Here is a 69,788-nt window from a genome sequence, read left to right as displayed (position 1 = left end):
ACTGCACTGAGAAACAAAAAGAGCAATGTCCCTCTTCATACCTGCCCACCAAAATTGCCGCTTCATATCTTGATACATCTTATCGCCTCCTGGATGAACAGAGAACTCAGAGTGATGAGTCTCAGTCATCACATCCTTCCTCAAATTATCAGCAGAAGGTACCACTAACCGTCCCTTGTACCTTAAACCTCCATCAGCCCCAACATGGTAGAATGGAACCTCTCCGGAAGCTATCCCTGTGACCTTGTCGACACATTGCTGATCAGTGAGTTGTGCTTGTAAAACCTTGCGAATGATGGAAGATGTAACCACCATGCAAGCCATAAAAGCATCTGACAACTCATCTACATTCTTCAAAGCATTCCACTCAGTAGTGAATAGAGCAGAAAGACTACCAACGGGTCGGCGACTGAGTGCATCCGCCACCACATTCGCTTTCCCTGGATGGTACTGTATAGAGAAATGATAGTCTTTTACAAACTCCAACCATCTGCGCTGTCTCATATTCAGCTCCCGCTGAGTGAACAAGTACTGCAGACTCTTGTGATCACTGAATAATCTGAAAGACTCACCCAACAGATAATGCCTCCAAATACGCAAGGCAAAGACCACTGCTGCCAATTCCAAATCATGTGTCGGATAATTAAGCTCCTGAGGCTTAAGTTTCCGAGATCCATAAGAAATCGGTCGCTCCTCCTGCATTAATACACATCCAAGACCCTGCAACGATGCATCCGTGTAAACAAGATACTCTATCCCGCTTTGCGGAGTAGCCAGAACCGGTGCAGAAGTCAACTTCCTTTTCAGCTCATCAAAAGCCCGCTGACAGTGTTCATCCCACACGAACTGTACACCCTTCTTGGTCAGATGAGTGAGTGGTCCTGCTATCTTGGAGAACCCCTGGATGAATCTCCTGTAATATCCTGCCAGACCGAGAAAACTCCGAATCTCTGTAGGTGATGTAGGCTGTCCCCACTCAACCACCGCCGAAACCTTGGCCGGATCCACTGCGATCCCCTTTTCTGACACCACGTGACCCAGAAATTTCACCTCCCGCTGCCAAAATTCACACTTCTCGAACTTGGCATACAACTGGTGTTCACGAAGCGTCTGCAAGACTATGCGAAGATGTCTAGCATGATCGTCCTCCGACCGAGAATAGATCAAGATGTCATCAATAAAGACAATAACAAATTGATCCAAATAAGCCCGGAAGACTCTATTCATTAAGTCCATGAACACTGCAGGTGCATTAGTCGTCCCAAACGGCATAACACGAAACTCATAAGAACCATATCTCGTGAGAAACGCTGTCTTAGGAACATCCTGCTCCCTAACCCTCAGCTGATGATACCCAGAACGCAGATCAATCTTGGAGAAGTATGTGGCTCCCCTTAACTGATCAAACAAGTCATCAATCCTGGGCAAAGGATACTTGTTACGAATCGTAACCTTGTTCAACTCCCTGTAATCTATACATAGACGAAGCGAACCATCCTTCTTCTTCACAAACAGAACCGGTGCTCCCCAAGGTGATGTACTCCTACGAATAAAACCCTGGCTGAGTAACTGCTGAATCTGATCCCTCAGCTCTCTCATCTCCACCGGTGCCATCCTATAGGGTGCCCTAGCAATAGGCACAGTGCCTGGAGCTAAGTCTATCACAAAATCGATCTCGCGACTAGGTGGCAACCCTGGAATCTCCTGAAATACATCCGGGAAATCCTGTACAATTGGTATGTTATCCGATGACACAGTAATCCCCTCCTTATTTTCCTCTTCCACATGGAACAAATAGGTGCTACCGCCCCCTTTAGAACGTGGCATAGCTACTACATACATATCCTGACCAGGTATGGTAAAAATAATAGATCTATCAAAACAATCAACTTGGGCATGGTAGTGAGACAACCAATCCATCCCAAGTATCACGTCATAAGTGTGCATGTCCAGGACCAATAGATTGGCTAGAAATCTGAGTCTGCCAATATCTAGTGTTACAGGCCCATCACTCTCATGTATAATAGCTGTATCACCCAATGGTGTAGAAATACCCTGAGGTCTAGTGCATACCCTCGTCCTCATCCCAGATAAAGCAACAAAAGTCCTAGCTACAAATGAGTGTGTAGCACCCGTATCAAATAAAACACGTCCATGTAAACCATGAATAGGAAACTTACCCTCAATAGTCTGAGGTGCCTGAACATCCTGTGGCTTGGGGTTATACACCCTGCCATAATGCAACTGCTGTGGCGCCTGTCCCTGAGTTTGCGGCGGTGCCAGTAAAGCCAGATGTGTCTGTCCCTGAATTCGTGGAACCTGTGGAGCTGGTAGAGGCACTGGCCCCCTCTGTCCCTGCTGCACATACTGTCCCTGTCCCTGTCCCTGTCCTGCTTTAGGACACTGCCTGGTGGTATGACCATACTCTCCACAAGTGTAACAACTGCCCTGGAAAGTACCAAATGGCCTCCTCTGTCGGTTAGCCTGTGGCTGACCCTGTCCTGCCTGTGGTCCCCCATTCTGTTGCCTCTGAATAGGTGCCCCATTCCGATGAGCATCTGAACCACCCTTGTGTTTCTTCCAAGGCTGTTGCCCTTGGAACTTGCCTTTGTCATTCTGTCGGTGACCATTGCCATTCCCCTTTTCAGCTGACTGATTAGTAGAGGCTTTATCTCCTCGCTTCTCACCACGAGCCTGTCTGATGTCCACAGTCAACTGATACTGTTGTAGAGCGGCGTCTACCACCTGAGCATAGGTAGTATAAGCTGGACTACCTGTAATAGCTCTCTTGATAGACCACATCAGTCCCTTGACAAAACTGTTGCGCTTCTTTTCCTCTGTATCCACCTCCTCCGGTGCAAAGAGAGACAAGCGTGTGAACTGCTGCTCATACTCCGCCACTGTCATGTTTCCCTGCTGCAGACTTAGAAACTCGGTCTTCATAGCTGCCCTGACTGCATAGGGAAAATATTTCTCATCAAAGCGAGCACTGAACTCATCATAAGACAATGTCATCCTCTCCTCTGAGGTGGTAACTGACTCCCACCACTGTAGTGCATCCCCAACTAACTTGAAAGTAGCAAGCATCTGCTTCTGAACCTCCGTGCACTGAACCAAACGAAAATGACGCTCAATGTCCTGTTTCCACTGGTGAGCTGCTCTCGCATCGGTTGAGCCTGAGAACACAGGTGGACTCCCCTTTGTGAAAGAGCTCCTAGCCTTTCCCCAAGAATCCGTCTGAACCACTGGTGCTGGTACAGGTGCCTGCTGAACCTGTGGTTGGTTCCGGAGTACAGCTGTTACCCCAGCCTCTATAGCCCGAGCAACGAGGTCATTGAGGTGAGGAGGAATCTCTGGATCTCTGTCTCGACCCTGCGTCTGTTGAACTTCCTCCTGCTCCTCCTGAAACCCTGGCATTTGCTGCTCTTCTTCTATTTGCTGACGCTGTAGGAGATATTGTTGCCTACGTGCCGCTCTCCTTTCCTTCCTATTTCCTTGCATGTTCTGTCCATTTCTAGCGTTAACCATCTGTTAACACGAAAAGACAGACATCAGTACTATTTCTATACGAACCATAAGGAATACAATGAATCCTAACTTAAGCTCTATTCAAGAGAACGCTACGCGGAAGACTTAATATGAAAACATCCTAGAGACACTTGAACCTGGAGTGCTCTGATACCAACTGTGAGACCCCTCGGATCCGAGACACGGGTTGATCAGGCCCAGGCCCAAACCCGAGGGAGTATCAAACAATTAATATTTTATAGCGAACACAGAATACAAAATGAATTAAGAAATGAAAGTTTAAAGCTGAAAAGAAACTAAAAGATAATCCTTAAATAATTAAATATGTTAAATTTGATAAACCAAATATCCATAATTTGAACAACTCGGGAATCCATCTCTAGTGGACCCCTAATAAAAGTCTCACACTAAATGAAAGTAAAATAAAAGATAAAACCCCAAATCCAAGATCTGGAAAGAAACCCTACATCTTCGGTAGAATGGAAGATCGTCTCTGCTCTGCACGAACAAGCTCAAGCCTGGAACTGACGTACACCTGAAAAATAGGAGTGGGTCAGGCCCACGAACAAGTTCTAACCTACTACAATCCAAGCAGAGACTCGATACGCATGTACATACTAAATAGTTCAACAATAACTAATAATCCGTACATAAATAAATCCACACTACTGGACTCTCGCTAGGCCATGAAGGGGGTCTCAACCTGGATAGAAGGCATCACACAATACGCACCTGAGTGGGTATGAGTACCTAAACCTAAACAGGGTATACCTCAACCTTCACAGTCAGCTACACATCCAACTGCATATACGCACCCTAACCGTCGACACTGAGACTCAAGCTCATGACACGGTAACATAAAAATATATCTAAACTCCGTTTCTATCCATCCACCAGAACTCCAATAAGTCACTCGGCGTAGTCAACCGTACCGACTTATATATATAAGGAGGATTGTATTTTATAACCCGTGCCCTTACTCCAAAATAGGTAGGACTTAGCAATTTGAGCTAATCCAAACCCAGTATGTCACCGTCCCATACCGGTACATACAATCCAATCCGTCCAATAGTTGATAAAGCATCGATAATTATAACAACAATATCAACAATTCCATACTACACATAATAGAATGCATTAGCAACCATTCTTAAAAATACCAATAATTGATTCACATTGAAAATATAAATATCAATGTCAACTACTCCTTACTATGCATATTGAAATAGTTAATCAACATGCTTATTTACATTTACAGTTGACAAAATAATGACCATATAAATGTCAATACCAACAGTTCCAAACTAAACATGTTAGAACAGATTAACAAACATGCTTAAGTAAGCCAATTCAGAATCCATAATTTGATCATACAGGGCTTTATTTATAATGATGACCTATTCCCAGTTTCCATAGAATTAACAGAGCCTAAATAGACATTTTCCCACTCACATCTATAGCATGCAGAATAAATATAAGTAATCTATTATACTTATAGTTTCCTGTCCAACAACTTGCCGCACTAACCGTTAAATTTAATCATCAACTAATTTTCAGTGAAATATAAATTGTTTTAGCATAGTTTCTATTGTCATGAACATATAATTCGAGTGGACAAGCTCTCACAGAAAATTTCTAATATAATTAAGAAATTAGAAACTCCAAATCTACACAGTCTACAAGACCTTCATAATTAACTCCATGTAATCCTAATGGTTAACGCTTTGTGTCCAATTTATATAATCTGGTCTTTGCATATTTATGTTTACCCTAGACCACTCCTAAATCACCCATTACAGTATTCATTCACCAATAAACACATTAAAACAATCACTAGGAAGCCTAATCACTGAAAAAAATTTGAAAAAACAACCCACAGAATCAAAACTCACGCATAAACAACCGGGAGCCGGCTCCAGAATATTGGAGCCGCCTCCAATGGCCCTGGAGCCGGCTCCTAGACCATTGGAGCCGCCTCCAGTCCAAGGGGAGCCGGCTCCAATCCAATAGGAGCCGGCTCTCTCCCTCCTCTTCTTCGTGTTCTCCTCTCCGGTCGCCGTTTACGCCTCCCACACTTCACAGTAGAGGTTTTCAGAGAGTTTCAATTAATCCTAGGAGATTCCAGTCCTTAACTCAGTCCTTATTATGCTACTAATATGGATTAAACCAAGAATTAAATAAGACAGTTCAAAGTTTAACAGTTTACAAGTTTCAAACCAAAATCAGTTTCAGTTACACTCTAGGCATGACACAGACAACGTCTTTTATTTTTAAACATGTAATTCATCCTGGAACCATTGAGTATGCAAAGAACACGAGTATAAGGGAGAGAGTAAGGTTAGAACTTGCCTTTTGAGATTTTTGTTAAAATCTCTACGTTGTTTTCTACAATCTCCGGCGACTCCTACTGCAACCTCCTCTGTTCCTCGTTTCTAATTCCACAGACGTGTTTTGGTTGTATTATTTTGTTCCCTAAGCAGACTTATCTTATGTATTTATAGGCGACCAAAACCCTAAGTCCAATTATACCTAAAGTCTGAAACGAGGCCCATAAACTCAACCGTCGGCTCCTTAAATAACCCTAAACCTAAACAGAACTAAAACCCTAACCACACTTTTTTTTACCTAGTCACAAATTAAAACATGTAATTACTAATTTAACAATAAAAATTCCAAGTTAACTACTAATTCAATTAAAGAAACAAATAAAAATTCCAATTAATGTAAAGAATGCAAATAATTAATTAACCCAAAGAAAACAAATAAACTAACGAATTAATTCAAATAACACTGAACAGAAAACAATTAAACAAATTAATGTCAAATAACACTGAACAGAAAACAATTAAACAAATTAATGAACCAAAAATAATTAATAAACAGAAAACAATTAAACAAATTACCGAGACTATCCTTTCAAAAATTAGGGGTATTACAATATATACATGATATATATACTGTGCAAAGTAAATCATTCCATAAACTATTGAAGTATTAAATCATGCAGCAAAGTTTACCCTTAAATTCTGCACTTTAGTTTCAAGAGAAACAACATATCTAATATATCTAATAGCAACATTCTTAAACCAATTAACAAGGCAACGTAATAAGTAATATATACACTTGTTATATTAAATCCAAATCATGTATACAATCACATATATATCCATGATGTACAAAACAGTCCATCACCACATTAGACCATTCAACTCAAGCCCATTGTCACGATCCGATTCCTAATGACGCCATGAGTATAGAAGATACGCATGCTGGTTGGCTAAGAACATTCATTGACTGGGAATGGTTCCAGGGAAGGGGCGTGCAGGACCACAGGATGGTACCTCTTCAGAGTTCAGGCAGGTCGACTCGGTTCAGTTCGAGGTGCTTGTCGCTGGTCGTGGACTTGACTATGAAGAAGGGAGTTGGCCATCCCTGCACAAACTGGTCGGGAGCTGGAGCCGTTCCCCTGACGAGGCCATGGCAGGCCGAAACCAGTCAGCATGTATCCTTGGGAGGGCAGGTCGTGGTGGCTGACCAGGGCGCTTGCGCGAGCTGAAGCAACGCCTTGGTGCCGCACGGGCCGTGCCGCTGCGCCGAATCTCTAGGCCCGTGACAAATGGTATCAGAGCAGGACTTGGGGAAAAGCACAAAGGTGTGCCCCCTTGTCGATCCGGGGGTCTTGAGAATGAAGACGGTGCACTAAAGTGTCGGTGGGCAATCAATGCTGTTGGAGGAGAGCCTCCATCTCCCCATGAAGATGCGTCCTTTAAGCCGGAGGGCCGCGCGCATCGGATGGCCGGAGGGCCGCGCGCACCAAAGTTCTTACAAGTTCAAGAGGCGTTCAAACCGTTGTGAAGGGCGGGTATCAAGTAAGCCGGAGGGCGCTTGTTTGCTCGGGGTGTCGCGGAGGCGGCATAACGTGGGGTTGCGTCCCGAAGAAGTGGGCGTCCCTTTAGCCCGAAACCCTATCATTGGGCGAGTGCAACCAGGGGTTGTACAAGGAAGCGATGGTGGGCAGGCGAGCATACCACTTGGAGGAGACAGGCTTTGGAATGTTGGACGCAGCGGAGTCAGCGCCGCACTGCGACGAGGACGTCGCAGGATTTGGGTGGGGGAGAATGTCACGATCCGATTCCTAACGACGCCATGAGCATAGAAGATACGCATGCTGGTTGGCTAAGAACATTCATTGACTGGGAATGGTTCCAGGGAAGGGGCGTGCAGGACCACATGATGGTACCTCTTCAGAGTTCAGGCAGGTCGACTCGGTTCAGTTCGAGGTGCTTGTCGCTGGTCGTGGACTTGACTATGAAGAAGGGAGTTGGCCATCCCTGCACAAACTGGTCGGGAGCTGGAGCCGTTCCCCTGACGAGGCCATGGCAGGCCGAAACCAGTCAGCATGTATCCTTGGGAGGGCAGGTCGTGGTGGCTGACCAGGGCGCTTGCGCGAGCTGAAGCAACGCCTTGGTGCCGCACGGGCCGTGCCGCTGCGCCGAATCTCTAGGCCCGTGACAAATGGTATCAGAGCAGGACTTGGGGAAAAGCACAAAGGTGTGCCCCCTTGTCGATCCGGGGGTCTTGAGAATGAAGACGGTGCACTAAAGCGTCGGTGGGCAATCAATGCTGTTGGAGGAGAGCCTCCATCTCCCCATGAAGATGCGTCCTTTAAGCCGGAGGGCCGCGCGCATCGGATGGCCGGAGGGCCGCGCGCACCAAAGTTCTTGCAAGTTCAAGAGGCGTTCAAACCGTTGTGAAGGGCGGGTATCAAGTAAGCCGGAGGGCGCTTGTTTGCTCGGGGTGTCGCGGAGGCGGCATAACGTGGGGTTGCGTCCCGAAGAAGTGGGCGTCCCTTTAGCCCGAAACCCTATCATTGGGCGAGTGCAGCCAGGGGTTGTACAAGGAAGCGATGGTGGGCAGGCGAGCATACCACTTGGAGGAGACAGGCTTTGGAATGTTGGACGCAGCGGAGTCAGCGCCGCACTGCGACGAGGGCGTCGCAGGATTTGGGTGGGGGAGAATGTCACGATCCGATTCCTAACGACGCCATGAGCATAGAAGATACGCATGCTGGTTGGCTAAGAACATTCATTGACTGGGAATGGTTCCAGGGAAGGGGCGTGCAGGACCACAGGATGGTACCTCTTCAGAGTTCAGGCAGGTCGACTCGGTTCAGTTCGAGGTGCTTGTCGCTGGTCGTGGACTTGACTATGAAGAAGGGAGTTGGCCATCCCTGCACAAACTGGTCGGGAGCTGGAGCCGTTCCCCTGACGAGGCCATGGCAGGCCGAAACCAGTCAGCATGTATCCTTGGGAGGGCAGGTCGTGGTGGCTGACCAGGGCGCTTGCGCGAGCTGAAGCAACGCCTTGGTGCCGCACGGGCCGTGCCGCTGCGCCAAATCTCTAGGCCCGTGACAAATGGTATCAGAGCAGGACTTGGGGAAAAGCACAAAGGTGTGCCCCCTTGTCGATCCGGGGGTCTTGAGAATGAAGACGGTGCACTAAAGCGTCGGTGGGCAATCAATGTTGTTGGAAGAGAGCCTCCATCTCCCCATGAAGATGCGTCCTTTAAGCCGGAGGGCCGCGCGCATCGGATGGCCGGAGGGCCGCGCGCACCAAAGTTCTTGCAAGTTCAAGAGGCGTGCAAACCGTTGTGAAGGGCGGGTATCAAGTCAGCCGGAGGGCGCTTGTTTGCTCGGGGTGTCGCGGAGGCGGCATAACGTGGGGTTGCGTCCCGAAGAAGTGGGCGTCCCTTTAGCCCGAAACCCTATCATTGGGCGAGTGCAGCCAGGGGTTGTACAAGGAAGCGATGGTGGGCAGGCGAGCATACCACTTGGAGGAGACAGGCTTTGGATTGTTGGACGCAGCGGAGTCAGCGCCGCACTGCGACGAGGGCGTCGCAGGATTTGGGTGGGGGAGAATGTCACGATCCGATTCCTAACGACGCCATGAGCATAGAAGATACGCATGCTGGTTGGCTAAGAACATTCATTGACTGGGAATGGTTCCAGGGAAGGGGCGTGCAGGACCACAGGATGGTACCTCTTCAGAGTTCAGGCAGGTCGACTCGGTTCAGTTCGAGGTGCTTGTCGCTGGTCGTGGACTTGACTATGAAGAAGGGAGTTGGCCATCCCTGCACAAATTGGTCGGGAGCTGGAGCCGTTCCCCTGACGAGGCCATGGCAGGCCGAAACCAGTCAGCATGTATCCTTGGGAGGGCAGGTCGTAGTGGCTGACCAGGGTGCTTGCGCGAGCTGAAGCAACGCCTTGGTACCGCACAGGCCGTGCCGCTGCGCCAAATCTCTAGGCCCGTGACAAATGGTATCAGAGCAGGACTTGGGGAAAAGCACAAAGGTGTGCCCCCTTGTCGATCCGGGGGTCTTGAGAATGAAGACGGTGCACTAAAGCGTCGGTGGGCAATCAATGCTGTTGGAGGAGAGCCTCCATCTCCCCATGAAGATGCGTCCTTTAAGCCGGAGGGCCGCGCGCATCGGATGGCCGGAGGGCCGCGCGCACCAAAGTTCTTGCAAGTTCAAGAGGCGTGCAAACCGTTGTGAAGGGCGGGTATCAAGTCAGCCGGAGGGCGCTTGTTTGCTCGGGGTGTCGCGGAGGCGGCATAACGTGGGGTTGCGTCCCGAAGAAGTGGGCGTCCCTTTAGCCCGAAACCCTATCATTGGGCGAGTGCAGCCAGGGGTTGTACAAGGAAGCGATGGTGGGCAGGCGAGCATACCACTTGGAGGAGACAGGCTTTGGAATGTTGGACGCAGCGGAGTCAGCGCCGCACTGCGACGAGGGCGTCGCAGGATTTGGGTGGGGGAGAATGTCACGATCCGATTCCTAACGACGCCATGAGCATAGAAGATACGCATGCTGGTTGGCTAAGAACATTCATTGACTGGGAATGGTTCCAGGGAAGGGGCGTGCAGGACCACAGGATGGTACCTCTTCAGAGTTCAGGCAGGTCGACTCGGTTCAGTTCGAGGTGCTTGTCGCTGGTCGTGGACTTGACTATGAAGAAGGGAGTTGGCCATCCCTGCACAAACTGGTCGGGAGCTGGAGCCGTTCCCCTGACGAGGCCATGGCAGGCCGAAACCAGTCAGCATGTATCCTTGGGAGGGCAGGTCGTGGTGGCTGACCAGGGCGCTTGCGCGAGCTGAAGCAACGCCTTGGTGCCGCACGGGCCGTGCCGCTGCGCCAAATCTCTAGGCCCGTGACAAATGGTATCAGAGCAGGACTTGGGGAAAAGCACAAAGGTGTGCCCCCTTGTCGATCCGGGGGTCTTGAGAATGAAGACGGTGCACTAAAGCGTCGGTGGGCAATCAATGTTGTTGGAGGAGAGCCTCCATCTCCCCATGAAGATGCGTCCTTTAAGCCGGAGGGCCGCGCGCATCGGATGGCCGGAGGGCCGCGCGCACCAAAGTTCTTGCAAGTTCAAGAGGCGTGCAAACCGTTGTAAAGGGCGGGTATCAAGTCAGCCGGAGGGCGCTTGTTTGCTCGGGGTGTCGCGGAGGCGGCATAACGTGGGGTTGCGTCCCGAAGAAGTGGGCGTCCCTTTAGCCCGAAACCCTATCATTGGGCGAGTGCAGCCAGGGGTTGTACAAGGAAGCGATGGTGGGCAGGCGAGCATACCACTTGGAGGAGACAGGCTTTGGATTGTTGGACGCAGCGGAGTCAGCGCCGCACTGCGACGAGGGCGTCGCAGGATTTGGGTGGGGGAGAATGTCACGATCCGATTCCTAACGACGCCATGAGCATAGAAGATACGCATGCTGGTTGGCTAAGAACATTCATTGACTGGGAATGGTTCCAGGGAAGGGGCGTGCAGGACCACAGGATGGTACCTCTTCAGAGTTCAGGCAGGTCGACTCGGTTCAGTTCGAGGTGCTTGTCGCTGGTCGTGGACTTGACTATGAAGAAGGGAGTTGGCCATCCCTGCACAAATTGGTCGGGAGCTGGAGCCGTTCCCCTAACGAGGCCATGGCAGGCCGAAACCAGTCAGCATGTATCCTTGGGAGGGCAGGTCGTGGTGGCTGACCAGGGTGCTTGCGCGAGCTGAAGCAACGCCTTGGTACCGCACAGGCCGTGCCGCTGCGCCAAATCTCTAGGCCCGTGACAAATGGTATCAGAGCAGGACTTGGGGAAAAGCACAAAGGTGTGCCCCCTTGTCGATCCGGGGGTCTTGAGAATGAAGACGGTGCACTAAAGCGTCGGTGGGCAATCAATGCTGTTGGAGGAGAGCCTCCATCTCCCCATGAAGATGCGTCCTTTAAGCCGGAGGGCCGCGCGCATCGGATGGCCGGAGGGCCGCGTGCACCAAAGTTCTTGCAAGTTCAAGAGGCGTGCAAACCGTTGTGAAGGGCGGGTATCAAGTCAGCCGGAGGGCGCTTGTTTGCTCGGGGTGTCGCGGAGGCGGCATAACGTGGGGTTGCGTCCCGAAGAAGTGGGCGTCCCTTTAGCCCGAAACCCTATCATTGGGCGAGTGCAGCCAGGGGTTGTACAAGGAAGCGATGGTGGGCAGGCGAGCATACCACTTGGAGGAGACAGGCTTTGGATTGTTGGACGCAGCGGAGTCAGCGCCGCACTGCGACGAGGGCGTCGCAGGATTTGGGTGGGGGAGAATGTCACGATCCGATTCCTAACGACGCCATGAGCATAGAAGATACGCATGCTGGTTGGCTAAGAACATTCATTGACTGGGAATGGTTCCAGGGAAGGGGCGTGCAGGACCACAGGATGGTACCTCTTCAGAGTTCAGGCAGGTCGACTCGGTTCAGTTCGAGGTGCTTGTCGCTGGTCGTGGACTTGACTATGAAGAAGGGAATTGGCCATCCCTGCACAAACTGGTCGGGAGCTGGAGCCGTTCCCCTGACGAGGCCATGGCAGGCCGAAACCAGTCAGCATGTATCCTTGGGAGGGCAGGTCGTGGTGGCTGACCAGGGTGCTTGCGCGAGCTGAAGCAACGCCTTGGTGCCGCACGGGCCGTGCCGCTGCGCCAAATCTCTAGGCCCGTGACACCATGCTATCTTTCATGTCAATGATGTCATACCAACTTGGTAAAAGCATGCTGCTCGTGTGTAAGATGAGTTCACATAATGATAAATATCACAATATATTTATTAGACCCAAAAGATGAAATCGTTAAATTTAGATAAATTTATTTTTCTGGGCAAGAGTCACAAAGTCAATTGACGTGTGTAAATTATCTAATCAATACATATACTATTTAATAATATAAAATCATATATATACAATTTAACCGGTCGATATATACTTTTAACACCCAAATCATGAAGATAAAATCGTGAACCGACCCACATGAACGGGTAATTAGAAAATAATATAAAATATTTCGATTAATACAATAGCCATGTGCCTATTCACTTAACAATTATCAATATAACACTTATAGTGTACTGTTCACCAATCAAAGTTGATAAATATAATTAATTACTCAATTGAAAAAGTATTGTTTTGACTTATAGTCAATGGTCATGTAAAAAATTGATTGAAGAAAAAAAAAAAAAAAAAGTGTTTTCAATCATTCTTTCACATGAGCTAATTAACAATGAATTGAATGTTGTATTGATTAAATATTCAATTCCTTCATAAAATTATTCAGTCATACAATATATGTTCATGTACTAAAAGACCCAGAATATTTATATATATATATATATGATGTATGAACTGAAGATCACCATGTGTGTGCAACAAGTTAATGTATCTCTTGATGCACACAATAGATACATACATACATAATCAATGAACACGGCTAATATGAAAACCGTGTCCGTGAGCCGAAAATAAATAAATAAATAATATCTAGTCAAATAATCTATGTGTATTCAATTCCGGCATCTTGATTTCTACAGGAAAAAATCTCTAACCTTGCTCTAATACCAATTTTTGAGTTTTAATCAAATTAATTCATGTAGAAATCAAGAATACTTTAATTAATTAAAGAATAATTTAAACTCGTATCTGATTGATGATTAACACATATATACCTTTAGAATATCCATATAATCCTCTGTGAGTTCCTGCAAAACATTAGAGCGCTTTACCTCCTTTTAAGAGTTGTCGATACGATAGGTCTGAATAAGGGTTTTAAAATCCTTATATATAATAACAACAGGGAGAGACCGCTTCTCTACAAATAAGCATATCTAAGTCTCCCTTTCTATCATGAAAATTTAGATATAAATGCTTAAAATTAAATCACGCCAAATAAGTTAAAAAATCACAATCCAACGGTATAAAACCATACTTCCAATTAGACCATCAAATTGAAAAGTACAACCCAATCCATCAAGTATCAATAATCACATTGCAATCCTATTTTAGAAAACGTAGTGCATAGGATTATAAAATAATTTTTTATTATTTATATATAAAATTTCCGACAGAGGGGCCATAAGGGAAGGAGAAAAAGAAAAAGAAAAAAAACAGCTTATTTTGGTGAGAGATTTCCTAGAATTCTTGGTAATCCTTAACTAGTCACCAATTAGACGTGTGTTGTGAACGATTGAATTATGACTTAAATGGAGATAGTTTGCTAAAACCAAAAAAACAAAAAAAAAATCTAGTTCAATGCACCATACTAGCTCTTATCACTGTCAGGCTCAAAGAGGATTAAGATATACTGTTTTCTATTTTGAATTCGTAAATTTCAATGTTATAATTAGATATTTTTGCTATTATTTAAAATTTTGTTGAATATATGGATCTTTAGATTCATTAATGATCTAGGTTTGCAACGAGTCAAGCCGTTCATGAGCGATTCGGGCTCAGCTCGTTAATTATTCGGCTCGATTTATAAACGAGCCGAGTTTGAACATCAGTATCCTCGACTCGTTTGTTCATGAACTGTGCTCGATAATGCGTTCACGAACATACTCGATTATTATATATATATATATATATATATATATATATATATAATTGGATATATATATATATCCAATTATAATATATACAAAAGTTGGGATAAGATTGTAATTGTATGTAGCACATTTATATGTAGATATATATTTATGTTGGGGTCATATTGTAATTGTATATAGAGTTTGTGGTTATTATGCAAATAGGCCTTTCTTGTCTTTGTATATAAACCCTTTTCTGTTTAGGGTTGATGGAATTTGCGCCTCCATTTGTTCTCTCTTTCCATCATTGACCATTCGATCCCCAACCATCAATGAAGAACAACAGTTTCAAAGATTCGCCGGGATCTCACTCCCTCATCTACCCTCTCTTCTACTTCCGGCATCCCTTCCATCTACCACTGGTGGCTTTACCGCTTTCGTCCATCACCACTCAACCCTTCTCTCTCCTCTTCTCTCTCTCCTTATATATATATATATACCAACCTCCACCGGTGCCACCATCGGCCTTCTTTTTTCCGGCCGTTCTATCTCCCGCCGTCTGCTCCATCTCTCGCCGTCTCTGTCTTTTTGGGTGACCAAGGCTATTCCTTGCCGGTCATCATCATTGAGCCAATTTCTAGCACTGAGAGTTGCGTTATGGGTCTTGCGGGCTATTGGGATTTTCTCCCGGCATGTGTTTAGGTCTGATTACAGTTGGGGTCACTGTGTATCGTCGCCCACGAGATGTCGAGTTCCGGCTCGAAACTCGTCAAACATAGCTGAGTTGAGCTCGAACTAAATTTTCTAGGCTCGACTCGAGCTCGAGCCGAGCTTGAGCAGCCTATTACCTAATCGAGTCGAGCTCGAGCACATCATTACTCGGCTCGACTCGGCTTGTTTACAGCCCTACTCAAAACGTATGAAGTTTAATACGAAATTCAATCCATATTTTTATTATTTTTAGGTTTTTATTTGGATTTTATGCTTTGGATATACCTAATAAGTAATATCTATAGGGTTTGGATTTTGGATTCGTGTATGAATTTTAATATTAAAATTTGAATTTGAATTAAATTTTTATTTTTTATTTTTTTTTATTTATTGACAAGAAATTCACACACACCACACTCATGCACTCACTTTACTCCTTTGGAGATTTGAATCTTCACCATCTACTTTGGGAGATAGAGGAGATACCATTGAATCACAAGGTCCTTGCTATTTGAATTTGAATTTACAAATATTTGTTCTATTAATTTTTAAGTCGTATTAATTTTTAAGTCCTACTTTTTGTTTGAGAGTTTATTATGTTATTAATTCAATATTCCCCAGCTCCAAAATAGTTTTAAGGCACTTCACTTTTTAATATCTGATAAAGAAAATGACAAAAGTAACCCTATATCACACATATTAATAGTATCTTATCCCCCCGTATTTTTCTATCTTATTCTTTCTTTCTTTCTTTCTTTCTTTGCTATGTATCTTCTGAGTTTCATCCTCCCTCTCTTTAATTCTTTTTAATTTGCTCCATATTTTACAGCACAGCCCTCAGACTTTTTTTTTTTTTTTCGTTAAAATAAATTGAATAGTCTTTTTTATTTTTTCTTGTCATATAAAATTGGTTCATTGATTAGTTTTTATAAGATGTTCACATTGATAGAAAGAAAAAAATGAAAACAAATTTAGTTTTGATCCGATGTTCAAATTATTATTATTTTTTTAATAGAAAAAGAGTGCAAGTTTTGGGTCAATAAGGATACATTTTTGACAATGGTATACTTTTTTTTTCCAACAGAGATCTGAAAAAGTGAGAAAGAGTACTGAGAAAAAATATACATATATAAAAATTTACACTGGTACCAAAAAGGATAAAAATCAGCTCTTTGCTAGAAGTTGAAATCATGAAAACTCAACCAAAACACGTACTGATAAGTGATAAAAGATAAAAGAGAGGAAGAGGAAAGAAAAGAGTGATGCCATCCATTTTATATATCATGCAACTTGGATGACATCTATGTCAACCACTTGAAAGGCTTTGCAGCCGTCAGTGGAAGGCTTGTTTGTTATTTTCAAAGATGTTATGTCTCTTCTTAAGGTCTGTGGGGATTCTTCCTTTTCTTGGGTTCCCCGGAAGGGTAACTTTGTTGCTCATTTCAGGGCCGGCCTTGGCCCAAGGCGACCAAGGCGGTCGTCTAGGGCTTCAGAATATAAGGGGCCTCCAAATTTATAGGCCCATGTATGATGGGTCACAAAAAAATTTATATATATGACCAAATGCAGCAAATCTAAATTTATAGGCCCATGAATGTTGGGCCACCAAAAAAAAAAACATTTATAACCAAGCAAAGAGACTCAAGAATGATGGGCTACCAAAAAAAAAAAAGAAAAAGTCTAACCAAATGCAGCAAAAAAGAGCCTCAAAAAAAAAAAAATTGCACTTTTATAAAATAAAAAATTTGTGCATGTGAAACTTATGTATAGAAGGTCTCACATTTTAAGTCTGCCTAGGACCTCTTGAGATTTTTTCAATCTCAGGGCCGGCCCTGACTCATTTACTGGGCAAGCATGCCCTTGTAGCCGAATGCGGCGATGTCGAGTGGGGCATATGGCTCCAGTGATTGTTAGATGCTCTTCTCCTAGATTGTATTCATTTTCGTTCTTGTATCTAGTTGGTTTGCTTGGTGTTAAAAAAAAAAAAAAGAAAAAAAAAAAACCACTTTGAAACCGACGTTGACAGTAACAATATTTCATGTAAGATTACAATTACAACTCAAAACAAATTGATTATCAAACTTGCCAATTAATGTCTCTTGGCTTTCATAATTATGCATTCATGCCAATCACATGCAAGCTCTATTCTTTGTTGACATTTCTATCGGAACCAATTATGAATTTATCACAAGAATATGCCAAGTCTATCCCAACCCACATATATGATATATCTGTAACCACTTTGAGAGAATTGTTCCCTAAAAATTTTTATTTCTGAAATTATTAAATTATTCTGAACCACAAATCATTTGATGGTCTAATTCAATAAGAGAATGAAAATGATCATTTCATTTCATTCTCATTCTTAATTCATTCACAGTTTCATTCCATTCTATTCAATTTTTCATTCATGCGTACTAAATTAGGTCTAAAAACAATCTAAAAATTTCTAGTTCTTTTAAGCCACTATTCCCTCCCACAAGTCATAGCCACAAGCTTTATTCTCCAAGATTTAGGAACAAAGAAAATGAAACCATGAAAGGACTTGACCTGATATGGAGTAGCAAGATTTAGGCATGCGGTAGATCTCACCATTGTTTCATTAAATGAGCACAAGAAGTCAAGAACAAAGACATTACACATAAACAGGGTAAAAATTATGAAGGGAAAATATATATATATATAAATCACTAAAATGAGGGAAACTTTGCTTGTTTGTGTTTGTGTGTGTGTGTGTGTGATTTTTTTATTTTATTTTTTTATTATTTTTTTTTAAGTAAATTGAATGCATGAAGGAATTGAAACTTAGTCTCACTTATAGCATATATATCATTCATAAACGTTGATAAGAAAAAGCTTCTCTCGTATCAAGAGTTTGTTGAGAGGTCAAGTACGTAGATTGAATCAAGAGGAATACAAATTTCAAGCTCTATCTTGATAAGTTGCCAAATCAATATCAAAATGTGGTGTCTGAAATAATAGTTGCATGAGGGTGCGTATATTTATGAAAGTTGAAATTAAAGAGAAGAATTGTATAGCAGCACCAGAAGGGTACTACGGTAAGGTCAAAGGTGGCTTTTATCACCTTAAATGCGTACGTACAGATGTCACATTTGGTAACTTATCATTCTCATCCTACTAAGTAGTAAATTACTCATAATAGAGAATTAATTATGTGAATTTGAAGGCCAAGCTATATACTTTCAAATCCGATGGTTTCAGATCCTATCTTGGTAAAACACATACACATTCAACCAATACCTAACTAAATAACACCATTAATTTGTAATGTGCTTTTATCATCTTATATAATTTGTAATGTCTAAAATTAAACAGAGAACCACCAAAATTAAGACTGAGTGAGTGTCTAAGATGTGTCTCTATAATTACATATCATCTTTGTTTGGCGGTTCTCTGTTTTGCTAGTTCCCGCTGTAAGGGTTCCTTAATTTGGTTGGGTCCCTCCAGCCTCTCTTTATAACTCTTCACAACTATATCTAAACATTAATTTATACAAATTTACTTATTTACCGGAAAAAAGAGTTCCTCATTCAGGAAGTTCAGGAAGGTGCAGTTCAACAAACTACGTAAGCTTCAATGAATGCATGTGATCTTAAATGTTCATTCTTTATCCTTTTTTTGAAAGTGACCTTCTAACAATAATGTAACCTTGCACCCCACACACACATTATAATTTGCTTGAATTTCCGAAAGTGAAAAATATTGTAACCTCAAGTGGAAAAGAGGAGAAACGGTTTGGATTTTTTTTTTTTTTTTTAAGTTAAGTTTTATTGTAATTTCATATTGGAATGTTGTATTAGCTTTTGGTTTTGAGGTTCAAGGAGGAGGGCAAACGAGTATTAATTGGAATGTTTTATTAGAGTTTTGGTTTTGAGGTTTAAGGAGATCGAAGGATTAGATGTACGTAATCTTACACTTGCATACTAAGAGGGTTTGTGACCTTTAGGTTATTGTAACAACCCACACCTTATCCAGATTTAATATTGTCCGTTTTTTACTCTCCCAAACCAAAAACTTTCTAGGGGGTCACCCAGAGTAAGCAGGCTTAGTTCTGAAGTTCTGATGGGTTCACGGCTTTAAAACACTTTTAACTCCCCTAAACCCGAGACTTCCTAGGGGGTCATCCGTCCTGGTACTACTCTAAAGTAAACACGCATAAGTTTGGAGTTTTGATGGATTCATATTTTTGGCTCGCTCAAACTAAAGACTTTCAATGATGTCATCTATCCCGCTACTTCTTCAGAGTAAGCCCGTTTAATTTCACGTTGTGTTATAAAAAAGTGTTGAATCTACATATAGTGTTTATCTTTTCCACACCCAGACATTGTGGGATTGTGCATTTGTAACTCGTCCAGTGTGATAGTCTACCAATGTCTCGCATTAGCCCACATAGGTCACCGCATTTATAATGGAGCAAAGTGCATGAACTCTCGCCACTGTAGAATCCGAAAAGGATTAGATATATAAGGTTAATCATTACTTAAGAAAATTCAAAATATGAGACAAGTGTCTTACCATTAGATTATACATCATTGGAGTTCTTGCCATGATATATTTAATAACCGTTTTTGTTGGCCTCAATCTTTGGTTGTAATCAAATAGCTTGGCATGACTTTTGTGCTTCTGTTCTTTTACTATCTTTTATGTGCATGTGTATGTGAATTGTCAAGTGGGAACCACAAATTAAGATCGACCCTTTTTCTATAAATTAGCATTCATTTGCTGAATGCATCTAACTCTTTAGCTCCCCTTTCCAATCCGTGTGTGTGAGAGAGAGAGATGGAAAATTCATATATTTCCAATTCTACACTAACATCAATTCTCATATTTCTTCTCCTCGTTACCTACATGAACTCATCCATTGCAATGAGGCCAATTGAAAAAAACACAAAATTCATCAAATCCTCGTGCAGTACCACAATCTATCCTCAACTCTGCTATAGCTCTCTCTCAAGCTATGCAAGTCGAATCCAAACAAGCCCCAAACTCTTAGCCAACACCGCACTTTCTGTGACACTTGAAGCAGTCCGATCAACCCCATCAGTGCTGGCTAAGGTGTCCAAGACCCACCACTTGAAGCCCAGAGAAGCTGCGGCCATCAGTGACTGTGTAGAGGAGCTGACCGATGCAGTGGAGGAACTCCAGAACTCCATGGAAGAGATGGGTCAGCTTCGTGGCAAAAATTTTGGGCTTAAAATGAATGACATACAGACATGGGTTAGCGCGGCCTTAACGAATGAGGACACGTGTATGGAAGGCTTCGCCGGAAAAGCCATGAACGGGAGTGTCAAAGCCACCGTCCGTGGCCGTCTTGTGAGTGTTGCACAATTGACTAGCAATGCCTTGGCTCTTATCAACTACTATGCGTCACTTCATACCAAGTCAACTTAAGTAAGAATGTTTTCCAGATTTTATCTGGATTTTACCATTTACTTTTCAAATATTTGTTTGTCGCAGTGCTTTGGATCAGTCAGATGTTCTTATTTTCTACTGTCAATTATAATTTTTCAACGTTCAAGTTGTAAGGAATTGTAATTATGATTCCTTCAAAATCTGTAATTATTGCACAAATTCAAATACTAAATTTCAATATATACTTGCACATTTGAAATATACATTTCTTTGCATATAAGAGCCTATATAAGAAAAACTTATGACTAGAGTACTTTAATTCAATGTACAAATTAATAAAATCATACAAGCAATATACTTGGTCAAATATGAGTCTATCTATTATTATTATTAGTGTATATATGTGTGTGTGAATAATGTGAGACACATGACAAATGTTGAACATGTACATCATTTCGACATGTTATTGTACGACAATTATGCATGTGTATACTCATTTTATATATTTAGGGAGTTGAGCTTTCAACCTTTCTACTCTAAAAAAATAAGAAAGAATTACTAAATTATAATTTTTTGTGATATTTCAATTCTATATTTACCAAATAAAAAAAAATAAAAAAATAATTGTGAATGAAGTTAATGGTAAAATCTTTATATGTATAAGTATCAACAATATTATATTGTTTCATTGATGCTAGGTGCAAGTCTAAAAATGACTCCTATCTTTTATGACATCCGATTTGGTGATTGTCTATCTGACTCTGTCCTTGGAGATCTTTAAAGTTATATATTGGAGTCTTCTTGTGTTTCACCGAGACCTGCTGAACTTAGGGAGGTTCCAATGTCCCATTTACAAGTTACGATTATGTAATTGTTTATATATATATATATATATATATAGCATATTTTATAGCTTTACTTATTATTTTATTGATACATCATCTGAGTTCTCTAAAATATTAATTAAAAAATACACATAATAATGCAAATTATGTGTAATAATTAACGCCGGAAATGAAGGTGCAAACGGTAGACCCCATGAAAAAAGATTGAACATAGCTTTTGATGCCCCCTCTAGTTGCATAATTGCCAACCACTGCCTACACTCTCAACTCATCATGTTTTCATCAATTTCAACCCCATTTAAATCTAAATTAAACCATTCTTCATCCTTGCCTCCTAACTAAATTCTCACCAAATTTAAAAGCATCAAAAGCCTCACATTAATTACTTCTTGCTTGTCAAAACAATATCATTTTTATACTTTAAATTTTATCACTTTGTGGAATCACTAGATCCAAGTGACAAAACTATACAAATTGTAAAGTAAATTTGATGAAGACTACACCTCGGAATAATATTGTGAAAAGATCTTAATTCCTATGATAATGATACAATTGGTCTAATCAACTATCTCTTTCCAACGCCATTTTTGGAACCTTAACAAATGTGACATACCATTTCTCTCTCTGTGTGCGTGAGTCATTTAATACTGATATTTGGTGTGTCAGTCATTTAATACTGATATTTAGTGATGGTGATCGTTTGCCTACAACACATTGTGTTTTAGGTAAGTGAAGTCGTTCGGTATCAACTTAGAGAACCTTCTCTGCCTATAAAAATACATGCATATTTTTCTTTTTTCGATATAAAATATTTATTTATTTTTACTTTGTCGGTATTTGATAAAGATCTACGTCGAGTTTGAGATCGAGTCTATCGAGCGGGACATATAAAATAACTTTTCAAAAATTGATAAATAAGTTATTTTTGTTAAATTTTAATTTTTTTTTTTCGTAAATATTTTACGACAATCAAATATCAGTAAAAAAATATTTTTTAAAACATATTTTACATCCAAACAAACAAAGCCTAGAGTCTGACTTTCATAATAGTGTGGCCAAGAAAAAATGCAATAGAAGCTTGTCCCACTAGTAAACTGGAAGTTAAACTCTGCTGTCCAATAAAAATAGCACTAAAAGGCTTATATTTATGAGGAACCATAGTTAGTGCAGCGTGGGGGTGTAAGTTGGGCGGGCTCAATCTGACTTAATTGGAGACTTGCCTGAGTTAAGAACCAACTTGGACTAGGATTTTGAGTATTCGGATTGTGTTTGAGCTCAAATTGGTTAAACCAATCCCATTCGATCAAGTAGCATTTAGGTTGAGAGGTTTTTAACGTGAACTCAATTTGGGTTGAGAAGTTTATAACATTAGAATATGATCAATAGTAGGTACTTCCTTCTATATCCTTAGAACATTATTAGTATTAAATCTTAATTATTGATTTTAATTAAACAACTAGGGTAAAATATTTCTAATGTGTTATTCTTATGTTATATAACAACTTCAGAATTCATAGACAAACCTAGCATTTATCTACTAAGTAGTTTGATCTTCTCCTCATTTTCATCTCACTATTGATCAAACTAGGGGTTACTAGGGCGAGGTTCATCCAACCTAGGGTTGACCCTTCAAACCAGCCCGAGTTGCACCCCAATTGTGCAATTACTTCAAATTTTGGATCTAAATTCTTTCTGGGAACCCAACAAAAGAAAAAGTCCACCCTCTTGGGCTTAAACTTCCAAATTCGGGTGATCAGACCATTATCCAATGTCTCTCTCATCTACACGAAGTGTTGGTTATATGGTTTTTTTTCCTTTTATTTTTAAAATTTGTGTAATTTTTTTTTTTTTTTTTGGTTAAAAAAAATTTCTGTAATATGATGATGACAAGTTATTGGCAAATATGCCAAGTGGGGTAATGTGGTATAGCCAGCCAGGCCGAAACATTGATGATAAAGCCAACTCTTTTTTATGAAATTGATTTAGGATAAGACCTTGCCTGATTATGGCCAAGTCCGAGTCAGACAAATGAACTGGGCCAATGTGGGCCGCCAAGTCCACTTAGCCTGTAAAACTAGTTCAGATAGGAGCTCAATGTTAGGCCCACTTCTCATCTTATGAGGTTGTGGATTCATACATATGTGGCACCTCTGGAGCCAGTAGCCTACAACTTTTCTTTGTCTTTCACTTTCCTGGAAAATTAAGATGTTTTAACCATTCAAACTTACCAAAATTCATTCATATATATATATATATATATATATATACACGGTTTAGTCATAGATTAGAGGTTTCACCATGTTCATCCCTATTTAGGCTAATTTGATTCTTAATTCACCAAAAGTTATTACATTTAATTTTTTTTTTATTATTAATTTTTCCCAGAATAATAGTTTATTATTTTGTTATAAAATTTAGTTGAAATACGATATGCATTAAATCAAAAAATAAATAAACACTTCGAAAAATAAATAAATAAATAAATAAAAACATATTAAATGCCAGAATGACACGTTCTTTGGACTCCAAAATTTTCTCCAATTTTGTTTGTAGATATGATTTTTTTTTTTTTTTTTCCTATTAAACATAAATATAACCAATTAGGTTTCTAGCAAGAGAATGTCTGAATGTTCAACCTCAATTTGATAAAATCTCATGTCTAATTTAATCAATTTATAATTTAATACTTCTTAGTTCTTCATTTTAAGCTTGAGTTCAATATCAAAATTGATAAGCAAGTAAAGTCAAATATAAACAAAGCGAGTCTCCGTTACCGTAATGTAAAAAGTCTAATAATATTGTTAATTGATATTTATTCAAGAGTCTGCAATTCAACCAATTTACCTAATGAGTTGGATAATAACGTTTTAGCCATCTGTTCACTTGAATCATAAAAAATAATTAGTTTTCGAGCTAAGCTTGTATTTACTCGCAAGTTGTAACATTTTCAAAATACTAAGTACTTTTAATTCCAACAAATTATAGGTGAAGTTTCGAATAATTGATAAAATTATTAACTGAATAAATAAAAAAGAAACTGAAGCATCCAATTTCTTATAGGCCAATCTCTATAAAAATAAAATAAAATAACTAAAATTCAATTTATGGTGAAATGTTTTTAATTGAAGCATTCAATTTTAATCCAAATCATTTAAATTTACATTAAAAATATTTGCAAATTTTAATATTATTATGTAAAATTTCGCGATATACACAAGTGTGGCATTTATTTGATTTTATTTTTTAGAGTAAAATATTTAATTTGATATTGTAGGCCACATAAGTGCTATCTTTGGTTCAGAATAACCGAAATCGAAAGCCAAAGCTCGCAAGGGCGCAAAACACCTCACAGTTTCGTTATCCCTAAACTAAACACGCCACACCAGAGGAAGAGAGGGAGAGAAATTCTAGAACAAGAATGGCCGCAGAGTCAGTAACAATGTCATCTGCGTCGGCAGCTTCATCGCTCTGCAATTTCAATGGCTCTCGGAGGCCATTGCCTCTCTCTCCCAGACGCTTCCTCGGTCTCAACGCCCTCCGACGGCGTCGTACTCACACTCTAACCTCATCTTCTCTCTCTGAATTCTTTGGAAGCGTTCGACTCAGCTCAGAGCCTTCCAAGCTCTCAATTTTGCAGAAGCAACAAAGGAGAAACTTCTGTGTCTTCGCCATGGCTGCTGATGGTATTTCTCTCTTTACACGATATATATATATATATATATATATATATATATATATATATATTGTGTATATGTGTATTATTGGTTAATTTACTGTTTAGTGTTATTTTTTGAAGTGATTTGGTGTACCCTTTGTTAGATTATTGGAAATTTGACACATTTTTTAATAGTTTTATCTGGGTTTTTGTTTGCTAAATTTTTTTATTCACGTTGAATGAAAGTATAAGTTTTTATTGATAATTGAGATTTTTATTAATTTTTAGTTAAACTTTTGTTCGTGTGTTAATTTGCTAATGTTTTATGCTCTGCGGATGATCCTTTTGAGAACGGGATCAATATTGAATTAGATTCTTCTTACTTTGTTTTAGTTGTTGAATGTTGTTTCTAAGTTCACTGAACAGTTTCATACCCAATTTACAACCTTCATATTCAGAGTGACTTTAGTAACCTATGAGACTATGATTTAATTTGTTAAGTAAAAATAATTTGAATATTCAAGTTTGTTTTATGTGCATGGCAACTGTATGAGGAAAATCCCATCTTTTGGAATTACTTTGTTGTAAAAAAGTTAATTCATTGTCAAAAGAATTAATGGAAAATGTTGTTGTTGTTGTTTGTGAATTTCTTGAAGTGATTTTCTTTATACTAGAGGATGGGCTTATTACAAATGCTAATTGAAACAAAATTTATTGTTTTGAGGTTCTTAATAATAACACGATTGATATATATATATATATTCCAATTCCCAAGACTTCTGAGTGCACCTTGAAAGGATGGCTTCATGTTATAGTCTAATAATGTAACAAATCGACTTTGCATCCTTGTCCAAAATTTCAACCTTCTGTATTTGATAATCTTCAAAACTTTTCTGTGTCTATCAGGCTCATGAATCTCACCAGTTTTACATAGTAGAGTATTAGAATTTTGTCCCATGCTACCTTAAAGCTTCATGGTGGTTCTGGTTGTATAATTTGATGACTGTAAAGAGAACTTCATTTTTTTTTTCTTTTTGATTAGTGCTGCGCTGAATGTGAAAGACTCATTGATGTGTCACAGACACGTGCATACATGACAAACTTGAATTTCTCAAGCTGCACATGATGTAATGTTAAGTGTTAATATACTAATAATTTATGATTAACAACAAAACATGCTATTTGATTGAAAATATAAATTCAGGGTTCAAATTGCATAATGTGTGATTGTCCACATGAAATTTTCTACCATCATGCTAACACATGGAATTCTTTTTTTTTTTTCTCGTCAGAGGCAAAGCGTGCAGTACCGTTGATTGATTATAGGAATATTGGAATCATGGCTCATATAGATGCCGGAAAGACTACTACAACTGAACGGATTCTGTACTATACTGGTAGAAACTATAAAATTGGTGAGGTGCATGAGGGAACAGCTACCATGGACTGGATGGAGCAAGAACAAGAACGAGGTATTACCATAACTTCTGCTGCAACTACCACATTTTGGAACAAGCATCGGATTAACATAATTGATACTCCTGGCCATGTCGACTTCACGCTTGAGGTGGAGCGGGCTCTCAGGGTTCTGGATGGTGCTATATGTTTATTTGACAGTGTTGCTGGTGTAGAACCACAGTCTGAAACTGTGTGGAGACAAGCTGATAAATATGGGGTACCTAGAATCTGTTTCGTTAACAAAATGGATCGTCTTGGGGCAAACTTTTTCCGTACGAGAGACATGATAGTTACAAACTTGGGTGCCAAACCACTTGTTCTTCAAATACCAATTGGTTCAGAAGATGTTTTCCGAGGAGTTGTTGATCTTGTAAAGATGCAAGCTATAGTTTGGTCGGGAGAAGAATTGGGTGCGAAGTTTGCGTATGAGAATATTCCGGCTGATCTTGAAGAGTTAGCTCAAGACTACCGTGCACAGATGATAGAGACCATAGTGGAGTTGGATGATGAAGTTATGGAGAGCTACCTAGAAGGAGTTGAGCCCGATGAGGAAACTATTAGGAAATTGATTAGGAAGGGAACTATCTCAGCCAGTTTTGTGCCCGTTTTATGTGGTTCAGCTTTTAAAAACAAGGGAGTTCAGCCGTTGCTTGATGCCGTAGTGGATTATTTGCCTTCACCACTTGACTTGCCACCAATGCAAGGAACTGACCCTGAGAACCCAGAGGTGACAATTGAAAGGGGTGCAAATGATGAAGAACCATTTGCAGGGCTAGCTTTCAAGATCATGAGTGATTCATTTGTTGGGTCCCTTACATTTGTGAGAATATACGCAGGGAAGCTTAGTGCAGGGTCATATGTACTGAACTCAAACAAAGGAAAAAAAGAAAGAATTGGTAGACTTCTGGAAATGCATGCTAACAGTAGAGAGGACGTCAAAGTTGCTCTAGCTGGTGATATTGTTGCCCTTGCCGGTCTAAAAGACACCATTACAGGAGAAACACTGTGTGACCCTGAGAAGCCTATTGTTCTTGAACGGATGGACTTTCCTGATCCTGTAATAAAGGTTGCAATTGAACCCAAGACTAAAGCCGATGTTGATAAGATGGCGACAGGCTTAATTAAGCTTGCTCAAGAAGACCCATCCTTCCACTTCTCACGGGATGAAGAGATCAACCAGACAGTTATTGAAGGAATGGGAGAACTGCATCTCGAGATTATTGTTGATCGACTCAAGAGGGAATATAAGGTTTACAATACTCTTGTGTCAATCTGATCTTTCTAGTTAATTTTTAAGCTTTTGTGTTACTCATTTTATGATGTTTTATACCTCAGTGCGCACACACATTAATATATTTATGTGGTTAACTTAATCATCTGTTGTTCAGAATTTGTTTGCTCAAGAAATTGGACTTTCCTTTGTTTAAAGAAGAACTTATATAATGTGCTGAATATTCTGACCTTAGATAACGTTAATGTATGTAGTTTATTGAGTCAATATTCGTATGTGTATATTGTATTGTAAGTTGTGTGTGTGTGTGTGTGTGTGTAACTTTATCCATATTTATAAAATGATGTTCTTTACCATTTCTATTTTAAAATTAAATGATTCCCTTAAGAATTTTAAGAAAATGAAATGCTTGGAAGTATTGTTAATCTGTATTTTCATTACTTGGATTTGCTTGCCACTCGCAGGTTGAGGCTAATGTTGGTGCACCACAAGTGAACTACCGTGAAAGCATTTCAAGAGTTTCAGAAGTGAAATATGTTCACAAGAAACAGTCAGGTGGACAGGGACAGTTTGCTGATATCACAGTAAGGTTTGAGCCCATGGAATCAGGTGGCGGGTATGAGTTCAAGAGTGAAATCAAGGGAGGTGCTGTGCCAAGAGAATATATTCCAGGGGTAATGAAAGGATTAGAGGAGTGCATGAGTAATGGAGTGCTTGCAGGCTTTCCTGTTGTTGATGTTCGTGCCGTACTAGTAGATGGTTCTTACCATGATGTCGATTCAAGTGTCTTGGCATTCCAGCTGGCAGCCAGAGGAGCTTTTCGGGAAGGGATAAGGAAAGCTGCTCCAAAGATGCTAGAACCCATAATGAAAGTTGAAGTTGTTACCCCTGAAGAGCACTTGGGAGATGTTATAGGTGATCTCAACTCAAGGAGAGGCCAGATAAACAGCTTTGGTGACAAACCTGGTGGTCTCAAGGTAAGTGGAATATGTGGTTCTATGCTGCCTAACTCTAGTACTTTCACCTGTCACCTCTACCATTGCATTTTTTAAAAAGAACAATCAGCTTCATATTTTCAAAAAAATGATATATATATATATATATATATATATATATATATATGTTTCAAGCTTCATATTGTTCACCACCTGGGTAAGGAGGTGACCGTTACTGGAATGGTAATATTGCAGGATCATAGTTACGGACCTATAGTTTACATGCCTCTTGGAAGACTGTTGTGCCATCAATATGGTTATAGAGAAAATCTCTTGGAAACTCCTTGAACTCCTTTCATCACCAGTTTTTTTACTCTATATTTGGACCAAACTACCTTTCTTACCATACATGGAGTTTTCAAGTATAGTATTATAGTCCATTGTCCATTTGTCACCGGTAAATGCAGAACTATTCTAGGATACGGTTATAGGATGCATATGCAGTTGCCATCTCTAGACCTATTATCAAGACTGAAGCAGCAGCGCCTAGTCAGTCTCTGTTTGTGTCTTAGCTTTCATCTAACAGATTTATTTGTGATTAATGCAGGTGGTTGATTCCTTGGTTCCGCTAGCTGAAATGTTTCAATATGTCAGTACACTCCGGGGAATGACAAAAGGCCGAGCTTCCTACACCATGCAGTTAGCCAAGTTTGATGTTGTCCCTCAACACATCCAGAACCAGCTCGCTGCGAAAGAAGAAGCAATTGCTGCTTAATTTTCTTCCCATCGGTCAAGCATCCAATACAAAGAAGCGCCTTCGTCTTTTTGTAAACTTAATGTCAGTGTCCAACAAGCCAATTCTTTTTGTACCAAACCCAAAAAGGTGTAATTCAAGTCAACTTTATAGAAAAGGTTTTGAAGCAGTGTGAAATGGACTGGTTAACTCTTACTAATTGTGAAATGGACCGGTTAACTCTTAATGCAGCTGAGTGGAGATGTCAGCAAAAAGACAACCCCAAATTGAGTTGGAACTCTGTTAAGTTTAATTCAAAATTTTCATTTTTGTTCAAAAATTTAATTCAAAATTCTCATTTTTATTTAAAAATTTAATCTTTATACATTAAAACAAACAAAGAGGCTTTTTTTATGTAAAATTATATTGCATGAAAAAATTACTGTAGTTATCTTTCTTATGTTGTGGTGCTTGGCTAAAATTCTAAAAATAATTCAACAATTCTTAGAAATGCATAACTTAACTGCAAATATAAGCATTTTGTATTAGTCTTGAGTATAATATGTTGATATAAGCAACTATGCATAAGAGTATCTACAAATATACACACACAAACAAACTTATATAAACATGTATATAAATTTATCAGTAAAAGTGAAAGCTTAACAATATATATGGGTGGGCACACACAATGTGTGTTCTTATTGAGTGCCTAATTTCAAGAAGAATAAAAAACCATTGTTCCTAGAGCTATCATGTTATAGATTGGCAGTTCATTTTTTTAGTAGTAAGGAGTCTATTTTAGAGAGAAGTGATTAAATTAAAAGGGATGTCTTAGATAATCCTTGTAACTATAATGGAGGCCTCCTAATGGTATCTCCTTTATTATTGTTTAAGCAAATGTATCGATGAGTAAGAATATACAAAAGCCCAGGAGCCCAACCTAACTAATAGCCTAGGTTAACAAACTAAAATTAGCTGTTAAACAAGGATATTAGAGACATATCTGGAGCCCTAACGGCAACCAACCAGACCAGAGGTCTGCAAACCTTCAATCTGGTGGTCGAGGCAGCGGACAGCAGGAAGGCATCTCCTCTACTTTTCAAATTGAAAAGTAAGAGTTTCGAAAATAGATGGATAGCTGAAGTATGTTTTTGTTTTTCTAGAAGCTAAGAAGCAAATACTATATATATATATATAGGGTGTTGAGAAGTTCCAAAAGAAGTGAAACACATTTGCTCACCTAATACTAGTAAGAATAAAAATTGAGTGGAAGAGAGACAAAAATTGATGGATGAGATGAGAAGATATTGTGTCCTCCCCTTTTTTGGAGGGGACTACGATTTCAAAATTTGGAGATTAAAGTTGAAAAGACTATCTAAAAAACTAATAAAGACATAGAGGAAAAGGCATTTGTGCATCCCAAAGGCATTTAAGATGGATTACTGGCACTCATCAAAATTAATCATGACACCTCAACTTTACCTTTCTAGACACTTTTTCTGAGTGTTCATAAGCCGTAGAGAAATCCTTGTCAGACACCAATTTACGGCATTATTTCAAGTACCAATCATGCTAGAAAGACAAGAAGGGAAAACAAAACCCCTGCTGGTAAATCATCCCCCTGTTAGTAAATTGTCCTAGAATAAATAGCAACATAATCATGATATTTGAATTGACCATCAGAAACCAACCATCAGCCAAAAAAAAAAAAAAAAAAAAAAAAAAAAAAAAACCCCTCATAAGACCGATATATAAATAAGAAACTTTCCAGAAATCAAAATTTTCAAGTGCAAACTAGTTTTTAACAATTAATCCACTGAAACACACTGGAAAGACATTTAATGGAGGGCTTTTTATGTCCAATTAGTTGCAACTAACATCTTCATTTGATCTGAACAATCCCTGCATTAACCAGCTTCTGGATCTTGTTCATCACCAGAGGGTTCTTAGTATGCTCCTGTGCAGCCTTGGGATTCTCCTGGAAGTCCGTCAACACCTGAAAATAAACCAATCAGTTTTAGACAGAAATTTAAGGAAATTTTTTTTTAATTATGCAAACAAACCCTTAACAGATCCTCCCTTACACACACACACATATATATATGAAGATCCTGGTTTGTCAATACCTGTCTCATAACAGGATCTGTTAGGATATTCTGAATTTCAGGATCCTGCATCCCCTTAGCCTGCAAAATATAGGTTCAAGTTACAACCATGTTCCAAATTGCTTTCAACAAAAGGACCTAAAAAAGAGTTCAATAAGGCAGTACCTGTCTCTCCTTCAGTTCCTCAGGGCTTAGATCCCCACGGCTAGCCTTGTTATTTTGTTCAACACATCTGGAAAATTAAATTTGACAACCCTCTGATCATGCAAATTGAAAACAGCATAGCAAGCGATAGCAAGCGACACAGAAGTTAAAGGAGCAAAAAATTATGAAAATTTTGTCTAGATTATCATACCTCCTTATACCATCTAGCAATTCCGGGTTTTTAGGGTCATGCTTCAATCCTTCCTGGTATGTTTCCAACGCCTTGTCGTACTCTTTCATGAAAAACTGGACGGCACCTTTTCTAGTATACCCCTTGGCAAATGTTGGATCAAGCTCAATGCACTTCTCTGCATCCTTCAGACCCTCCGGCATGGCCCCTAGTTTTGTATAGCAAGCAGCTCTATTACTATATGCCTAAAAAAGTAGCAAACAGTGAGTCACTTTCAACACTTGCTCCAGCACAACACATTAATATAAAATCTACTTTGCAAGCCTAAAATGTACCAGAAAACCGAAAACAAATGAGCTACTTACTCTGGGATCCTTGGGATTCCTCCTCAAAGATTCTGTATAGTGCCTCACTGCCTCTGGATACTTTTGCTCTTTAAAGCACTCATTACCTACACAATATAGATATGGGGGTCAAGAACTTCATACAAACAAGCCTGGAGAAAACATAAAGAAAGCAAGAGCAGAGTGTTCCTAAAAGTCATAAAGAGGATTACCTTTCTCACGCTCCTCATCTGCTATCTTTGGATCAAAATACTCTTGTTGCTCCAGTTCTTTCTTTGCTTTCTCGGCTTCATTGAGTTTCTTCAATGTGTCTGGGTTGCGATGCTCCGTAAGAGCTTTCTGGAACGTCTCAATAGCAGGTTCATAGTCCTTTGAGCATTTTGCCATCTTTGCCAAAGCAGTTCCCTTTCTTGTCAAGGCCCTTGCAACCATCTTATAATCTGCCCTTAGCTCTCTTCCTCTTTCAACAGCTTTGTCACAATCTTTAATGCAGTCTTCATACTGAAAAGAGAAATGCATCAATTAGAAGAATGGCGGCTGTGTCAATTCAACTACTAACAAAATTTGGGAAGCAGATTATAGTCAACACTCGACATAAAACTTGCAAAATGTATCACTGTTAGGACTATCATTATTCTACATTTAGAAGAACAACAAATCATCGCAGTTAACAAAGCCTATAAATTTCAACAGCTTTATAAAGGCTTCTTTAGTCATAGCTCCAAGAGCAGAAAGAGAGTGTACATAATATTTTGTACAACGCACAAGTGAAGTAACAACCATAATTCCATGGTAATCTACTCTCTTTTATGTTTTTTTCCTAATTTTTATTCCTTTCCCACTTTTATACAACAAATGCAGACATCTCTGGACACCACACCTAAGCTGCAGTCATTATGAGGTTTCCATGCTGCTATTTAGCACCTGTTTATTACCAACATGTGTCACAGTCCTTGTACAATTTCTGTACATAAACAAATCTGGGTGTTCTCCAAGTGACATAAAATTCAATGTTTTACCTCATGGAAACCCATCAAAACAATTTCCATGAGTAAATTTTTGAGTGCTAGGGACAATCGCTTGCAGAGACCGTCCTCCTACACATTCTGCTGTGAACCAATCACAACAGCTGTAATTAATAGGTTGCTCCTATTTTTATGGAGCATTAACAACCTAACTATTTAAGATTAAAGTACCCTTTTAATCTCCTCTCTCCAAATTGTGTGTATATTATATATATTGCTAACTGTGAATTGATTCTTTCCAAAAATTTTTTCTTCAATTCTCTTTAATATATATATATATATATATAAATCACTTGCTATCATGATTATTTATTACTTACCAAACCAAACCCTAATTTCCATACAATCCAATCTCTCTCTCCACCACCTAATAACCAAGATCTTCATATCACGTTTTAATTTATATAACATAGCATACAGAAAGAGGAGATTAAAATGGTACTACAGTTTAAAAGTTGGGTTTTAATGCTCCATAAAAATAGGAGCATCCTATTAATTACAATTGCTGTCATCAACGAGTGTAGGACAGTTGTTACTAGCATTCCTCTAAATTTTATACCTAGAAACTGAAAAGAAAATATAAAATAAGGAAAATGATACTCTCTTCGAAGAGAGAGAGTACCGAATGTCGAGCCGAAAATTGCTTCTCCTTGGATGCATTTAAAGTGGGACCCATTTGGACCCCAACTGAATGCATCAAGGGGGATCATTTATTGGCTCCCCCTTTCAGTAATCTCTTTGAAGAAAGTGTCACTGCTCTAAAAAAAATATCACTAAACTAATAAAGCTATTTATATCCCTAACACAACAACATTAAAAGCTCCCCTAAATGTTTTTAAATCAGCTTCTGGCCTAGCACAGACAAAAATCTCTTGGTCAATTTACATATATGTTATATTAATTTGAGTTCATATGTATGAGAAGCAATGCATTTACGGATTAGATTTATCAACTCCCTAGAGTCCTGGACCCCAAAGACATGAAAAAACTGCTAATCGCTTATATTCTTTATATATTTTATTTGCCAAGTTAAAATGGCATCTTCATATGAAGACGGATTGTTCAACATGATTTATCAGTAGTTTTGAAGCACCAATATAACTGAATGAACAGAATAAGATTTATGATGCTGTAGAATGACAAAGTTAACAAAACAAAAGAGAAAATAAACACCAATTTTTGAAGGGTTATTATTATTCTACAGCATCATAAAACTTAGTGAAGATCTGACATGCTACACAACAAGTATCCTCATGTATCCTACAGTTATTTCAATTATTTCAAAACCACTTCCAATCATACATTTGATAAATGCACACTCAAGGAAATTCAAGTAGATGATCTAAGTTAACAAGGTGAATAAAAAACCAAGCCAATCATACTTTGAACCATCTTAAAAGCATTAAAAAGAATCAAGACTTGAGTTACATCCTAAGTTGTTAATTTATACCCAATGACAAAAAACTAATGGAGAGCAGACAAGTAGCACGCAGATAAGACTTCCCATTTGTCAATTCTGCGTCTTTCCCTATAAATCTCTCAAAATAGAGATATATGCAAGCACTCAAAATATAACAGCATAATCTAAATTTCTTGCATTTAGTAGTACTTCAACAGAAGTAACAAACCCAAATAGTACTGTCAGCAGACAAATGTACATTGTTTTTCATCAGTAAAACACCAATTCAAATATTCCAAATCAAAATTACTAAAATAACTTAAAGAAGCTACAAAAACCCTTTATTTCTAGCAGAGTTATATAATAGTCCACCAAGTACCATCAATTTAAAGAACCTATTTTAGGTTAAAACGATATCAATTGTCTCCTAGTACACAAACCAATTAATATCAAACATGATATAAGCAATCGAAAGAACCGAATTTAATTGAAAATAATAAAATATTTTACCTTCCCCATTTCCAAGTACACAGCTGCTCGATTTGTAAGGAAAGAGATATCCTCATCGTTCAATTCAATAGCCTTTGAATAATGCTGAATGGCAGTGTCGAAATCCTTCTTCTTGTATGCCGCATTACCCGCCTCCTTCTCCTTCACAGCCTGTGCCTTCCTCTCTCTAGCTTCTCTCTCCTCTCCCGATACTTCCATTGGCTCTGGCTCCGCCTCCTTTTCTTTCACCGGCTCTGCCTCGGCAGGCCTCTTCCTCTCTGGATGAGGCGGTGGTGCATCCGGAACCTCCATGTCCTCCGAAGTCGGTGACCGCATCTTCACATTGAGCAACACACCAAGCGCTTGCATAACCCTCTGATCCTTCAGATACAGATTCAAATTGCTAGGGTTTTTCTGAATATCTTGCATCATTCTCACAAAATCAGGTTGCTGTAGAAAAACCCTAGTCGACGGATCGGCTGTCAGTTTCGTCCACATCTCGGGTCCCGAAAAGGTGTCGCCGAAGGGAGAGGACGAAGGCCCCCCGAACGGCGGCGCGCGGGATCTGCTGGCGGCGGATTGGGCATCGGCGAGGCCGGATTTTAGGGCCTCGTTGTTGGAGTCGATTTCGAGGCCCTTCTTGTAGGCCGAAACAGCATCGTCGTAGTGGCGAAGACCCAAGTGGGCAGCTCCGAGTCTCGAATAGCCCTTGGACCAGTCGGGTTTGAGCTCGACGGTCTTTTGGGCGTCCGATAAGGCGTCACTGTATTGGCCGAGGGATGCGTAGGAAGCGGATCGATTAGAGTAGAGGACGTGGTTAGTGGGGGCGAGTTCGATCGCCTCCGTGAAGTGGCGGATGGCGTCGTTGTAGTTGCCGGCGGAGAAAGCCGCGTTGCCTTTGGCCTTTGCTTCGTCGGCCATTCCGCTGATTGCTGTGTGATTGTAGTATCTTTTCTCTCTCTCGCTATAATGTATCGGAATATGGAGAGAGATTCCGCGTGGGGGTTTATAAAAGGGTTGCGACGAGAGAGTTCTAGGCCCTGGGGGATTGGCGTGGACGTGTTTCTCGAAAGTTCTGGGGAAATAGGGTGATTGGCTTTTCGTGTGAAGTGGGAAAGAGTTGTTTGGCCACAGGTTCAGAATTAACCTTGTCGAGTTGGACATGAGTAAATAACAAAAGTTTAATGAATACTTGGAGAATTTACAATTTTTAATTATCAAATTTAATATGGTGGTTAAATTATTCACTTATTAAATTAAAGATAGTGATTTAATCATCATCTATAATGAAATTATTATCTTTAATTTGGTAATTAAAATAAAACGTGTCTATTTATTATTAGTTCACATCAGCGATGAGTATATTATAGATCCTCGTTAATAGGAGCATCTCCAACCATTGTGCATATTTTTTTTTTTTTGTAAATTTAATGTGTCATTAATTTTGAATTATTTAATTTTAACTCCAACGGTTGTTTTATATCTTTTGTGTAAAAATATATCTCCCAATAACAATCAATCATGTGTCATGACAGACCTCACATAATTTTTATAAACTTACTTAATATATAGTTGATTTATTTTTTAATAGGATAAGAAAGAGGGATGATAAATGAAATATGTTGATCTAGTAATGTAAAAATATTGTGTAAAATACACAACCCTTTTATACATTGGTGATATGATAATGTATCTTTAACAGACTGTTAGAGATGAAAAAAATTTACACATCGTAAGTGGCAGTGTATATTTTACACAAAAATGTATTTTAACAGACCGCTGGAGATGTTCTAAGTATTGTCTAAAGTATAATCATTAATTTTGAAAAAATTGAATAAATGAAATCAAATGTGTAAGAATATAAACTCATATCCGGTAACTATATTTAAATTTGTGTAAAGTTATTAATACAATTTTCTCATAATAAAAGTTATGGACTTTTTTTTATTAACCGTTGAATTAATAGACTTGCTAAAAGATCTATTTTATTTTTAAAAAATTGTTTCAATGAATAGTTAATAATATGGCTCACGACTCTTATAAGATTTTAATAAAAATTAAAATTAATTCAGGCACGATTTCTTTCGAAATGAATTTTATTTTTATTTTAGAATTAAAAGACTGAATTTGCCCATATTAGTTAGAATTCTTAGGTGCTACATATGTAAAGAATAAATAAATTTTGGTTTATGATGAAGTTTAGAATGTTGCTTTATGTTGCTTATGAACTTATTTACATTAGATAATATGATTTATAGGTAATTTGACATACGAAGCCAACTCCAATATTATAGTTTGAAAAGTCAATCCATGGGCTAGAATTTCAAAGTCTTGGCCCAATGTTAATGGGTTTAGTAAGATTGGAGCATATTTTGTGACTGTTTTTAGGTTGCGTAAGCCCAGCCCAAAGTTTACTAAGAGGAGAGGAAACTAGGTGGGCTTTGGTTTAGATGCATGAGCTTTGCTTAGTTATTGATGAGCTAGCTACTGGCGTTTCTGTTGTATTTATGGGGGTTATTTGTTCAGTATTAACTTACCAATGTTTCATGGGTTTAGTAAGATTTGACCATATTTTGTGACTCTTTTGTAGGTAGTCCTAAGCCCAGCCCAAACCAAACCGACTTAAAGTAAATTTCTTGGGCTTTGGTGTGACATTCATTTGCTTTTAATTATTGGTGGGGCCTCGGTTGTGCATCATTTTCTAGGTTGTTAGGCAGTGGGACCACTGTTGAGTAATTTTGGGCCAACGCCTTATGCGTCCAAATTTTAGAGAGTATATTGATTACTTTTTTTTAATTTTTATGGAAGATAAGGATAATTTTATAAAGAAAATATGAAAATTACATACAGAAATTATAAGAGAGGCTGGTCCACAAACCGTGGACAACCCACTCGCAAGAATCTTTTACAACCCAAAATAGAAGCCCGGTATTTAGATCTAATATAACACAAAGACAATGATAGTCTAAGATGATGAAGACTATGTTTGTCTAAAGAATACCCACAGCTGGTGTAACGGGTTGGCGCTTGCCCATTTATTCAAAAGTTCGAATTATTGGGTAGTACTGCATATTTACCCATTTATACCCAATCACTTTCCCATCCGATTCCGATGTGGGACAAATGACCCTTGTTACATTCTCCCCCACCCAAATTCGCAACGCCCTCGTTGCGGTTCGGGCCACCCTGCCTACCCGGGATGCTAGCCCGGACGCCTTCCAGGCCAGGTGCTTGGCGTGACACCGGATCAAGGATTGGGTCTGGCTCTGATACCAACTGTAACGGGTGGGCGCTTGCCCATTTACCCAAAAGCTCGAACTATTGGGTAGTGCTGCATACCCACCCATTTATACCCAATCATTTTCCCATCCGATTCCGATGTGAGACAAATGACCCTTATTATAGCTAGTGTAAAACAAAAGGGTGTGATCCCCAATCCGAGCGATCAGGAGGCTCCGGAGGAGGTTTGATGAACGCCGGCAAATTCCACTCAAGCTTAAGCCTTCTTGCACATGGTGAGTCTTTAACCAAAGTAGTTAACAGATTTTGCCTAACAAGATCAGTAATTTGTTTGAAGATTGTGAGCTGATTGTGCTTCTAATTTTTGAAGATTCGGTCATTGCGCCCTTGCCAGATCTTGTTAATTGAAGTGGATAACACAAGCTTGTTGACTGAATTCTTCAAATTTTTACTTGACCAGCGAATCGACAGTTGATCAACCAAATCACTCCACCGAGAAGGGGAAAAGTAGAAATTGCACTTGTTTTGGAGAGCAATCCAGATTGGGCGAGTAAAAGAGCAGGCAAAGAACAAGTGATCATGGGTTTAATCAACAAGATTGCAAAGATGACAGACTCTGGATCCCATGAAATGTCTCATACTTGCTCTATCAAGGGTGGAAAGTCTTCTTTGTACTGCAAGCCACAAGGTAAATTTGCATCTTGGGATGGAGAGATTGTTCCAAACCAGGTGTTGCCAATGTTTTAGATAACTGTGCGCCCTGAGCCATGCAATTGTGTGACCGAGTGAGTACTCCCCTGTTGGTGATGGGATCCAGGTGAAAGAATCGACATTGGAGTATGGAAGGGGAAGGTTACTAATCTCTGGAAAGCGCTGGGTGAGGAAGTCTGGGAAGATCCATTCCCCATTGTGAATCATCGAAGCCAGTGTCTGATTTGGGTGGATTGGTGAGTTACTAATTTTTTTCCTTAGAATAGAACATCGAGAGTGGTCCCCTTAGAGACCAATTATCTTCCCAGAAAAAAATATTCGAACCATTCCTAACCTTAGCTAGGATCATAGATCTAGCAACACCCCTTAATTGCAGAATTTTCTTCCAATTGCTAGAGCATGATTGAGGAATATTCATTGTCCAGAAACATTTGTCCCTAATGAGCTGCGCTTTAACCCACTGAGCCCATAGGTTATCCCTGCAGTTAGAAATAAGAGTCCAAATGTGTCTAAGTGCTGCTGCTGTGTTAGCAGTTTCAAGATTTCTAAAACCCAAACCTCCAAATTCTTTAGGCTGACAGCATGCAATCCAGTTCACCTTAGCTCCAGAGGGCTTGAATTCAGTACCAGACCATAGGAAATTCCTCATAAGATTGGTTACCTCAGCTATAACTGATTTAGGCAAAATAAATAGGTTGGACCAGTAGTTAATCATACTGTAAAGGACTGATTGGATCAGTTGGATTCTGCTTGCATAGGAAAGAAACTTGGATGACCAGTGATTAATCCTTTTGGTGATCCTCTCCACTAGCCCTCGACAGTCATCTGCTTTGAGCCTAGTGGAGAGAAGAGGAACACCCAAGTATTTAATAGGTAGTGAGCCACAATTAAATCCCAGTAGATTTTTGATGCTGTTAGTTAGAGCCAAGTGCACTCCAGAGACAAAGAAAGAACTTTTTGAATTGTTGATTTTCATTCCCGAGAGAGCAGAGAAATGATCTAGGGCATGCTTAAGTGTGGATATAGAAGCAAGGTCTCCATGACTGAAGAAAAGTAGGTCATCAGCAAAAATAAGGTGGGAAATAGCCAAATTTTTACATTTTGAGTGGAATTTGAAGCATGTGGAATAAGAAATAAACTTCTTTGTAATGGCAGAGAAGACTTCCATTGCTATTACAAACAGAAGGGGTGATAGGGGATCACCTTGCTTTAAACCTTTTACCCCTCTAAAGTGACCATGGAATTCACCATTGATGGAGACAGTGAATGATGGTGAAGTAATACAAGCCTTGATCCAGCCAATAAATGGAAGAGGGAGCCCAAAAAGATCAAGAGTATCCAGTAGGAAATTCCAACCCATCGAGTCGAAAGCTTTCATGAGGTCCACCTTCATAGCATACTTAGGCGGTGAAAGATGTCTATGATAACCCTGAAGAAGCTCCTGAGCCAGTAGAACACTATCACCAATGTGCCTACCCTTAATAAATACATTTTGGCTTTGATCAATGATGGATGGCAGGATTAGCCTGAGTTTGTTGGCCAAGAGCTTGGTGATACATTTATATATAGTGTTACAGCAGGAAATTGGACGAAAATCATTAAGGGAAGAAGGATTTTGAGACTTTGGTACTAGAGCAATGTAGGCATTGTTAACCTCTTTTAGCAGCTTGCCAGAGACAAAGAAGTCCTTAATGGCTTTGGTCACATCAGAGCCTATCACAGACCATGCCTTGTGAAAAAAATGGGCATTAAAACCATCAGGCCCAGGGGATTTTTCCTTGCTGAGAGAGAACATACAAGATTTAATCTCCAAATCAGAAGGAATCACATATTGCAGGGTTAAGGTTGGCTGGAATAGTTTTTGTAATAAAAGGCTGAAGTGCTTCTCTTCCAAGATAAAGAGGTGGTGAGCTCCCAAGAAGGTTATGATAGTGATCCACAATCTCATCCCTTATAAGTGCTTCAGTGTTAATGGAGTCACCATTTGCTGATGTAAGACAAGTAATCTTCTTGTTGTTGAGTCTTAAATTGTAGAGCTTGAAGAAGAAAGAAGTGTTGCCATCACCCTCTTTCAGTCATTTAACCCTAGCCTTTTGCTTAATGAAATGCTCATCAGAAAGAGTAAAATTGGAGAACTGCTGCATTAGTTCATTTTCTTGTACTCTCAGCTGAATATCTCTAGGATTAGAATCGAGCAAGGCCTGATATTAAGCCAGAGATTGTTTTGCCTGAGTGACTAATGCTAAAGCATTAGAGATTTCCATCCTGCAATTAAGCTTGAGAGCTCCTTTAAGTAGTTTAAGCTTTTGGATAAGCTGAAACATAGTTGTTCCTGAAATAGGGGTAGCCCAGACCTGCTCTACTGTGGGAAGAAATAAAGAATTAGAAGCCCAAGCATTAAAGTACCTAAAAAGAATTTTCTTGGGTCCAGTAGGAGCACCCATTTTGATTAGGAGGGGGCTATGATCTGAGAGGCCTGGGGTGAGAAAGGTGCAGTCAGATATAGGATAAGTGAGAGTCCACTGCTCATTAATAACAGCCCTGTCCAACCTTTTAGCAATGTTAGCATGGCCAACACTCATATTGTTCCAAGAGAAATGAACCCCTGTAGACCTTAATTCCTCCAGTTGTGATTGATTAAGGCAATCCCTAAAATCAATCATAGCAGCTGTCCATCTTTGTGAACCACCAAAATTTTCAAGGGGAGAGTAAATAGTGTTAAAATCACCAAGCACAATCCATGGAGAATTAAAAAAAACATTTGATTGCTCAATTATACTTTCCCATAGATCCCTCATACCCACATGCTCATTAGCCCCATAAACAAAGGAAGTATAGAATTGAGTGTTGTTTGGCAAGTAGGTTACTGAGCAATGCATAATTTGTCTAGAAGATTTAATCAGCTCAACCTTGAGCACATCAGGGTTCTAGAGGACCCATATTCTCCCTAAGATAGAGAAATCATAATTGTGTAATACTGACCAGTTAGGGCATATATATCTTTGTATATTTCCCAAATTCTCTTGAGCCACCTTTGTTTCCAATAGTAACACCATAACAAGCTTATTTGATATAATCAAATCACGCTGCTGAAGCTACTTAGGGAGCCTATTAAAGCCTCTAGTATTCCATACACAAAACTGATCATCGAGAGGGAGTTTTATGTTTACCTCCCAGCAGTCCAAGCCCTTTGTGGGGGAAGACTGGCAAATTCAGGGTGTTGTTACCCTTCTTATTCTTCTGCATGGACCTTTTGTCCTTTGAAGTGGCTGAACTGGATTGACTCTATGAAGATGAAGACATAGGGATAGAATGTTCAGTGGTAGCATCATCCTTAGCATTTTCACTGGTGGGATCCTCTTGGATATGAGGGACAGATATAGAGGCTGCAGCATTCTCGGGAATATGTTCAGCAAAGGATGTAGAACAAGCTTCATGATTTACAGTGTTAATTGAGTGAGGGACTGTTCTTGCTAATTGTTTGGTTTGCAGGAGTGAAATCCTTTTTGAGGTGGTATTAATATGTGAAACATGTGGTGAAGAGGAGTTAAGTGAAGGGGTTAATGTTTGATTGTGAGCAGGGAGGAATGAAGGTGGGACCATCTGATAATATGAAGAAGGGCTAATTGGTTGGGAATAAGGGGCCAAATTCTTGCCTTTAGCAGACTTTGAGCTTCGAGATGGAACCAGCTGCCATTTGGACTGAGATGGAGAAACACTAGGGCAATGGGAAGAGTTATGACCAGTCATCTTACATGTTATATAGTAAAATGGTAGCCCTTGGTATTCCACGATAATGTCAACCATTGTGTCGTCGTTCTTCCTCAGTGGGAAAGAGTAAAACCAAAGGAGCATTGAGATCAACTTCAATGCAGATCCTAGCATATTTTAGTTTATGTCTTCCCTGTGTAGTTTTATCAGCATACAATAGCCTGCCCAATGCACTTGCAACATGGCTAAGCCCCTTTGCTGTCCAATATTGAATTGGAATGTTGAAAATCTTGACCCACACATGAACCAACTGACCATTATCAACTTTTTGTGGCAGGTTTGGATTCCATTTCTGTAGCTGAAGAGTCCTTCCGGCAAAGTGATAGGGGCCAGATGCAAGGATGATGCTGGCAGAGCACTTATTATCAAACTTGAAATAGAAATTACCTTCCTCATCAGCTAGAAACTGCTGCAGCCCTTGGTTTGACCAAATCTTGGATGTTGTCATCTGAACAAAGCTGAATGAAGGTTTCTTGAAAGCAAATCTTCCAACAAGCAGCCCCTTCCAAGATGAATGGCCTTCATCCTCAACTTCTTTTGGAGGCATGCCAATAGCACCCAAATCTGTTCTTGTGGGCTCAATAAATTCCAAAACCATATCAGTGGAAGACAGAGGAGGAGGGGGTTGTTTAACCACTTCAGCCCATGATCTAGTGGCTGACAGTTGGGGCTGAGGTTGGGAGTTGTGCCCAGTAGGAACTGTCCGTGGAGGGGGTTGGTCAACTGGGGAGAGTTGTTGTGTTTGGGCCACAGAGTAAGGAGAGGGATTAGTTGTTGTTTGATCCCTAGGCTGTAGCTGTAGTTGTTTGATGGGTTATGACTCAATGCATTGCCCATTGGGCAACGGCTATGACACTGTGGAAGGACCAGAGGATGAAATTGTGAGCTGCTGGGGTTGCCTGATGGGACCATCTTTAGTGAGGAATGGAGAAGCAAGAACCTTTTGACTTTCGTGTGAAAGGTCACAAGGAGCCAAAATGGAAGGTATGTCAGATAAAGTACCTTTATTCCTATGCCTATGTGACGCCTGATAATTTTAATTTGAAATTGAATTTCCTGCAGGTTACCGGAGCTCAGGCCACCTGCAGCAGAGCAAGAGAGAAGGTCCTTGAAGATTTGGAGAAGTTCTGCATGATTCCGGGCTGCTCTGTCCATGAGGCTCACAAGCTTAGAGTGAGAAATGGATGTGTCAACTCCAATTCCAAAAGGAGTCCCTTCAGATGGTTGGCTGGCTCTAAAGGAAGCGAGGTCATTTTCAGCGGCAACAAGCTTCTTCCTCAAACTAGCCACTTCGTCAATCAGGTCAGTTTTAGAGGCATTCAAAATCACAGCTTCCACTTCATCGGGTAAGTATGTGACCTCAGAGAAAGTCTTGTTGGTTGGGTTGAGGATCTTATCATTTTGGAGGGCTTTATTGATTTTGTCCTTGGTTGCAGATGTGACAGAAGGTGGTTTGGGGTGATAATCAGGTGAATCATGAGTGGGGAGAAGTGATTGTTTTCCATTATTTTTATTAATGGCCTGAAGGGATAAAGATGGTTGGGCACTGGTGTTATGGTATTTAGGAGTAGCTTTTGAGGATGATGGTGGACAACAAGAATTTGGGTGGTGTGGTGGTTTTCCAGCAGGAAGGTTTGGTCTTGGTCGCAAGGAGGTTACGGGGGAGGTGGCGAGGGGGATGGTTCTCGGTGGATGGATGAGGGGAGGAGGATAACTTGTTTTTATGGCAGCATATATTGATTACTTCCAGTCTACCAAGTGGTTGATATGTTCCCTTAGGGTCAGTTTGGTGCACTGGCAAAGGGAGGGAAGGGAAGGAAAAGTGATGGAGGGGAATTAAAAATTTGTGTTTGGCAAAAATTGTTGGAAGGAAAGGGAAGGGTTTGGAGGGTTAACACAAGTATTCAACAGTAAATTTCTTAACCTCCCAAAAATAAGAGGAAATGAAGAGAAAGGGAAAGAAAGGCTTAGTGTGTGATTTTAGATGCCAATTTTGCCCTAGATTACATGTGAATTTAGGTTGCAAAACAAGAATTACAGACCTTGATTAGTTAATTTAGCAGTTGCAGAGAGAGAGGGGGGCAAGCTTGAAAGTTGAGAGAAGGAGGGTCAGAGGCTGAAGTTTGCGAACGGCAAACCCGAATTGGAATAGCGGGCGATGGAAACTGAAAGATCAATATGGATTTTGGTTTTTTGAATAATCTGAAATTGGGTTTTGATTTTTTGAACAATCTGAAACGATGGCGATATGGGTTTTGAAGTTTTGATTCTTGCAGATAAATATATAAACTGAAATATATGGGTTTTGAACTTCTGATTCTTGTAGTAGTTTGCAATTGCAGAGGAGAGAGAGAGAGAAAAGGCAAGTTCAGAGTTGAGAACGAGAATAGAGATGGAGGTTGAAATGATTTGCCCTATTTTTTTTTTTTCATTTTCTGGTGGCCGATCCATGGGCCTGAGACATATATATATATATATATTTGTCTCCTTTTTATATTTTAAAATATAAATTTTTATTTATATTTTAAAATATAAAAAGGAGACAAATATATATATATATATATATAAATTATTTTAAATTATAAAAGGGCATAATAATAAATTTATATAAATAATTCTCCTTCCTATCCTTCCATTTCTTTCCCCAATACATGATTATTATCCTTCATTTTCTTTTCCATTCAATAATCAACCAAACACGATAGGAGACTAAAATTATAATTCCCTTCCCTTCCTTTTCCCTCATAACTAATATTATCCTCCCCTTTCGAACCCACCCTACCAAACATAGCCTTAATTAAAAAAAAAAATTACATCTTTTCCTATTTATTTAGTAGTAGTTTGGTAGGCATTTTGTTTTTGATATTTTTATTTTAAGTTACATAAGAATGAAAATATTAATTTAATATTTTTACATATTTTTGCACTGTAGCAATAATTTCGATAGCTATAAACAGTAATCTTTTTAATTTTTTTTTTTAAAAAAAAAACTCTTAAATGATATTTTAAAACTAACTATTATATTTTTCAAACTTCCAACACTTTTTTTACAACACATGTTATCATCTTTTTGCTTTTAAAAATTTTGCAACAAATGGGCGTTACAAAACATACTTTCGATGTCAAAATACTTGTTTTGTTTTGAATTAAAATAAACCGCTCACCAAAAAGACCCTTATGAAATTGATATGTGTATATAAATATTTTTTAATGAAATTGATATGTCTACACATTAAAAATGCACCATTCAATGATCCTACTTATTTATGAAAATTACTCTCAATTGTATTTTTATTAACTAAACATATCAATAACGTGATATGCTTTACATCCAAATACCTATTCCAATTTTGAGATGCCATATATCTTATTCTAGGTGTAACTTTTGGATGCAGTATCATTTTCTTGTTGTATTTATAGGGGTTTTCTCTATTGGTGGTTTTGTTTTGGATATATACATTATGCGTTTACTTTTTAAAAAAACCGAAGAAGAAGAAAAAATCAAATGAAACTGCAGAGATAATAGGGCAATAAATGAGAAAATTATAAATTTCACTTAGGATAAATTTGAAATATCTGACCAAATTGGACCGTTAATTCAGTTAGAAAAATTTCCAGAATTAGGCTCTTTGAGACTTCTAGCTAGCTAGGTATTGGATTACTAGTGCTTATATGGCCGGCGAGTCCCATTCCGATGTTACTTGGCTATTTTGGGGCAGAAAGATATGACCAAATTGGATCTTTAATTCAGTTAGAAAATTAGGAGGGTTTAAGATTTTGAAACTTTACTTGACAACGATCTCCAATAGTATGTGGTAAAAATTAAAACATTTCCCATTCTTCTATTTTGTTTTAATAATCCATCCAAAACAGATATGAAATTATGAATTCTCAGTAATTTATAGTTGGTGTAATTCTAAGGATAAACTTCTATGCTAACTATGTTTTTTTATTTGACATATAATTTCAACTAGTTTGTTAAATTGTGTTGAAAATAACCTTTTTACAAGCAAAAGCCTCAGATTGATAAAGAATAGAAAAGTTTTTAAAAAAATGTTGAAAGAAGAAAATTGAAGTGAAATCAATTTGTCTGTACATGCTCGGTATTTAATGGGAATAAAGCTAATTAATCGGAATAAATTTGAAGATACGTACTTTCAAACTTAAACTCACGATTGTCTGTCCAAGCTCACAAACTAAAGGGAGTGAGAGTCTCAGAGAGATGGAACAAAGCCAATTAATTGAAATGAATTTGAAGTGTTGCACAAAATAAAATTAAAATAAAAAATTAGTAATCTTTTAGCTTGATTTGCATTTATCAAAATCAACCAAAGAATAGGTAAAAGTGAACGTTAACAACAATAGTTGAATTTCATGACTCAAAAGTCAAAGGCTACACCAATCATAGATGGCCACCTGGTTAAGATAGACCAATTTTGGGACCCACTAGTCTCAAGCGCTCGTCACAGGTGTCACTCCCTTCTTTTGCATGGCACCTTACACCGCTATATATATACATTTATATGCGCGTGTGTGTGTTTTTCTCACTGCTCTTCCTCGAGGCAGCTGCTCTCATCTCTCTCCTTTCTCTCTCTAATTCCCGCAAGTGGTTGCCGGTTTTCTTGATTTGGTCCTCAATGGCGGACCGTTGCTATTCATTATTGCTTTGGACCTCTGTGCTGCTTTTGCTACTAGTAGTAGTACAAGCTACGAGAGGTGGTCGAGCCGTGTTGCTGAACCGTTGGGACCCGCTGATCCGGACGCCTGTGGAGGAGGACCATAGACCGGAAGAAAACGGCACGCGATGGGCGGTTCTCGTTGCCGGTTCACATGGCTATGGCAACTACCGCCATCAGGTGAGACTCTCAAGGATGCTTACTATGCAGCATCATAGATGGTACCGTAGCCAATTTAATTAGTTAATTTTTTTTTAAAAAAATATTGGGTTTGGACCAATTTAATTCTTTTGAAAAAACGAACTAGTATATTCCTATATATATGAGATATTTATTTTTTAGGTCATTGGGACATAAATATCAGTGATTTCATATTGAATAATATAAAATTTGAATTATCAAAATTTTATTGAGAATTGACGAATATGTCACATGCTCGTATCAACAATATTATTGGGTATTTGGGAGTACTAACCATGTTGTGTAAATTGAAAGAAAAAAATGAAAATAGTTGATACTATGCATAACCAATATTTTTGGGTTCTCAACACTCTTGTTGTGGTCGAAGTTTCTTATCATAAGTTTTAGTTTGACCAAACTAAATTGCTAAAAGTTTGATTTGGCTTATATAATTTTACATGTATTATCGTTTATGTTTTCAAAATTTTGTAATCTCATAATTGGCACGTTGGCTTGTATATAATCTCATACTGGTAATTTGATCCATTTCCATTTTTGGTTAGTTTCAGCTTTTATCTCTTGGTAACTAAGACACACACTGTCCATAACTGTCCAAATTGAAATCAGATTGACTGTAAAACTTTAGTGTTTTGTATAATCTCATAAACATTATGTTAATTAAATTTGTATGGTTATGACCAAACTAAATTTATATATTTATATATAAAACATGGTAGACGAAAATAGTACTTACACACATTTCACAAATTGCCTGCTACGAGTTAATAGTATTTTTTTTTTTTTTGGTTCGTTGTTGTTGTGAATATGAAGTAAATTTTGAGTGCAATATAGGCGGACGTTTGCCATGCGTATCAGATTTTGAAAAGAGGAGGGTTGAAAGAGGAGAACATAGTGGTGTTTATGTATGATGACATTGCCACGCATGAATTCAACCCGAGGCGTGGAGTTATGATCAACCATCCACAAGGTCATGATGTCTATGCCGGTGTACCCAAGGTACATAATGCGCACATATATATCAAGATTTATGTCATATCATTGTTAGAGCTTCTCTATAGCACACTTTACTGGCTATTCAAATTAAAAAATTAAGGCATATTGGAGAATGACTAAAATTTCAATTTGAGTAGTATGAAACTAGTTTATTCGATGCGTTCCTAACTGCATGGGATGATGATGGTAGGATTATACTGGCAAGGATGTCACTGCAGAGAACTTGTATGCCGTGCTTCTCGGCAATAGGAGCGCTTTGAAAGGTGGAAGTGGGAAGGTTGTGCAAAGCAAACCCAATGACAGGATCTTCTTATACTACTCTGATCATGGAGGCCCTGGAGTGCTTGGTGAGCTTCAAATTCATTCTCTATACCTCAACTTTATAATACCATTAGGACATAATCTTGGACATTCACTACTCCCATACTCACATCAATAGTTGAATATAGATAATTAAGGAGAAGTGGATGCTAGCAATGCAGGAAACAGTATGTGAATTTAGACAAGCAATTGAGCTTAGACCTTCTTGTATGTGTGTATATGGATAGATATAGATTTTGTTTTCTAAGAGAAATTAAAACAACATAAAACCTTGAACACTGCCAAGGCAGGATATATTGGGTGCATTTTGAGTAGTACTAGAGCTTAAAGTAAGTATGTTTTTTGTAGTTTACTTATTTCTTTTTCTTTTTTCTTTTAGGGATGCCGAATATGCCTTTCCTCTATGCGAAAGATTTCATTGAGGTTTTGAAGAAGAAGCATGCTTCCCACGACTACAAGGAGATGGTAATAGTTTTCCCCTCTTGTTTAACTAAAAGTTTTATCGCTGAAATTTTATATGGTAGTTTTAATTACTGACACTGTATCATGGATATATATGTAGGTTATATACATAGAAGCATGTGAGAGTGGGAGTGTCTTTGAAGGTATGATGCCCGAAAACCTAAACATCTACATTACAACGGCATCGAATGCAGAAGAGAGTAGCTGGGGAACTTATTGTCCTGGGATGGAACCTGCTCCACCTCCAGAGTATATAACTTGCCTAGGGGATTTGTATAGTGTTGCTTGGATGGAAGACAGGTATGTTCCCCCAACACCCCCACCCCCAACCCCCCCCCCCCCCCCCCCCCCCCCCCAAAAAAAAAAAAAAAAAAACCAGGTCCTAGCGTTTCATATATGATTTTATATTCAACAAAAGGGCTTTGAGGTCTTGTTTATCTTAAGTGACTAATTCTGCCCATATTTTCATGCAGTGAGAACCACAACCTGAAGAAAGAAACAATAGATCAACAATATCAAGCTGTGAGACTTCAAAGTTTGAACTTCCATTTGGTTCTTAATGGAGCTTCTAACCTTTTTCAACAATATAAATTAATAAGCCGTTCCATCTAACTATCTAAGCAGGTCATTAGGTTACTCAATTTGACTGGGATTCGCACTTAGCATGTCATTGGGCTTGTCACCAGAGCATGATATGCTGTGTGCGTCAATACCTGTTCTAATGAAACAGTTTTTATTTCTTGAACGCAAAATGCTTCAATCTTGTTTTCTACGTAAATGTTCTAATGAAACAGTTTTTATTTCTTGAACGCAAAATGCTTCAATCTTGTTTTCTATGTAAATGTTCTAATGAAACAGTTTTTATTTCTTGAACGCAAATTGCTTCAATCTTGTTTTCTATGTAAATTTCATCGAAGTCTCTATAACAATTTTTGCAGGTAAAGCTGAGGACTTCAAATTACAACACTTACACTGCCGGATCGCATGTGATGGAATATGGAAATAAAAGTCTCAAACCCGAGAAGCTTTACCTATATCAAGGTTTTGATCCTGCCACCGAGAACTTGCCAACAAACAAATTTCTCTGTGATACCCATTTGGATGTTGTTAACCAGAGGGATGCAGATCTTCTTTTCCTATGGCAAGCGGTAAGCCATCTTTGTCTCTTATTGGAGCTTTTAGGCTTTTCAATGCAAGGCCTAACAAAAAGTTAGAATAGGTGGACAGTCTCATGTGCTATTATATTTTCTAAACTTGTTGATATGTGACAGTATGAGAAATCAAAAGACGACGAACCAGAGAAGAAGAGAGAAATTCTAGACCAGATAACGAGTACAATGAGACACAGGATTCATTTAGATGATAGTATGAACATGATTGGAATATTCCTTTTTGGACCCGAAAAGGGTCCTTCCACCCTAGGTTCTGTAAGGGCATCCGGTTTGCCTATTGTGGATGATTGGAATTGTCTCAAATCAATGGTAACAAAATTCTCTTGGGCTTCTGTTAACCTTTTGATTTTGATTTAGCAGCTAACACATGCAGTACCCGTCATTGAGGATATAATTTTTGAATCCCAGGTCCGATTGTTTGAGACACATTGTGGATCATTAACTCAATACGGGATGAAACATATGCGTGCATTTGCCAACATATGCAACAATGGGGTCTCCAAGGCTGCTGTGGGGGAAGCTTGTGTGGCTGCATGTAGCGGGTACAACATGTTGCAATGGAATCCAGCAAACAGAGGTTATAGCTCTTGATTGTGGGTAGGTTCACGGAAGTCTTTACTGTATATGATAAAGTTGAATAACAAATAGGTCATGCTTTCAAGTCCAGTGTGTCTTTACTTCTAAGATATATGCTTTTGATCTCTCCAACTTCATACATATAATATTAGTTCTATTGAAAAGTGAATGGACATCAAGTTGATTGTGGTAGGTTCACTCCTTGTCTTCATTTACCCCTATTGTGTATGAATTAACTTTTTTGTTGCTTGGTAGATATAAATTGCATAAATTGCAAATGAAACGCAGAGCAAGTTCTATTTAGTTTATAAGCTAGGGCAATAGGACTTAATTCAGAGGAGGGTCAAATGTATGTAACCTTCGTCTAACTGTCTCATAAACTTTCAGGGAGTCAATACTTGCGAAAAGAAGTCATTTCTTTTCATCCTTCGTCGAACCAATAATTAGACTGCACGAAATAAAGAAAAAAAAATGATTTTATACAGCTAAGTTTTCTACACTAGCTAGTTGGTACAGAGCACAAAACTGAAAGCTCAAAAAAAGAAAAAGAGAAAAAAGGCCCTATCATCAACAACAATCCCCAGTAAGCAATTATGAGAGACACAATCAACACCACCATAACAGTGGTCCAATTCCTCATTAGGACAACCAGCTACGCCGTCTACGGCAGCTGCCACCACCATCGGAGGCTATCCTCATTTGGACGTTCTTGAACTCGGCTATCCGAGAGGGTATCTGGATCCCACCCGGGTGGTTGAACCCGTATACCTTTTCACTCTCTCTCAACAATTGCTCAAACAATGGATGATTAAAGTACATCACAGGAACCAAAAATTTGTGCATGTCACCTTGTTTCTCGCCCACATAAACCACCAAGTGCCCCTTTGGTACACTCACTGGCTTACCAACTATAGGGTCTTCACTGACCCGAGTATAACCCGATTTGAGCTTGGAGAAACAGAGCCCCTTAGCTGTGTGTTTGAGAGAACGACCCCAATTGCAGAGTTTTTCCACTGCTTTGGTCGTATAGCTTGGATGATCTAGGCGTTGATAGCTAGTCTGCTTCGTTCTTCTCTGGATGACCCATTTGGAGACCCGTACCAGTTTGCAACCGAGTCTGAATCCTCTAAATTTTCTCATGATGTAGTTGATGGAAACTGGAGAGATTAAAAGGGTTTAGTGAAACAGAGATGCTCTGAAATGGGTTTGCTAGAGAAAAGCCGAAGTGTGTGTATTTAGTATGGTTGAAATATGTGTATGCATATACATATACTCTGTTTGGAGTCCTTCAGCCCGGATTAGAAAAAAAGAAGAAAAGGGTTTTTATTTGATTTGGGATTTCTCTCTGCTTTGATCTGTTTGATGGGGGACTTCAGGGAAGGCTTTTATAAGAGTCGTGGAGTGTAAAATCATGTAAAAATGTAACTAAAATATGTAGAGAGAGAGAGTGTGTGTGTGTGTGTGACTGTGTGGAGTGGTCGGCCCGCGGATGAGACACGAGATGGCGAACACTTGGACTTTAAAATTTGAAAATGAAAGAAATTGAGTGGGTGAGCAAGAGCAAAGTAAGTGAAGGTCAAAGGTCAGCTGATCTGATCCAAAAATATCAGCTAGTTGGACGCTATGATGCTTCATCGAACCGGGTTCATATACCATAAGCTAATCATGTATTTATGTCATTGGTCTATTTTGTCCACAAGGAATGCTTTGCATATCATATCGATTAACTCTATTTATGGAAACATGGAAAGTTTATGACTAGTTTAGTCTTGATGTTGGACAGTCACGACAATTGTAACTATTCTTATCGTACATTTTATTTGTCGAATTAATCAAGTTTTAGAATCACATTGAATGTTTATGTTATCATGAATATTATTTTTGAGTCCATAATAGACCCAACATTTCCCCACTCTGTTTTTTTTTTATTCATGTGAGAGGTTGAGGTTGTGTGCTTGCTTAATTACCAAAAGAAAAATGGTATTGTTTGATGATTTAATTCAGTTTTAATTTAGAATAAATTAACATTATATCCCTAGCATTAAATAGGTCTAATTTTAATATTGTATGGTAAGTGTATTTATATCACAATTTTTTATGTCATGCAAGTAGAATTGATTCTATTCAACTATATTCATATTTTATTGTCAAATATACCTAATTGAATAATTGATTTTAAAAAATAATATAAAATAATTTATATTTAGCATTTATAATTTTAACATTTAAACTCAATTTTTTTTCCCTCGTTGACTTATTTATAATTTGCAGTAAAAAAAAAAAAAATTGATTCCAAGTCCCCAAAAGTTAGCTACGCTTACACGCTTAGATAGGTCAGCGTTGAACCACTGAGTTGGTCCATGAGCACTCGCAATGGTACGGAATTGTTGACCAAAGAATGGAGATTGGCATGGTACGGTAAAATTTTGACCACGCTATTTGAGGTTGGCGTGTCATTTTCTCATTGGTTTTGAAAAATGCACTTCTTGGTTTTGGTTATATGGAGTGCTGGACCACAAAACATTGGAATCAGAGAGACGATGAACTCTTCAATCAACCATACACGTAGCCCTTCTCCATACAAAAATACGCATTTTTATGTGTATTCTCGTTTTGTCGACACATGCAGGTTGATTTTATTTATGAATGATATAAGACAAGAAGAGTTTTAGGTCAATTCAAAATAAAATGGATTCTTTTCATTTGCGCACCAAATAATTATTTTATTGTAGAAGAAGAATATTAAGTTATAAGATGGTCGGTCCATCTCGTCGTCTCTAGGCTTATAGTAAAAAAAAAAATGACATAAGAGCACAACTTTCCAAAATTAAATAATTAAAATATAGACTAATGACACTAACAGTAACAACCCACTAATCTTTTAAATTTATATGAGTAAATATTTGATTATATAGCCAAAAAAAAAAAAAAATCCCTTGATAGCGACAATTACTTAACAAATAAACAATGTGCAAGGGATTTAATTATCCAAGACAAATTACAGAAATAGGTTTGTTCAATCATGGCAGCTTGTCGTTCATGATCCAAGCAGGGATCTTAAGATCCGCTGCAAGTATACATGATACAGGACAAATATGAATAACATTAATATAAACTTAGAATTCTTAGTCTTATATATATATATATATATATATATATATATATAGCTAATATTATTGTTATACTTTTAAATCTTTGAAGGAAGTGCGTCCTCTGCGTATATATGTGTTGATAGTCACTGTCACATGTCCCTACTAAATGATAATATTGCATAACTGGTCAGTACTGAATGGGCACATATTGCGTCCCACTTGACTTTACTCTGGAAGTCCTAAGAACCTCGAGTTATTAGGGTCTGGTATGTAAGCACCTGGGCTCATAAGAGGAGGGGGTCACTACCCCTTAATCTCCTGGTTTGGCAGCGTCCTGCTCCAGTCGGATGAGTCATGCCCTAACTCAAAGTCCCCTCATTTCTAGCAGTACTCTAGACAGGGGCCCGAGGGTTCTACTCGTTGTTCTCCCCGAGCCGCTCGCTGTGGGAGGCTCGAGGAGCTTGGAAGTTGGGGGAACGCGAGGCCAAAGAAGACAGAGCCTCAAAACCTCCCTCTTTTCCCCTGGCATGGGAATCTGAGTCGTAGTGAATGGGAGGTTAGAATTTAAGGTACTGCCTTATGGATAAGAAGAGAAAAAGGGGGGATCGTGTATGGAAACATGCCTACTTTCCCTCCTTTTCCTTTTTATCCTAAGGCCTATACCAAGGGGAGAAGACGCTCAACCGGGAAGGTAGGAGTCACTCGGCGCATTAAATACACTAAAATGACCTATGCACAGAATAATCATTTCATCACCTGACCCAAGGCGCACGTTGCCTTGGGCTGCCCCCCTGACGTTCCATCAGTCAGAATGAGGTCCCTTCGCCCACTGGTCAAAATGAGGCTACCCTCTCGAAACTAATGGTTAAGGGGAGCTACCCCCCCCCCCCCCCCCCGGGCGACCGGCGGGCATTATCCGAAACCAACTAGCATAAATAGGCATAGTAATCAGAAGTTAAGAGGAAGACAACAAGAATCAAAAAGACCTACTGCCGAACCTCGAGTTAGATAAGTACTGAGCAACTGCCTTCCTTCTCTCAATCTTCACCTGTGAAGAATCCTTGGTATAGTTTGAGTTCTCACTCAGACACTAACCTCAGCATTCCTGACCTACGTGGAATGATCTCCTAGCCCCGTCACCCATCATCTATAAACATTTTGGCGACTCTACTGGGGAGGAACATTTCGAGTATGTTAGGCGTATAGGAGGTTAGCCTTCCCTCGCAGAATGGACCTGCACTCGCAGGTAGCAGCGATGAGGCAGTCGCGAGTAGTGTCCTAGAGACAGATATTTGGGGAACAAGGATCACTTTCCCCGACGCCGTGGTTGAGGCCTACAATTCCCTCTCCTTCAGAATGGAGAAGCTGAAGGATACCTAAAAAGAGATGGTTGTGGTCTTGTAAGACATAGACACTAGAGGAGTGCCCCAACGGGGGGAGTTCTACAACGAGTTAGAAAGAAGTCAGGTTACTCCGGAGCATTCTGCGCCTCCCTCCCTATCGCCGAGCTACCGAAGAGAGGCGCATCCCCGCCTTTGGTACCCTTAGGGGATGAGGGACCCCTCCGGCCACCGCGCGACAAACTTTATTTGGCACCCTTCAAACAGCATCCCTTAGGTTGTCCTCGAGCCACTCGTACTAGCAGGAGGTGCCGCGCAGGGTTGAAGACCTGAAAGGATCACAGTACCCACCTGAGACTTCCCCAGCATCATAATTCGCTGTTATGGCAGACGTGCAAGCAATGTTACAGTCTGAACGAACCAGGTTCACACATGATGTAGCGCCCAAGCCCCTGTATGCTCAAGCAGTGGCACATCTCCTATACCCCTTGGGTATGTGGCACCAAAGTTTAACAAATTTGAGGGGAGAAAAGGAACCCACAAGAGCACATTGTACGATTCATTAAGGCCCTTGGGCCATTTGGAAACGATCATTGCCTACAATTGAGGGAGTTTTTCAAAACGCTTAATGATATGACGCATAAATGGTATGTGAATTTGGAGCCAGGGTCTCACACCACTTGGGGATAGTTGGCAGCATTGTTTCATGCCAAGTTCTTCCAAGCAGAAGAAATAATCACTATGCTCCCATTAACTGAGGAGGTTTAGGCCTATGGGGTGATGAGCACTGAAAAGTGCGCATTTAAACCCGTTAAGCTTAAGCATTCTAGTACCTTTATCTATCTTACTTTGCCGTTTTAGACTTATTACGTGTTATTTATATTTTCAGGCACTAATCCCAAAATTGAGCTAACTCAGCCAAATAAGAGCTTAATTGAAGCAATCCTGAGATAAACCAAAGGAGGGAGCAAAGAGGAGAAAGCAAGGAGCAAAAAGGAATCAAAGTTGTGCAGTTGAAAAGTTCGATCGATCCAACCTTGGCCTTTGCTGAAATTTCAAGTTCGATCGATCCAACATCACCTTCGATCGATCGAACCCTATTTTGTCCTATTCAAATGATTGATCTTATCCACAGCTGTACGCTTACCAACCACTTTTGTCCTTTTCCCCATAAATATCTTCGAAATATCTCAGCCTTGTCCTTATCCGGAGGAGTCAGACCACTTCGATCGATCCAAGATGCAGTTCGATCGATCGAACCCATCTTCGATCGATCCAAGTTAAGGTTCGATCGATCGAACTTCCTCCAGCGAGAAAAAGTTAAAGTCCAGCTCATTTATTCCGTCCTTCACCCAATCATTGGAGAATATACCTTGCACGACCACAGCTCATCATAGGGTGTATTTGACCTACCTATATAAGGAAGATGATACACTTTTTGGAGAAGAGCCTAGAGTCTCTTGTCACACATTGAAAATCATCTTGGAGGCTATTCTTGGAGAGGAAGAAGGGAGGAAGCTAGAGCAACCATTGGAGGAGATCTTCATCTACAAGGAGCAGCCATGGAGTTAGCCCTTGAGGGTTGGATCATCACTACTATGAGTGGCTAGACATCTTCTTAGGGCTAGAGTTAGCCCCAAGCATGCTTTCTATACTCTAATCTTGTGTATTATTGAGGGATTAGTGTTGTATGATACATCTTGATATTCATGTATATATAAATCTTGATTATTTCGTGGTTTGTATGGTTTAATGCTTCCAATTGACTATTCTATTCTACCCATATGTCTTTGTATGCTAGAGTAGGATATTCATGTGCTTATCTCTAGATTTAGTGTTTTTTATGCATGTCTATGTGTATTGATGCTATAGATCTAGAGATTATCAAGATGATATGCTTAATGAATGTTATTTTGGTTCATTTGATGGTTTATGCCTATTCTTGATAGTTTGTGCCTCTCCCCTAGTCTAGATAGCTTTATTTTCATGCTAGTAGTGTAGATTTAGTGTAGTGGTAGTATAATGTTAGATGGGAGGACAATCTACTCTTGATGTTTGATGTTCCATACTTGTGAGTCGAAATGGCATATTCCTCTAATATTGTGTTGCATGTGGATTGTGAGCTTAATGAAGGATTAATGACTTGTTTTGATCTATTGTGCTATCCCCATGTTATCTAGACAATATATGCTCTATTGCTTAGATATATTGTGCTCTTCACATGATGTTTAGACAATACTTGCTTGATTTTTCATCCTTGCCAATTGAATCAACCTAATGCACACACACCCTTATCATATTGCAACACATCCATTACCCTCAATTGATCACTTGTTAGTAGTATAGAAAAGTATTGCTTGGTGGTGATCTCTACACCCCAAGACCTCTCTCTCTTGTTTACCTCATATTATTTTATTTAGTTGAATTCAATTTAGCTTAATCAACCAACCAACCAATTGTGTGATCACTTGACCTACTAACCCTAATTACCATAGTTTCACAATTCGATACACCATCAAATCCCTTGGGACGATCCCTACTCGCCCTATCTATATTTTATATAGAGAAAGGTAGTAGTGGCTTTTTATAAATGTAAAACTTGGCCACCTCCTAAACACACACAACTCTCAAGCTTTGTTGGTTGTGGCGACTCCATCAAGGAAACCGACAGCAAGTTTTTGGCGCCGTTGCAGGGGATTTTAAATTGGCAACGTCGAATTGTGAAATTTAATTAGGATTAGTACTCTTTTGATCGTGTCTTTACTTTCTTTTTATTTTCTATTTTTGATTACTTATTAAGTTTGTTCTTCATTAACAAGGTGCATTGAGCAAGGAGCTAGCAAAGAACTTCCAAGCTAAGGAGCAAAGCAAAGCAAAGGAAAAATGCTTAAAATGAAGAGTTGCTAAAAAATTTTTGCTAAGTTAAGCTTTTAAATTTGGAGTTGAAGTGCTAAAGGACTATTGTGAGACCTTCTTACTCAATCTCCTTAGTTAAATCGGGGGCCCACGTGGAGGCATTTATTTAACATACATTGCATTTGAAAATTGTGGTTGTGAAGTTTAATTGCATTGTTGAGAAAGTTGCTTATTCGTGTTGCATTGTGCATGCATGGTCGTCGTTCATCGAGACCTACTCTTGTCCCTCTTGATTTGCATTTAGAATCCACTATTAGGAATCCAAGGGGAAGAGGAAGTTCACATAGAACCAATCTACCAATGGATGCTCTCAATGATGATCATGTTGAAGACCTTGGTCACATAGACCAACAAGGCATCCTTCACCCTAATGTGCAAAATGATAATATGCAAGTTCCATTAGGCATGCCAAGGCCATACATTCATCAATCTCCTCAACAACAAGGCCAAATTCCAATGGGAATTCCAAGGCCAATGTATGCACCACAATCCCCCATCATTAATCAAGCTCAATATAACCAAGGTGTCCATGTTGCACCTCAAGTTGCTAATCCACCACTCGCATTGAGAGATCACTATGTGCCTAATGAGTATAATGCACCCACATGCATTCAATTGCCACCATTTAGAGCACACCATTATGAGATTAAAGCACAAACTATCCAAATGCTACCTAACTTTCATGGACTTCCTAGTGAAGAACCTTACAAGCATTTGGATGAGTTTCTTGAAGTTTGTTCTACCGTTCAATACACGGACATGCCGGAAGAAGTTTTAAGGCTGAAACTTTTTCCATTCACCCTTAAAGATAAGGCGAAGTATTGGTTCAACAACCTTAGGCCTTTTTTTATAACTTCTTGGGCAGAAATGCAACAAGAATTTTTGAAAAAGTACTATCCGGTTTCGAAGACCAATGCTATGAGAATCGCAATTAGGGAATTCACACATGGGGAGGGAGAAACTTTCCACGAGGCATGGGAACGCTTCAATGAATTGCTTAGGAAGTGTCCTCACCATGACATGCCTAAATGGCAATTGGTCCAATTCTTCTTTGAAAGCTTATCGGACAATTATAAAGGCATGGTTGATGTTTCAATGGGAGGTTCTTATATAGACCGGCAAGAGGAAGACGTGTGGCGTCTTTATGAGAGCATGAGTGAAAACTCTTTGCATAGAACATTGTCATCTAGGAATGGTAGAAATTCTCAAGGTAGGAAGAGTGTTGGCTTACATCAAGTTGACCACTCAAATGATATAACCGCCGAGATGAAGTCTTTATCTCAAAAATTTGATCAATTGATCAATCAAAACTCGGCAAATCAAGTGTCTTCCTTTCCTAATCATTCTCCTAGAGCTCAAAATGAATCATGTATGACTTGTTCTAGTGTTCTTCATTCTACTTCTAATTGTCCTCATGGACAAATTCAAAATGAACCCATTGAGCAAGTTAATGCAACATTTGTGAACCAAGGGAACAATCCTTACGGTAATCATTACAATCCCGGTTGGAGGAATCATTCTAATTTTTCTTGAAAAAACCAAGGGGAGGGCTCAAACTCTTCCCAAGGCGGTTTTCAAGGGAAATACATTCCACCTCCACTTCAAAACCAAGGATCCCAAGGTTCAAGACCATATAACTCACAAGGAAATCAATTTGCTAATTCTCATTTTCCTAACCAATCATATTCTCAAGGAAATTCTAGAGGTTTCGCTTTTGAGGAAAAGGTTTTAAATGCTTTGGGCACTCTAGAAGCAAATACTCAATTGTTGCATTCTCATTCTCAGTCAATTGCCAAGCTAGAAACCCAAGTAGGGCAAATAACTGAAACACTTAATGCTAGAGAGAAGGGAAAGATGCACATGAATGCCCCAATTAAACAACAATGTGTTGTAGAAACCAAATCCTCATTGGAAGGGCATAATGTTGAGCATGTCAGTGCAGTAACAACCTTGAGAAGTGGTAGGGTAGTAGACAATCAAGTTAGAATGCCTAATGAAGAGAGTGAACCGGTACAACCTCAAGTTGTCACCCGTCCCGTTCCACACACTATTCCTCATTCATTGCATGTGCATGATCTTGAGAATGAGAAGCCCTCAAATTGTGAGTTGAAAGATGATTTCCAAAGAGATTCATTGAAAACAGTGTTGAAAAATGTGTTTGAGAAAAGTTCTTTGAAAAATGTTATTCATGATTCTTCTTTGAAAAGTGATTTGAAATCCAATGAATCGAACAAGTCCAATGCTGAAAATTCTTTGAAAGAAAATGCTGAAAGAGTTTTTGAAAAAGCTCCATTTCCGGACGTCTTGAAAGGGTCCATTTCAAAAGAAAGGCAAAAGACCAAGAACAATGAGATAATGGATATGTTTAGGCAAGTCACAGTTAATCTTCCACTTTTGGATGCAATTAAGCAAATTCCGGCTTATGCCAAATTCTTAAAAGACTTATGCACCCAAAAGCGGAAGAACAAGAGCCAAACATCAAAAAAGGTGGTCTTAACCGAACAAGTGAGTTCCATTCTACAACACAACACTTTGCCAAAGTTTAAGGACCCCGGTGCACCTACAACATCTTGTGTCATTGGTGAACATGTCATCAACCGGGCACTTCTTGACTTAGGGGCTAGTGTTAACCTTCTTCCCTATTCGGTTTATGTTAAATTGGGCCTAAGTGAATTGAAACCGACGTCGTTGGTTTTACAACTTGCCGACCGATCCATTAAGAAGCCTAGGGGGATAATTGAGGATGTGTTGATTAAGATTGATAAGTTCTTCTTCTCGGTTGACTTTATCGTCATTGACACGGAACCGGTGCCCAATCCAAAGAACCAAATTCCGGTTATCCTTGGCCGTCCTTTCTTGGCAACCTCAAATGCCAACATAAATTGTAGGACGGGGATAATGAAGATTTCTTTTGGGCACATGAGAGTGAAGTTGAACATCTTTAACCCCACACCCAATCCATTTGACAAATATGAAGAAGAGGTTAATGTGGTAGAGGAATATCATGATCTTGCTTGTGAAAGAAATGAGCTTTTGTGCATGAACAATGTTTCAAAGCCTTCATCTTCATCTTCAGCATTGCATACCAGAAAAGTGATTTCGAACTCTTGTTGTGAAAGGGCGTGGAAGCCCAAGGAAGGTTTTGACAAAGAACTCAAGACGTCTTTTGAGTTTACCCCAACAAGTTCTTCTAAGAACCATTTGTTGGGAGTGACTCGAAACATCTCTCATCCCAAAAAGGAGGGGATGCATTGCAAGATCTTTGATCCAGGCTGAAAGAGCCCAAGGTCTTGCTAGAGACGTTAAAGACTAGCACCGAAATTCGTAGGATGTCAAAACCCTATTCCTCCCTCATTTCTATCTTGCATTTTGATTCTTGCGAAGTCTAGATACTGTTTTTGTGGTTCATATACATTGGAAGGAACTGAGTAAGGGATTGCATGAGCATTCAAGTCATTTTGAGCATTTAAACATAATTTCGATCGATCCAAGTCTTGGTTCGATCGATCGAACTTTGGTTCGATCGATCCAACTATGGACTCGATCGATCCAGCTCTCATTTTGCACCCAACACTTAGAAAAATTTTGGACCTGCATCCAAATTCCAAAATGCATGCTCTCGGGATCTCCAAATTTTCAAAAGTTCGATCGATCGTAAACCATTTCAATCGATCGAACTACCTTTCGATCGATCCAACATGTGGTTCGATCGATCATGAGTCCTAACACTTAGAAAAATTTTGGACCTGCATCCAAATTCCAAAATGCATGTTCTCGGGACTTTTCAAAATTTTTCATGTTCGATCGATCGAATTCCAAGTTCGATCGATCCAAGGTTCCAGCACATATCAACTCTTGAACCCTTAAACTTGTACATTCTTTATCCTCTTCGATCGATCGAAATCTTTCTTCGATCAATCAAAATTTGCATCTCATTAAAAAAAAAAAAAAATTCAAAAAAATGCCATTAAGAGTGGAGACCTAAGTTCGATCGATCGAACTCCATCTTCGATCGATCGAACTCTGCATATCGTGTTTTTAAAAAATATAACCGAGTTGGATCGATCACTTTGGATCGATCCAACTTCAAAAGGAAACCAAACCCTAGTCTCCCTCTTCTCTCAATCTCATCTCAATCCGGCCAACCTCCATTCTAATCATCTTCCCCATCTCCGGTGAGCCAATTCCGACAAGGTAAAGCCTTATTTTCACCGCGGCTTCGCACCCTCTCTCTCATCTCATCCCTCTCGGTTTTGAGGTAAATCGCGAGCCATTTCTTGATTTAAAAGTTTAATCAATTCATGATTCATGATTTTCTATATTGATTTATGTTGTATGTGTATTAATCATCCATTTTGAAGCATCAATTTCATGATTATGGTATACATATTCACACATGCATTCGGCCGAACCAAATTGGGGATTTTTTATTTGATTTAGCATTTGGGGAGTGTTTGGATGTTGAGGATGGGCTGTTTGGTGTGTAGATGGGCCTACAAACACGTTTGTGTAGGCCCCGTGCTCTAGATCTCACAGATCTGTGACTTTTCAAATTCGGCATTCGCACAGTTCGATCGATCGAACTTGTGCTTCGATCGATCGAAGTAGTGAACTTCATTTCACTATCTTCAATCGATCCAATCTTGTGCACTTTTATGCTTCGATCGATCCAAGTGTTGGATTGATCCAATTCACTTCGATCGATCCAACTTTTGAACATTTTTCACTTCGATCGATCGAAAATTTCTGTGATCGATCGAACTCCATCTTCGATCAATCGAACTTTCACAGATCATACATACACACTCCATTCATCTTGTGTCGTCTTCATGCTATCTTTATATGCACAATGCCTATGATATTCCACATTGGATGCATTTCATACCTACATTGCTTAGCATGATTCACATATCATCATCATCATAGATTCATGTCATCCGTATTTTGTCTATCTTATTTGACATACATGTTTCTATTATGCACTTAAATTCTTATATCTGGCACTGACTTATATTGAAATTTTCTTGTCTTTTTACAGATCATGCCTCCGCGGTACAAGAGTACAGCCAGGAGATATTCGGGGCCACAGCGACCCCGCAGACATATACGGCCCAGGATAGAGATGGTTGCCGAGCCATCTCATGCTCAGGCGGAGCCCACACAGGCTACTCCCCCTCAGTCCCCATCCCACGAGGCTGAGGAGGGAGCTGACCACATGCCATCTACATCCCAGGCTCCTCCAGCCTTCACACCATCACCTTCTCCTGTGCGCCATCAGGCAGATGCATCCGCCATGCCATCATCGCAGCCACCTCTACCGGCTCAGCGTCGTGACCAGTTGCTGCCGAGATATACAGCTATGACCGTGGCTCAGGAGTCGTACTTCGATACTGCGTACTTCTCCGAGTCTATCCTGACTCGGTCTGGCTATCAGGATATCATGCAGCGGGGCCTCTCAGCCATCTTTGCCCCAGTCACCGGCCTTGTATACCCGCGACTGGTGCGGCTATTCTTTCAGCATCTCCGACCCTCGCCACGATCTACCGCAAAGATGATCACTACACTGGACGGCCACGAGATTGTCATCACAGTTGACACTCTGGCCCGTGCTTGCCGGTGCCCACACCGATGTCCACCTGAGCTTGCAGAGACATACCTGAGGCTGCATAGGCCTTCATTTTCTGACATGGCTGTCTCCTTGACAGGCCATCATGCCGGTGGTCAGATATTCGCCACCAGGACCTTCTTGCCTGACGACTTCTGGTTCATCGACACAGTTCTTTTCCAGAACATTTACATGGCGGGCCACAAGATCCAGAGGCGTCATGACTACTTGACAGCTCTTTACGCTTTTTACACGGGCTCCTGGGTATCTATTCCAGTCCTCATCTGGAGCGTGATGAGGTTACTGTATGATTCTTTCATTTCCAGGAAGGACCCTAAGCGGTCTAAGGTCTTGCCCTTCGGACACCTCATCACGCAGATCCTTTTTGACCAGCGCTACAGAGTGCCCCCAGATGAGGAGCCCCTTGCACGGTCCAGCTTCTATAGGAGGAACGACTGGAATAAGAGCTACAATGCTCTTATTCGGAGTCTTCAGGAGCCAGCTGTAGAGGCAGCAGCTGAACTAGAGGAGGAGGAGGCAGCCCAGGCACAGCCGGCACCTCCAGCAGCAGCAGATATAGTAGCGGACGACGCACCAGTCGGTCCGGCTACCGATCGCATGGACATTGACCTAGAGCGACCTGCGGAGGAGTATGCCGATGCTGCAGATGATGCTGATGCCGATGATACCAGTGATCGAGCCGCTGCTCAAGAGCGAGTTCGGGAGTCTTCTTCAGAGACATCTCTGCCTGAGTCTCAAGTTCCCACTACTGGATTCGGAGCACGCTTGCAGACACTGGAGGAGGACGTAGCAGCCATGCGAGCCGACATCACTGCCCACCGAGCTGAGTTCACCTCTTTCAGGGCGGATGTCATGGCTTGCTTTGCCGATCTCTCCAGCCGACTCCCTGCACCTGCACCCACACCTGCACCTCCAGCCACTGCAGATCTTCACGATCAGGCCTCCTGAGACTCCACATCCAGTTGTTTTATGCTTTCATTTCTTTTATTCTGGATCTGTATTATACTGTCACTGTTACTGTATTATACCTTGCGGCCGGTCTGTCGGCTTTATTATTTTATTGATGTACCTGCACTTTATATTCTCTATATATTGCTTTTTGATTATGGATGTCTCTTAGTATCTCATATTCGTATGTTTGACTCCATCAGGTACACCACAGTGACTTCAGTGAGAGAGTGCTGCCTAATTTTTCAGGACCACTCTTACACCTCTCTCTCTATTCTCTATTTATCCCATCTTACACTTGCATGTCCACTGTGCACTGATTATCCTATCTTGTTATCTAATGAGTTTATCCGAGTGCAAACTTTTCAGGACCACAGTTTATCCCAAGTTTGGGGGGGCCATGCTTGTAATACCCCTAATTTAAAAGGATAGTCTCGGCATTTATTTATTATTTTTGTTGTATTTTTGCATGATTATTTGGTTTAATTATTTTATTTAATTATTTACCTGTGTGACGTGTATTTAATTGGTATCTATTTATTTGTTTAAATTGCATTTTATTTTATTTAATTGATTATTAAAGGTTTTAATTTAGGAAGTAATTTAGGAAGTATTTTAATTAACTATTTTTTTCATAATTGAGGGTTTAGTTTCTTTAGCCGACACAGGATTTAATTAAGTTCTATGGGCCGGTTAGGATTTAGTTAGGGCTCTAATTAATTTAGGGTTTTGGTATAACTCTATAAATATATGGGTATACGTCTGCCGAGAGTTTCTAAAACCCTATTCACCATATTCCCGTATACAGTAAAGAGAGAAGTTGAGAGAACAGAGCATCGTAACGGTCTGTCAAGGAGAATAACAGAGAGGACCAAGGGAGGTGTTTGGTGAATTAGATCAGAACCAGAGGAGGCTAGAAGGTAGTCAGTGGTTGCCGGAAAGCTTTAAACAACGGCGACAAGGTTCTGTTTATAAAACTGTACAGGCAAGTTCTTCTCTTTCTCCTTCCCTTTGGCTCATGTTCTGTGCACCTAGATAGTCTCTAGGGATTAACTAATTAGTAAATGAAACTTATGTGTTCAATGTATGCTTGTTGATGATTTGTTTGCATTGAATCCAAATCTGTTTATAGTTCGTGTATTGTTGCTTCCTGTTCTGTTCATTAAAGCATATTAAAAATCTGTTGAGTTTTGGTTATGATTCTTGCCTCTATCTTCTGTAAAAAAACCCTAGGGATGTTAATGGGATGTTATAAGACTCCTAAGATCAGTTTGTGAAGAGAAACAGAGAGGTTGGAATAGAATTATAATTTCAGTTTTGTTCCTAACGCAGGTTAGTTCGGTAGCAAATTTAGTCTCTGTAATTGTTTTTAATTCTTGTTATCAAGCCATTGGGATGCTACTGGGGATTAATATGACACCTAAGTTTGGTTTTAAAAACTAACAGAGGGTTAGGAATAAGCCGGAGAAGGAGCACAAGAGCTGAAACACGCACCGGGGACGAAGGCTCTCAAAGGAGGTGAGAGCCGGCTCCATAGAAGTGGGAGCCGGCTCCCACAACAAAGTGGAGCAGGCTCTAGGGAGTCCTAGAGCCGGCTCTAGGCTGGAAAAGAGCCTGCTCCAAATTCTGGAGCAGGCTCCCTTGTTATTTTTGATTTATTTTACGATTTTTTTTAATTTTCTACATACTATGTTCACTGTTGGAGCATGGAGACTGTTTGAATGAATTTGGAACTTTACAGAGGGATCAAGGACTGAATTTTGAGTGTTATTAAGACCCTAAATTGAGTAAAGTTTAATTCTAAGTTGTCGGGACAAACAGTGTAAAAATTAAGGCACTTAACAAATGGAAGTTGAATTAATTGTTGAATTAAAATTCAGCAATTTGATGGAACATAATGTATTTATAAAACTTGTTTTAGAATGCATTCAAGTGCATGATAAGGTCATTTAATTATTAATTTTGATAAATGCATGCTTAGGAGGCTAGTTGCTGAATTATTAAATTGTTTACTGCAACTATATGGTTAATGCTTGGATTTAAACTGCTGAAATATTTAAATAATCTTCTGAATTGTTTTAGCAATTTATTAGTTAATAATAGGATTATTTAACCTATTCACATGCATGATGGAGTCCCTAACATATTAAATTTGGTCTATGCATGCTCTGGATGTTAGTTGTTGATTTGTTAAATCGTCTCCTGCAACTATATGGTTAAATGCTTGGATTTAAATTGCTGAAGCTTTAAATATTTTTCTACAATTATTTGGATGGTAGTTTTTGGTCTGTAAATTATTGAACTGTTATATATGTTGTAATTTACATGGATATGGAGGATGGTAGGTACCGGTATGGGACGGTGACATACTAGGGACGGTTTAGCTCAAAACGCATAAACCTAACCTAATGGATTAATGGAATGGATTGAAAGATATCGAATCCTAATTGTGACTAAGTCAGATCAGCTGTAAACAAGTTGGATGACTTCCTGGATTAACGGATGGTAGTTAAGTCATATCAACTGAATAAGTTGAATGACTAACTAGTTGGTTTATTGTATGACAGTTTAATAAATAGTTGAACTGCATACCCTGGATTTGGACGGACTTTATATATATGGTTATGGTACCACGAGTTGAGCTTGAGTCTCAGACTCGTTGGTTAGGGTGCGTATATGCAGCGGATGCGTAGCTGGTTATAATAGGTTGAGGTGTACCCTGTTGGGTCTAGGTACTCATGCCCACCTTTGGGTGCGCATTCGCATGTTGCCTTCTATTCAGGTTGAGACCCCTATTATAGACTAGTGAATGTCCTTTAGTGTGGATATATTTATACGTATGGACTAGATAGATATTGTGAGGTGTCTACGGTGTATCTGCGTATTGGGTCACTGTATGGATTGCAGTTAGATTAGAACTTGCTCGTGGGTCTGACCCACTCCTTTATTATTCTTTTCAGGTACAGGACGGTTCCAGCCTTAGAGCTTGATCGTGCTTGTCGAGGACAGTCTCACTTTCATCTGATTACGTAGGACTTCTCTCGATGTTTCTAGTATTAGCTATTTTCAGTTTCATTCTCAGTTGAACTTTTAGTTAGGGGTCCATCAGTGGATTCCCAAGTTGTAACTTTGAGGTTTTGGAGGATTAGAGTTTCAATTTTCAGTTGTACATGGAGGATTTTATAATTAATGTTTCTTTCAGTTTTATTCTATCTTTATTGTTCTTTTTGTCATCTGTGTTCGTTTTAAAATACTTTAATTGTTTGATATTCCCTCGGGTTTGGGCCTGGGGCCTGATCAACCCGTGTCTCGGATCCGAGGGGTATCACAATGCCACCCACTTTAGATACTTCTATCCCGATCATTCATGTCTAAAGCACTGGTATACTCTTTCCTTTGTTCTCTTCATACATTGAGGACAATGTGCAGTTTAAGTTTGGGGGTATTGGTGTATGTTTCAGTGTTACTTTAAAATTCAAATTTTGAGCATGTCTTGTGTATTTGAAGGATATTTCTATACTTGGTCCATTTCTAGCTATGATTTTGATCTTTTGAGGATTATATTGCTTAAAATTTAAAAATTGCTTGACTTGAGAGTCCAATACTCCTTGTATGCCTTGAGGATGCCATTTAGGAGTAAATTTTTCAAAAGATTGATATCTTGCTTGCATTTGTGGTCCACATCATCCTGATTTTGTGATTGTTTTGAGATTTATTCTAGGATTCTACACTAGCACCGGCGCACGCTAGCATTCAATTGTGGGGTACATGCTTTGTTGATTATTGAATTGGTTATATCCCAATTGGGCTAGTAGTGCATTGAAAGCTTTCATTCTTGATAAAGGTGGATAACAACCCTTTTTCATTGAGTAGCCAGGATTCTTGCCTCATTAAGCAGTGAACTTCTCGCGCCGAAAGGTGGAGGGCCCAAACTCTAGGTTAATAATTGAATTGAAAAAAAAAAAAAGAAAAAAAAAAGAAAAAAGAAGAAGAAGTTGCAAAAAGCAATAAAAGTGAGGACTTCTCCCAAAAGGTGAGAAGTGGGAATTGATTAGATGGTTGTTGTCTTGATTTGTAGCCTAGTTGATTTGAGTTTGTAAGTCCGTAGGGGTGTCTTAACACCTAATGCCCTAAAGCCATCTGGTTTGGGAGTTATTGACCTAAAGCTCGCTACATGAATCTTCTAAAAAGCTTAAGAGATCAACACATTGCACAATACTTCCATCTTTGATCCTCAATAAAAAATAAAAAAAAATAGAGTGAAAAGAATAAGTGCACCTAGAACAATAAAGCTTTAATAAAAGGTTCACTCTCTTATCTTGATGATCGGTACTAGATTTGTGTGCTAGTTTGAGGGTAAGGATGTGATTACTTCTCTAGTTAGCTAAGATAGCAACACACTTGATGCCGGACCTCTCACATGGATTCTAGACTTGTTTTGATTTTCATGATCATTTTCTTGATGTGTGGAGGACCATGCTTGCTTGCTTGATATTGAAATTTTGGGAGATTGCTTAGAAACAGTTGAAAAATTGCATACTTGAGGTAGTTTTCTCCCAATGCTTGTTTGCAATATTGGTGCCTCTTTTGAAAAATTGAGCTTAATGTTTGTGGGTACCATTTCTGGAAACCCTCACGAGACTTTACTCGTCCACTAGGGGTAACCTAGGGGTTTAAAAGGCTTGTTGCATATGCTAAATGCAATCGTGTTCCCTACG

The 69,788-nt window shown here is 39.6% G+C and overlaps 6 protein-coding genes and 1 non-coding gene across 7 annotated transcripts; 4 read left to right on the top strand and 3 right to left on the bottom strand.

Annotated features, from left to right (window-relative positions):
• The first annotated feature begins 19,869 nt into the window (after positions 1–19,869).
• Positions 19,870–20,711, top strand: LOC132285028 (21 kDa protein-like). The gene has a single exon (XM_059787187.1). The coding sequence runs from the start codon at positions 19,897–19,899 to the stop codon at positions 20,506–20,508; it is 612 nt and encodes a 203-aa protein (XP_059643170.1). The 5' UTR covers positions 19,870–19,896; the 3' UTR covers positions 20,509–20,711.
• Positions 20,712–24,607: 3,896 nt separating this feature from the next.
• LOC132282385 (elongation factor G-2, chloroplastic) lies at positions 24,608–29,524 on the top strand. Its single transcript, XM_059784048.1, has 4 exons — positions 24,608–24,997; positions 26,262–27,676; positions 28,123–28,635; positions 29,201–29,524. The coding sequence occupies exons 1-4, from the start codon at positions 24,733–24,735 to the stop codon at positions 29,366–29,368; spliced, it is 2,361 nt and encodes a 786-aa protein (XP_059640031.1). The 5' UTR covers positions 24,608–24,732; the 3' UTR covers positions 29,369–29,524.
• Positions 29,525–31,079: 1,555 nt separating this feature from the next.
• On the bottom strand, positions 31,080–36,091 carry LOC132282384 (hsp70-Hsp90 organizing protein 3-like). The gene is made up of 7 exons (XM_059784046.1): positions 35,047–36,091; positions 32,325–32,613; positions 32,134–32,219; positions 31,790–32,013; positions 31,600–31,666; positions 31,456–31,515; positions 31,080–31,325 (listed from the first exon to the last, which is right to left on the bottom strand). Exons 1-7 carry the CDS (start codon positions 35,944–35,946, stop codon positions 31,212–31,214), a joined length of 1,740 nt encoding a protein of 579 aa, XP_059640029.1. The 5' UTR covers positions 35,947–36,091; the 3' UTR covers positions 31,080–31,211.
• Positions 36,092–38,440: 2,349 nt separating this feature from the next.
• LOC132281528 (uncharacterized) lies at positions 38,441–39,012 on the top strand. The gene is made up of 2 exons (XM_059783227.1): positions 38,441–38,540; positions 38,726–39,012. The coding sequence occupies exons 1-2, from the start codon at positions 38,495–38,497 to the stop codon at positions 39,010–39,012; spliced, it is 333 nt and encodes a 110-aa protein (XP_059639210.1). The 5' UTR covers positions 38,441–38,494.
• An 8,372-nt stretch (positions 39,013–47,384) lies between these two features.
• On the top strand, positions 47,385–51,163 carry LOC132281526 (legumain). The gene is made up of 9 exons (XM_059783226.1): positions 47,385–47,603; positions 48,456–48,620; positions 48,808–48,964; positions 49,318–49,403; positions 49,501–49,700; positions 49,874–49,922; positions 50,339–50,548; positions 50,672–50,881; positions 50,981–51,163. The coding sequence occupies exons 1-9, from the start codon at positions 47,385–47,387 to the stop codon at positions 51,161–51,163; spliced, it is 1,479 nt and encodes a 492-aa protein (XP_059639209.1).
• A 444-nt stretch (positions 51,164–51,607) lies between these two features.
• On the bottom strand, positions 51,608–52,602 carry LOC132284316 (auxin-responsive protein SAUR36-like). Its single transcript, XM_059786408.1, has one exon. The coding sequence runs from the start codon at positions 52,286–52,288 to the stop codon at positions 51,788–51,790; it is 501 nt and encodes a 166-aa protein (XP_059642391.1). The 5' UTR covers positions 52,289–52,602; the 3' UTR covers positions 51,608–51,787.
• Positions 52,603–59,409: 6,807 nt separating this feature from the next.
• Positions 59,410–59,518, bottom strand: LOC132287488 (small nucleolar RNA R71). The gene has a single exon (XR_009473039.1). It is a non-coding gene; the product is annotated as a small nucleolar RNA R71 (small nucleolar RNA).
• Positions 59,519–69,788: the final 10,270 nt, after the last annotated feature.

This window comes from Cornus florida, unplaced genomic scaffold, assembly GCF_030987335.1.
Source record: "Cornus florida cultivar Cherokee Brave unplaced genomic scaffold, ASM3098733v1 CherokeeBrave_3.0.0_Hap2_Chr11, whole genome shotgun sequence".
Lineage (NCBI taxonomy): Eukaryota > Viridiplantae > Streptophyta > Magnoliopsida > Cornales > Cornaceae > Cornus > Cornus florida.
Note: the sequence above shows the minus strand (reverse complement) of the source record. Positions and strands in the feature narration are given on the sequence as shown.

Coding starts and splice junctions, on each gene's coding strand:
- LOC132281526 (XM_059783226.1), top strand. CDS start 47,385: ATGGCGGACCGTTGCTATTCATTATTGCTTTGGACCTCTGTGCTGCTT. Junction 47,604..48,455: donor ATGGCAACTACCGCCATCAG/GTGAGACTCTCA, acceptor AGTGCAATATAG/GCGGACGTTTGCCATGCGTA. Junction 49,701..49,873: donor GTTGCTTGGATGGAAGACAG/GTATGTTCCCCC, acceptor ATTTTCATGCAG/TGAGAACCACAACCTGAAGA.
- LOC132282384 (XM_059784046.1), bottom strand. CDS start 35,946: ATGGCCGACGAAGCAAAGGCCAAAGGCAACGCGGCTTTCTCCGCCGGC. Junction 32,220..32,324: donor AGATGAGGAGCGTGAGAAAG/GTAATCCTCTTT, acceptor TATATTGTGTAG/GTAATGAGTGCTTTAAAGAG. Junction 32,014..32,133: donor GGAATCCCAAGGATCCCAGA/GTAAGTAGCTCA, acceptor CTACTTTTTTAG/GCATATAGTAATAGAGCTGC.
- LOC132284316 (XM_059786408.1), bottom strand. CDS start 52,288: ATGAGAAAATTTAGAGGATTCAGACTCGGTTGCAAACTGGTACGGGTC.
- LOC132285028 (XM_059787187.1), top strand. CDS start 19,897: ATGGAAAATTCATATATTTCCAATTCTACACTAACATCAATTCTCATA.
- LOC132281528 (XM_059783227.1), top strand. CDS start 38,495: ATGAACGCCGGCAAATTCCACTCAAGCTTAAGCCTTCTTGCACATG. Junction 38,541..38,725: donor CTTAAGCCTTCTTGCACATG/GTGAGTCTTTAA, acceptor TTACTTGACCAG/CGAATCGACAGTTGATCAAC.
- LOC132282385 (XM_059784048.1), top strand. CDS start 24,733: ATGGCCGCAGAGTCAGTAACAATGTCATCTGCGTCGGCAGCTTCATCG. Junction 24,998..26,261: donor CTTCGCCATGGCTGCTGATG/GTATTTCTCTCT, acceptor TTTTCTCGTCAG/AGGCAAAGCGTGCAGTACCG. Junction 28,636..29,200: donor ACAAACCTGGTGGTCTCAAG/GTAAGTGGAATA, acceptor TGATTAATGCAG/GTGGTTGATTCCTTGGTTCC.